Source organism: Anoplopoma fimbria, unplaced genomic scaffold, assembly GCF_027596085.1.
Source record: "Anoplopoma fimbria isolate UVic2021 breed Golden Eagle Sablefish unplaced genomic scaffold, Afim_UVic_2022 Un_contig_8676_pilon_pilon, whole genome shotgun sequence".
Taxonomy (NCBI): domain Eukaryota; kingdom Metazoa; phylum Chordata; class Actinopteri; order Perciformes; family Anoplopomatidae; genus Anoplopoma; species Anoplopoma fimbria.
In genome coordinates, this window is record NW_026553339.1 from 7,284 (window position 1) to 79,372 (window position 72,089).

The window sequence follows — 72,089 nt, forward strand, 5'->3', positions numbered from 1 at the left end:
ACACATACACACGTAACATGACTCATGCAAGAGGAGATTTCACCTCACCCACAAACAACATGTCGTAATACAGGAATCAGGGCAATTCATAGAAAGTGTTACTTTTGAGAATGGAATTTGTTGAGATGTTATTGTGTTAGTATTAGTATTAACACACCATTCCCATTGGTTTGCAATGAAAACAGAAACCACCTTTGGATAATGTGCGTAAACTGCTTAATATCTCAAGGAAGAATTAAAAATAACACCAACATCAATGTGGAACGGGAAACATACTTCGAATAACATAATCATCTACTCAACCACAATTAATGAGTGGCCGTCCAGAGTAAATAACTGGCACATATCCCCCCAGGTGATGAGAATTTCCGCAGGTGTGATGCAAGAGCTAACAAGTGATGTCAGAGCTAAAAATAGAATCACAACACGAGAGCTATTATTAGCTCTCAAATGTTTTCTTAACAGAACGTTTCCTTTGAGGAAGGAATGAAAAAAGGAAGTGGGGCAAATAAACCTTAAGGCCCATAGAGTACAACAAAAGGTAATTTTTGACAGAGCTTTTGTAAGATTAATGACTCTGCCTGAGGAGCCTTCTGGAGAAGCAGGTCCGCAGGCAAGCATAAGCCAGTCTGAAGGAGAATTCATAGGATTTAGGAAAAGACAAATGCTGTGCTCAGAGAATCCGATGTCGGATGTCACTGATGGAGGTCTGCCATGGCAAAAAAACCACAACGAAGTAGGACTACAAAAAGCGCAACTAAAACATGACACCATAAAATCTATTATATATAACATGCAGGCTATATAAAGAGCTCCTTCAGTGAGACTGCTACACTCGTGGTGTGTGAAGGAGAGGAACCAGAGCTCCTTCCTTCCTGCTGCTGTCACACTTAAAAATCAACACTGCTTCAGTAGAAACTGACAATTCAATGACTAAGAGTAGTAGTCCCAAGAAATTAGGTATTTGGACTGCAAGGATTTCCACATCGCCTCTGGCAGGTAATATTGCCTCAGTGCTTTACATCACTCATCATTTAACACAATAGCTCAAGGGTGTTGGTTGTTGACATGAAAAGTGACTAGAACGCCAACATCATCATGTGCTGCCTCCAAGGCTAATGTGAGAAACTTGTTAAGTTCCACAATTTCATAACCAGACTACGAATGTGGGTGAAACAATAGCAGGCTGGCTTATCCGTCATAGTTTGGTTGACTGTGATAGTTTGTCAATTCTGAATCACAAGGAGGGAAGGTTAAGATAAGATAAGCCTTTATTAGTCCCGCAGCGGGGAAATTTGCTCCATAGAAGTAGCTTTATAGACAACTTGAAATAATGCAGACAGAGTTGTAGTGTTTTGTGGCACATTGAGAGGAATACTTTTTAGCAGTAAGTGGGTTGTCTAATTACAAATTCCCATGCCTATTGTGTCAGGGAAAAGCAAATACTGAATATAAAGCCGAGTCTCTAAAAAGGGCTTGGTAAACAAGATAATGTCAGTGCATGATTTGCATTTTGTGGAACCTGGTTTTTCCGTGTTAAGTCTTAATTGTCTGTCATACAATATAAAAATAACTTTTCCATCAACTAGGTTTAGGTTATGTGAAGATATCCAACTTCAGAATGTCAACTGCCAAATATTTTTTGCTATACCATTTACACTATCCAATATCTCTGGAAGCTTTTTTGCCATTGTGGACAATGTTGCAAATAAATGAGCGCAACTGATTTATGTTTGTACTGGGATTTTTTTATGATTTAGGCATCATTGAGATGACAATTCCTTGACTCGCCAGATGATTTGTTTGTCACACTAGACTCCTGTAAAACAGAAGGTCTTTTACATTGCGTCATTGGTGTCAGCTGTTTCAGTATATAGTCAGCTCAGTGGAGATGCTTCTTTCCCCATTCTTGTATATTTAAAAAATATATAATATAATAATACAGAATACCCCCAAATGTTGGGGTTTCATCAAAGTACCATTACATTAAGGTATAATAGGCCTTGAAAGTTAGAGATGAATACATTTTACATTTTTGCCAAGTCATAATCACAAAGTCAAAACGTTGGGGCGGAAAAGCAGAATAGCTTACTACCAAGAAATATAACATGAAGACAACCATTCTTTATAAAGAACCTGCAGAAATACAAAACTAAAACTCAAACAGCAAACATTAAATACCCTTCTTCCAAAAGAACTCACCAAAATTACAACAGTTTCTCTGGAATCATATTCATGGATGGAAAAGCATCTACATTTTGTCCCAGCAATTTGACAGTGCTTCACTGAAACCCAGGATATGGGAACATTAATTAATACTTTTTTGGTACTCAACATCCCACAGACAACCTTTGTATTACCAATTGCTTAAACATCTAAAGGAAAAAAGGACTATCACTAAAGGTTTCAAACATTGTCTTCTGCCATTCTTCTACTTCTCATTGGCACTCAAACCGCCAATCATCATTGAATCTCTCTAGCAGGTTTTGGACAGCTACACACAATCTGCGTCAACAAATTTAACAACTTCTTCAAAATATCCAGAAGTAGTGTGGAAACTTCCTTTGTAACCTAAAATAGATATACCGCTTCCCGACTGTATGCCTCTGCCAACCAGTTAAATTCACATCATTTCATTATTGTATTCGATCACACATTTGTGTAAAATTCTAATAATTAGCCTATTCATTTTGAGTAATGGGAAAAAGTGTGTTTTTTTGAGTTCTCAATGACCTTGATCATTGACCACCAAATTCTAAATCAGTAAATTCTCCTGAAGGTGCTCCTGAGATATGTCATTCACAAGGACTGGATAACTTGACCACCAAAAAAGGAAAAAGTTCATCCTTGAGTCCGGTCGGACGTTTGTGCCAAATTTAAAGAAAATCGCTGCTGGCTTTCTACAGCTATCAAGTTCACGAACGAAATGAAAGAGGTGCATTAGACACCATAACACTTCCATTTCTGAGCTTAAGTCCCTATTATATATTAAAAAGTTTTGCTCTTTTTCCTTTTTAATGATATAGGCTGAAACATAGTCTGTCTTTTCGTAGTTGTTGCCTTTTTACATTTTTTGTTCTTCCTTTGAATGTGGGTTGTTTATTTGTAAATTCGTTTGTAGATGTTAGAAAGGGAAAAATACACAATATATACAATGAATAAACAAACTCATGGTCTCCATTTTCATTGTGAAGGACAAATAAAACAAAACCATATATGTTAGCTATCACTTAGAGCGATAAATGAGCCAGGCTGATACATCAGCATTAGTTTGTCTTAGATTGATAAAAAGATTTTTCAACTGTAATATGTTAGTGCTTAGAAGTTTATATATCTTGTTCACAATTCTTAAAATAAAAAATAGATTGAAGGGAAAATTGACTATCACTGACATTAACAGATTCTTTAAACTACCAAACACTGATACCAGTATTGACAGTGCTACAAAAGTGATGCATGCTTGTCTGCATCAACCACAACCAATAATCACAGACATAACTGTGCCACATAAAATAAAAACATGCTAAGGACCGGGTTTTACTGTCCTCGCTCGTTCCTGGAGTATCACAACATGACATCACACATTTCTGCATAAAACAACCATCAACCTAAAGCCAAAAAATTCACTTACTTTGGGGTCAGGCTGAGAGGAGAGTGTGGTTTCAGTTTGTCTTCGTCTTTTTTCTCCCTGGGGTCTCGAGGAGGACGCATCCTCGGCCTCTCCTTCTCATCACGCTTCATCCGGTCCCTCTCCCACTCCTCCTTGCGCCGCATCCTCTCCTTCTCGCGCTCCCGCTCTCTCTCCCTCTCTCTCTGCCGGCGTTCCCTCTCCCGGTGATCCCTCTCCCGCTCTCGGTCCCGGGGCCGCTCCCGAGGATCCCGGTCGCGTTCACGCTCCTATCGAGATGGATGCGTTCAGTTTGGTCTGTGGCAATTCAATTTTTATGATTCACAAATATATAGTTTCATTCCTAAAGAAAAGGCTCAGTAATTACAAACAAAACAAAAAAACTGGGGACTACTGTTTTTAGCAATTACTCCAACAGGACTAAAGGGTGAACTTATTTTGCGACTTTTTTGTCGGTATAACCGTTCTCATGTCTTTGTGCTATCCACTGTACTATTCACTTCTTGTAGCCTGTTTGGACTTTACGCTTTGGCATTTTTGCTTTACTTTGCACTGTTGAAGAACCCCCTTTGGCGATGTAAATTTGAATGTTAGTGCGCATATTTTGAGACTGTGCAGGATACTCACACTGTAGTGGTAAGGAAGCGGAGCTTCTGTGTACTGCACTCTGAAGTTTTCATACTGGCCACCTCGCCAGAGGGCCTCCATTTCATAGTCATAGTATGGATCAGCGTATGGGTCACTGTGGAGGAAAACACAATTGAATTGTACGATACCTCATAAAAGTGACATAGATGTTTATTCAGCACAGAGGGTAAAGCGTTTGTTCAGTTATAGGTCTGGGTCCAGATGTGCCCACTGTACGCTGATAAGTAAACTCTGGTCTACACTATGGCCTAGTTAGGAGTTGTATGAAGGCTGGCTAAGTTAGTATATACTTACCTATAAACAGGATCTCTAAAGTCCATTTCACTGAAAGAAGAAAACAGATAAGTATCAATGACTAAATATCAATCATATCATATTTAGTACATTTACTACATACTTATTCTGAGTATGCATTTTGCGGCAACATTAGAAAGTTAAATCTTTTCTAAAAAGGGGAGGAAAGCCAGTCATGGTCCTTACTACAAATACTTAAATGGAGATTTTATTATAGTTCACCAGCATGTACAGATAAACTGGTGTGATTAAACTTGTATGTGGGGGGGGGGGTAATCAAATGTAAAAACGTAACTAATGACAAAAGGCATTTCAAGTTGTTGAAAAAGTAAAATAATGATAATTAAAAAAAAATCTTTCCCTAAGCTGTAGTTTCATGGATCTGTTATGTGATTACAAAAGATGTCCTATGATGTCGCGTAATGGAGATTAAATACAACAGCATCTCTCAATAAACTATTACACAGGACAAAAGGTCTGGACTATATTAAAAAGGTCCTGTAGTTGTGTTTGACTTGAACCACATCCCTGTCATGTATGGTCTACTGGAAGAAAGATGCTATTTAAACAAACTGATAACTAGTGTTGTATGTGGAAAACTGTTGACCTTGGATCTGAGGGGCCTATACGCTCTTACATACTCTATGTGCCTACTGATGATCACCATGGACACTGACTTCTCTATGCACATTATTACTTTGCATTTTTGTTGTCACTCATTAATTGAATTTTATAGATTTATGTATAGTAAATGTGTTTCCCTTTTGTAAATGTTAAACTTGCTAAAATGAAAGATTTGTTGAAATACAAAAAGAAAGCATCTCTCCATCACATTAATACAGATATTCTCATGAAGCCTTCCTGCTGCCTGAAAGCTGTTAACTAGTAGTGGAGGTGTGACAGGTGTGCCACCCTGGCCTAATCTCAGATGGAGCGTTTCTTATGATTATCATTGTTTGATATGTTCAATGGAGGGAGTTATTACTCTCTGATGATGCGGTAGCTGCGTTCTCTGAAGAAGTCATTCTCTTTGTCAAACTCTCTCTCGTCCTCTCCGATGGTCACGTTGAAACGCTTCTCCTCAAAGTCTGGCTCCTGCTCCTTACGGATGGTGGCCTTTTTCAGCACCTACGGGAACCGGAACAACTTGATTAAAACACTGATATGAATGACTGTAAATGTGAAATTCAGTTCACTGAAATCTGCAAGTTTTTATATTAATGTGAAAATAGGTAAGTTAAGGGCATGTCTTTGGCTGCCTTCATCGTTTGTGTCTATGTTGCTGTATATGTAGTGTAATGCTGGTCCTATTCTTCAAAGGAAAACCTTCTGTGACAAGGTAGAGATCAAAACCCATTTGGATCTCAAAATAGGCTTTAAGAATATATCAGCTTTCAAAACAGGTAACAGTAAAGAGTAGTAGTGCAATAAAACAGAAAAACTTCCAATTTGCAAGCTCTCTCACTTGGTCTGGAGTGTAAATAAACAAAAAGGTCTACAGTCACAGTTAGTTTACACACTCTTAGCAGCATGACAGCTGGTCAATTTGCCACAAGCTTATTTTTTTCTGGGAGATCCAGTGAAAGGGTTTACCTCTTTGGCATGCCTTAGGCCTCGCTCCCAGGCACTTTCCACAGGAGGCTCCACTGGAGGAGGAGGTGGAGGAAGCTCCTCAACTGCAGGTCCAGCCTAAAATAGCGACAAAATTAATTCAATAGATTCTCTGTATTACACACATGCTCACAGAGAGATACAGAGGCCCAGCGATACCATCAGTAGAACTGCAGACTGAGTAGATCTATATCCTGAGCATTTGCCTATTTGTTTTTATGCATCTTGTTCATCTGGGTTCATGTGCTGTAACAATGTTACAGCAGTGTGTGCACAATTCAATATTACAGATGTTATACACCGCTTTTACTGTTTAACAAAAGAACAAGACGTACCCAAGGGTTATTGGGTATGAGTGGGTGAGGTCCTCCAGGAGGGGCTCCGTTGGGTGAGAAGAGGTCCGGCTTACTGATGAGGGAATAGTTACCTTTGTCATTTACTCCGGGGTGGATGAACCTACAGTTCATACCCCAAGTGCAATTTCCTGGAGAGAACAAAATGTTAAAATGATTACAGGTAGTTGATGACACAGTGACACAGAGAGAGTAACAAAACATATTTTTAGGGATTAAGACAATATGAAAGGGAGACATTTTCATAACCGTTTTTAAAATTGCAAAAGCCAAATGTATTCAAATAGACAAATGCCAATAAGATATATCCTAAATTATATCAATAAACCATATTGTAAAAATCTGTGTGTGTGTGTGTGTTTATTGAATACATGAGAACAACAGATAAACCAAATGAAATCTATATTTATTACAACAGCTCCCCCTGCTGTAGACATAAATATTCTGAGCCTCTGAATTTCAAATTCAGCACTTTTAAAAGAAGAAATTTACCAAGTAAGACATTTTAGTGTTGAAATATAAACTAATCAGAGCATTCTTGTGGACAACCCTTGTAAAGGCTGCACTAATTATGTGCAATTTCTTGTTACGCACCCAGTTACATAAACAAATATACCAATAAGTCTGACATAAGATAAAATTGGCAAATAATATCAACCTTGCTGATGTATTAGTTTGGCTCTGGGGTGAGATATTTTTCACCACCTACATACCTTTGATGAAGAACCTGCAGATGGGACGTGGTCTGATCTTCCTGTCCGAGGGATCTTTGACCTCCCCCTCCTCCAAGTCATCGTCCTGCACATTCAAAAGGGAAATCATGACATCTTAGAGCACCTTATTGTATCCTAGAAACATGTCATGCTTAAATAAGGTATTTGAAAGGTGTCTTATTTAAATTTCATGTAATAAAAAAAAGTTGATACAACATTCAGATGCAGGTTTGCATTGCATTGCAATGCATTTAGAATTATTCATTATACCCAACATAAAATGGATGAGTGACGACATTTTCAGAAATGAACCAATGTGACAGCCTTTATCTTTACATCAGGAACAGTCAACAGTATGAGACACTGCGCTGTCAGCTGACATAAATATGGAAGTATATTAACAGCAAAAGATTTGAAAGCGAACAGAACCAATTCTTAGTTCTACTCAGTCTACAAGTCATCATTGGAAAAGAGCAGAATCCGGTTTGAGAGTGCAATCCCAATCGTGCAGACGTTCGTTACTGAATGCTGCTTTGGCAGATTATGAGCATTTGTGATTGCAAGAAGTTACTTGGGGAAAAATGGGTTACTAGCAGGCTGCAACAAGACACACTTGCATCCAGATGTCCGAGTCATGTCTTTATGAAAGTTAAAATCGGTGCAAAGAAAAAGCTTTGCCTCTGAAAATATTGCCCCTCTGTAAAGAGCGACTGCCCATCATACCACTTTTTTGTAATTTACATTTTTCTTGACTATACATCTTATTGTTTAACCTTCAAATTTACATATTGTGGGCACTGTAGCTTAAAAGTTTAGTCAAATTGATCCCCTTATCGTCACATAATTCACATCAAAATGTCAGATTTGCACCAAGCCTATTTTGAAAATGCAGTCTTTCGGAATGTAGCCACACCACATAATACTGTTATTAGTTTGAAAAAAATGTATGTGAATAGTAAACAATAACAGCAAGTTTGAGTAAAGTTTGGAGAGCTTGTGTCATCGTCGTCGTCCTCTCCCCTCCAACTGTTTTAACACACAGGCTTACCGGCGGCCGAAACGGCATGCCACACGAGTTCACACACACAATGGCAGTTTTTTCCCTGCCAGGGGAGGAAAAAACTTTTTTCCCAGGAGCAGTATATCTGACTGAGATCTGTTTTCTCACTGACTGACTGTGGGAATGGGGACGGGATACTGATACTTATAAAGAGGAGGTTCTCGTTCTCTCTCTTAGTGTAAGAGTGCATTATGTCTGATAGAGGTTGATACAGTGAGCACCAGACTGTATATTTGGTGATGTTATTTTGGTGACTTATAGTCATTTACCAATTGTAATTCAAAATATTGAATGTACTGCGAATGAAGTATTGACCAAAGATAGTTATACAGGGGTGATTCAATATTTATCTTGCACATTTAAATAGGGGTGGCCTACTGACTTTGTCACTCCTGTATTTCACAAGTGAATCCAAATACCAAATTTGAAAACTTTTAAGTTCATAAGGTTAAGACAGTCAGCGCCAGTAAAAAATGAGTAGCTGCTACATAATGTTAATGTTGTAAACTTTGCTAGGGAGAAAGTGGTATCTAATGTTGAATGTTAATTTGCCAATCTGGTAGTCAGAATTCAGACACACATGCAACAGTGTTCGTATCACTTGAATTTAAGGGTGCATTGTAGGCCGCAGAGCAGGAGAGCAATGCTGCAACTTTGACTAGTTTTGATTATCTCTATTGTCCAGCGATAACTACATACATTCAAAATCTTTTTTTTGTTTTAATCACAACATAACATTAAAAACCAAACTATGATCACTTACATCAATCTCTCCTTCATCAATCTCTCCATCATCCTCATCCTTCTTCTTGTCTCTGAAGGAATCTCTGCGCATCCTCTCAGGCCCTTTGGAGTCACCCGACCTCTTGAAATCACTGTCTTTAGGAGACGGGGGAAGGATGGGTTTCTTTTCCTTCCTCTTATTGCTCTTGTCCTCAGTCTCCTCCTCTTCTTCTCCCTCCGCTTTTATGTCTTCATCATCTTCCTCTTCTTCGTGTGCAGGGATACTGGGTTCCTCTGGGACCTCCTCGTCATAATCCAGCTCATGCTCGTCCAGCTCCCGGGAAACAGACACCGGGTCATCCTTCATCTTCATCTCCCTCACCACGACAGCTCTCCTCCTCTCCTCTGCTCTCATCCCTTCTTCCTCCTCAGCCTTGATTTTGTCTTCTTCTCCCTCATCATCATCCACCTCAGCTGTCTCCCAATCTGCATAGCTGTTCTTTCTGTGGTCACTGTATTCTTCTTCCCCGTCTTCTCCATCCTCTTCAGGAATGAAGCTCTTGCCCTGTTCTGAGTCTGGAGACTGTGGGGTGTCAATGACTCCATCCTCTTGCTCCTCTCCTTCCTTCTCGTCCTCCCCATCCAACTGTTCCCCCTGCGGCCCATCTTCGTCCCCATCCATCAGCAAAATGGTCCCATCCTCCTGTCCCATCCCTTCTGTTTCTCCTACAGGCTCCTCATCCTCTGGGTCAGAGACAAAGTCGGGCACCACCTCATTGTCTTCTTCTCCATCCTCTTCTAATTTCGAATCTCTTCTTTGGCTCCACAACACCTCTTCCTCCTCCTCAACAAGCTCCCCATTCTCCTCCTCATGGAGTATCTCACTGTCAGAGATGACCCCGTCCTCCTCTTCATCAGGAGAATCCAGCAGCTCACTGTCAGAAAGGCCCTTCTCCTCCTCCTCAGGAGACTGAGGGGACTGGGTAGGGCTTTCAGGAGTATCCATTAGAGAATATTCTGGTGTAAAAAGAAAAACAGCAGTCTGTAAAAACAATCAACATGTTATATCCTAACTGAGCCCATCCTTTGATAGTAAACTTCTGCATTTCTATGCAATTAAAATACATCATGCCATACTCCATTCAAATACCTGTCAATGTAACATATGTCATAGGTTACATACAAGGTAGAATAGGATTTTGAACATTAACTTACCAATAAAATTATGAAAAAACAAATCATGTACCCAAAGAAAATCTAAGCAAATTACCACAACCCAAAGTTTTGGATGATGTAAAAATACTGATGGTATTATGGGAGTATTACAAGACACTTAATTTAATATTGTAAATATCTTACGTATATACCTACGAATTGAGTTTGGCATATGTAGGACTCTTCATAATAAAGTAGACCAAAGGCGTTGGACTAAATAACACACTACAATGTACAACAGCAAACTAACCGTTTGTAATTGTGTAGCCTCGAAATTGCCTGAGCAAATAAAACTAGCCAGCTTGCTAACACACTGGCTATGTAAATTGAGAGGACAAAAGCTATATTTTTAAAAAACCGTTTGTATTAGAGTAAGACATAATAATATGCGTATAATCGAGAACTGTATATGCTTAATGAAAGTTAGCTTCCCGTGCTGCTAATTCAACAGCAAAGCAAAATCCTAGCAACTAGCAAGCTAGCTAACAACTAGCGATAACGTTATCTGCCGATGGTAGGAGTTTATAAAACCTCATAAAACGTGACTGCAAATGTCTCGTAAGGGTTCCATGGGGAAGTTCACGTTACCGACTAACGTGAACATACTGAGACAACATGTCCATGTTTGTAAATGCTTAAGTTCAGCTGCGTTGAAAAATGACTGGTATTGCACTTCTAATAGCTGGGTCGCAAGAAGGCCCATAACTTCAACGTCAACGCGGAGAGCTTGCTAACCACCGAGCACAATGCCCAGCCCGAACAGCGAATCGTCCTGGAAGCATATAAACAAATAAACTGGTATTACTAGGTGCAAGGCTAACCGGACACAGCCGCTTTAACAAAGAGCGGACATTGCAGCACACTCGTCCGTAGTTCGAGAAGCAATACATCCATCCCTGTAGCTAGCTATATGCTAAAAGCGCAGCTACACTCTGTAGCTGCTAGCTGCTAACAACCACACATTTTTTCATTCACCTTGCCGACCCGGAGCTCTTCAAAGACAGCACTGCTGCGTTAAGAACTGCCCTCTCCTGCTGATGTTCTTTTTTTTTTTGTTAGTCTACAATAAATATTTTAGGGGTTTATTTAACAGCTATGGTAGAGAAAATATAACAGTCCTCACGCCACAGCGAGAGCGGCCATTACCTCGACGTCATCAACATACGACAATCCAGTAGGGGAAAAAAACCGCGCAGTAATTGAATAGGGACCGATCTGAGATCATTATGTGGGTCAGATTGTTGGCCCTTGTGATGTGATCATGAGAACTAAATCCGATTTACGTTCAGTGACAGCGGCCCAACTGCAGCTTTTATTTTTCGTTATTATGTGATCATGTTATGTTATGTTATGTTGTCGTTTCTGCGCAAATTTAAACTTTGATAGGATATTTAACATTTACATTTCATAACATTTTGACAGGGTTTGAATTTAAAATGAATGTGATAGCATTGTAATCTTGGCAGCAGTTGACATAAGTATCTCCACTAAAGGTCCACTTACTCACTTAATCATCTGCACATGAAGACTCTACTGATGGAAGCCATACAATCTTGAATATGATATTGAAAACATGTTCTAAACCAGAAACGTCCTTTTCTTCCACTTCTGCAAAAATACAGTTAGAAAAAACTTTGGTGTATTTGTTTTTGTGTGTGTGTTTATCTGACACAAACAGAACCTCAGTTTTGGACAGAGTTGTATATTATAGTAAGTAGTGTTTATTTTGCGAGCTATTGTTAGGTTTATTACTCTTTAGATCAATAATCCACTTAGTATAATTCAACTTCATCCTTTCTTAACTTTAATACATTTTAGCCCACTACACTCACATTACTAATACATTAGTCACATTACTAATACTATTCCCTATATCATTATTGACATTCTACTATAGTCATTGCTGCTTTTATAAGTAGTCTTAATTTTTTTCCTTCGTTACTCTGCTTATTACTGTGATTATATAAATAATTTGGCAGGTTCCCAGGAATCGGGGTTATATTTGGACTGTCATCGTGCCACCTGCTGAGGCCTTGCTGACACCCACTACTACTACCACTATCATTATTAGTCACATTACTATTATTATTGCCTGTACTATTACGCTTATTGACTTTGCTTCTACCCTGGAGTCTTTGTGCTTTCTCGCTTCCGTTCTTGACATTTGTACATTTCTGGACATTTGTTCATTTCTGGACACTTACGTGACTGGATAATGACCTTCCTGGATGATTTACTTTTTGGACAATTTCTGGTTTCTTATCTCTCTGGATATTTGTCTTCCTTGACACTTACTTCTCTGGAAATTGACATTGCTGGACACTTACTTTCTCAGTTACTTAACTCTCTTGAGACTGACCTTTCTGGATACTTAACTGTCTGGAACCTACATTTTCAGATGCCCTCATTCGGGACGCTTCCTCCCATAGACATGTCACACCCAACTCTAAGGCCAACAAACAGAAGCACTGGACAGATTTGTGGTTATGGTTAATGCTGCACTAGGCCATCTGCATACAATTCTGCAGCTTTTAATCGCATGCAGATGGACCAACACCATCGCAACCAACTCAGCTCGCCTCGGTTTAAAAGCATCCACAGGGGGAAAGCAAGTGTTTTAAAATGCACACTTACTTTTGCCCATCAATCTGGAAGGTGAAGCATTTAGAACAGTTCACCTCTGGACATTGTTGACAAACAGGGCGGAACTGATGCCGATGTACTGGATAGGACTGGCAAGGCCAGAGGATGCATTCATCCAACTTAAGAACATCTGGAGTTCAAGGGACCTGGCCATCACAACAAAGATCCTGGATCTTCAACACCAATGTGAGTCAGTTCTGCTGGAGTCGAAACATGGAGAACCTTTCTCAGTAAACAAAATCCAAACTCTTCATCAATAACTGACCTTTCTGGATACTTAACTGGCCCGACACCATCAGTAACAAAGATCTGTGGCAAAGAACCAACCTCACCATGCTGAGGAAGAGATCATCCGTTGGAGATGGAGACATCCGCAAACACCCAAATGTAAAGGCCAGTGGAACAAACAGAAGCACTGGACAGAGTTTGTGGCAGAGAGGTGGAGGCAGAATGCGGATCACTGGGGACATCTGCATACACCGGGATCTGGAGCTTTTAATCGCATGCAGATGGACTATAAGTCTGACCTGCTCCCAACAGCAGTACCTGGCTCTGCAGTGTTTTCCTATGGTCACTTACCACATGTCTTTCCAGATACTTCACTTTTTGGCCACTTACCTCTCTGGTTACTTTCTTTAATGGATACTTACATGTCTGGATGCCTATCTATCTGGTCATTTGTACCTTTCTCATCACTTACCTCTCTGGATCTTCCATGTCACCCTCCTTTTGATTCTTCTTTTTTCTCCCTCTTGTGTTTTATTCTTTTCGTCACTGCATTAATGGAATTTTATCGATCCATCAATCCTAAATGAATGATTCATTAGTGAAGTTTCAGTTTGATTTACTCATAAAATGGTGGACTTTTAAAGTGTTTTGGTTCTCTGGTTTCTTTCTTCTCATCATCATCATCATATCTGATTTGTAGAAGTCTGCGTCCTTTCAGCCTCTAGCCACTAGATGGAAGCAGTTACCTTCCATTCATGCATCAGAGGTTGGGTTAATAAGCATCCTGAAGACATGACCCAGGGCGGATTAAACGAGGGCCTAGTTTTTTTAGATTTAGATTTGAAAGTGTGATAAAACAATAACAAAAATTATCCTAAAGAGGTGCTGAAATGCAAATACAATATCATGTAAAAGGTTTCTCAAGCAGGGTTGATAATACTACAGTTTGCATAGCATTTCAAAAAAAAAAATTTAAAGTTGTATTTTCAGACTAATGATGTGGGTCTTTATTAATTGTTATTGCTATTATTATTTTGGTTATTATTATTATTATTATTATTATTATGGTTATTATTATTATTATTATTGTGGTTGTTGTTGTTATTGTTATGATTATGGTAATTTATTATTTTGGTTGAATAGCCCCTTACTTCGAGAAATCTAAGCTATGTTTTTGGATTCATAGCCATCCTTTATAGTATGGCTGTTCACATGTTTTTATATGAAATTGGGCCAAACCAAATGAAACTGCCTCATCTCGCTTGTTAACTTAAGGAGATATTTAGTATACACAGTGAAAACCTTATACATTACACAGAAAGGCTGTGTCTTTTCAGCTTCTAGCCATTCGATGCCAGCAGTGACCTGACACCTAATGGTGACTTCAAATTACAGTTTTTAATTTTTTATTTAACTCAAATTCTCATTTAGTGTTTTTTTCTTTTCTTTCATTATTTTCTACATTGCAGATTAATTACTGAAGAACTATGACTTGACACATCTGAAATTAAGTAGTAAACCAAACAGTGTTAAAGGAACCAAAATACTGTATGTTTTATCGTTCAGATTCTTGGATGTAACCACCATTCACCCAGCATTACAGTTGTGCACACTATTGGCTTTATCTTAACTATCTCCATGATTTAGTCACCTGGAATCATTTTCAATCAACAGGTGTGTCTTGTCGAATGTTGATTTGTGGAATTTCTTGTTGTGTGCCGAGGTAGTGTGTAAGTATACAGTAGCCCTATTGGACTACTGCAGTGATCCAGATTATGGCAAGAGCTGTTCACATAAAGACAGTCCATTATTACTTTAAGACATGAAGGATCGGGACAAAATTTAAGAACTTTGAATATGTTCAAGCGCAGTCGCTTAAAGCCATCAAAGAAACTTGCTCTCATGAGGACAGCCCCACAAGAGGAGTTGCCTCTGCTGCAAGGGTTACGTTCTTTACAGTTACCAGCCTCAGAAATCACCAAATAACCTGACAGAGCAGATCAGAGCCCAGATAAATACTTCACAGAGTTCAAGTAGCAGACACATCTCAAAATAAACTGTTCGGTGGAGACTACGTGAATCAGGTCTTAATGGTCGAATTGCTGCAAAGAGACCACAATTAATGGACACATTTTGGCCAGGAAACACAAGGAATTCACATTAGACCTGTGGAAAGCTTTGGTATAATGAGTCATTATTTGATCATTTTGAATCCAACCGTCGTCTTTGTAAGAAGCAGAGAAGGTGAACGGATAGATCTGCATGTGTGGTTCCCACTGCGAGGCATGGAGGGGGAGGTGTGATGGTGAAGGGATGCTTTGCTGGTGAAACTGGTGATTTATTCAAAGTTCAATGCACCCTTAATCAGCATGGCTACCAAAGCCCTCTGCAGCGACATGCTATCCCATCTGGTTTGGGCATGAGACCATCATTTGTTTTTCAACAGGACAAAGACCCCAAATGCATCACCAGGCTATGTGAGAGCTACATGACCAAGAGGGAGAGTGATGGAGTGCTGCATCAGATGACTTGGCCTCCACAAGCACCCGACCTCAAGCCAATTGAGATGGTTTGGGATGCAGAGTAAAAGAGAGCCAACAAATGCCCAGTGAATATATTGGAACTCTATCAAGACTGATGGAAAACATTCCAGGTGACAACCTCATGAAGCTGTTTTAGATAATGCCAAGAGTGTGCAAAGCTGTCATCGAGGCAAAGTGACGTCATTGATGAATCTATCATGGTATGATACATATACACACAAACCCCATGGAAGTAAATAAAATAACAACTTTGTTGCTGATTTGTTACGTCACTGTGTACACTGAATGCAGGGATCATGAAAATTACTTTTTATGAGGGAAATCTTCTCTGATTCACACCTCACGTTTATTCACTCATATTCATACTTATATTATAGATGTTATCTCTTGACAGCAAAAGGAAACACAACAATCGCAAAGAGAAAATGTAAACTTATGGTGACCCAGTGTAACTGTCATGTAAACGACAATAAGAGATTACTGAAGAGTTTTACTTTTTTCAGAAGACTGTAAACTGCAGTCATTCTGATACCAGTAGACACATCAATTGCAGTAATGTTGGTTTTAATTTGAAGTTCAGTGATGTTTAAAAGACTGTTGTCAATAAAGACTGTATTTTATCATTAATATCTTGCTGTGTAAATGAATATAGCAAGTGAAACAAATTCTCATTTTGCTTGGATCTCTTATACTCCTCTTGATGTCTCCAGATCTCATTGTGGAGTAAGCTAAATCATGATGACCAAAGAACTGGACCCACAAGAGGCAGCCACTACCAGAAGGTGAGGGCAATTCCTCAAGCTGGAGCATTGACAACACATGACTTCCTCTCACAAAATTTCAAAGTAAAACAATACCATGTTCCAGTTTTGACAATTTGGGTTCCCTCTCTGTCATTGCACTACATAGAGCATTGGAGAGGAGAGATGAGACAAAAGCTAAGCTAACCCATCTAGGATCTCAGGCTACTCAACTATCCTTCCTCCTGCTGGCAGTGGCAGAAAAATAATGTGGATGAAAGCAGCTGGAGGTCGGTGACTGTTGAGCCCACATCTTCACAGAGACCTGGATACATCGTTCATCCTGGATCAAGCTGTACTTGACGGGCGGACAGCAGGACAGAGAGCAGGACTCGGATGGGACCAGAGGAGCTGGACTCTGTGTTTACATCATGATGCTTGGTGATCAAACACAGTCAAAGTTGATGGACAATGTTTTTACTCATGTTGAATTTTTAAAAGTGAAGATGTCGGCCATATTATCTGACCAGAAAATTGTTTTTGTTGCTGCTGTTTACATTTCTTATGGTGCTAATTGAGAAAATGCACTACTGGAATGTACAACTGTTTCTGTTTTGTTTGTTTGTCATGTGCTTGTTGTGTTACAAATGGACTACAGTTGAATTTGGTTGTCCATCCCTGTGTTGCAAAATGACAATAAATGATTGTTGATCGTTGAATCCTTGAAAGCTCTGCCCTCTTCCGTCAGGGGTGCAAGCATCATTATGAAGTATGGTGTTGCACTTCATTCCTCTCCTTCAGGGTATACATCTCCTGGGTGTACATTCCTTTTCTGCATTATTCACTTTTTATTTTTGTATTCAATTCCATGTTGCTATATGAATATAAATGTATGTATATTTATAGTGAATATGTAATGACCTTAGTGAATAGACTTAAATGTGTTTTGCAATGTCAACTCAATTTCTCTACTCCATAATCAATGAAAAAGGGGGGGAAAGGTAAACCATAATAGTTTGCTCACCTTGTATTGAGACGTATTATCTTAGTATGACTTTATCATATGCTATATTAGTACAATATGTTCTTTTGCAGATACTCAACTGTGAGTTTCTGATGTTCTCATCATATATCATAGGGAATATCAGTCAGTGTGTCTTTTCGAAATTTTCTGTGTTGATAATAGTTGAATGTTTACTGATCTTTCTTCAGCTTTGTTCTCCTTGTTTCAGCCATCATGTCTAGTTCTGTGGAAGAACATTGACAGCAATAAAAAAACAAGTCAAATTCCTTGTTTGTGTTTGGCAAATAGGGGGGGGGGTGATTCTTTCTTTTTTTGCTAAATCACATTTTAATTCAGCAACAAAAAATGTCACCCTCAATGTCAACGATTTGATGACAATATGAATAAAATGAGCAAAATTTCCGTCTTATCCCACGAAGATTAGCAGAACCGTTTGCAACCACAAATCCACCACACTAAACTGTTACTGTCACGTTTCCGTATACAGACAAATGCGCATTAAAAAATAGGATGTTGTTTTAACTTATCTAGCTCTGTGTTTCTCAGTGATGCATGGTTAAACATCAGTGATGCATGGTTAAACTACAATCACAACAATCCCCGGCTGGATAAAGAACAATATGGCTGCCAAGAATTATCAATATCAGAGCCTTACCCCCAGTGAGCACCAACCGGGAATTCAACGTTGAAATCTGGTAGAAAACTGGGTGATATTGGGTCTAAACGTCTAAGACGTAGTTTCGCTGTCTTTTCAACTGGCTAAAATGCGTTTACAACATCAACTTTCACAAAACACTTATTTGTTTGAAAATGTTGATGATTTGTTCAGTTGTAGGTTGAAAGAGAGATGATATTACTTATTTTGAACGTATTTCTCCAAAGTCATATAGCACTGCTCGTTGAAATGTGGTCTACACGGCGACGTGATTTAAACGCTTTTAATGTTTCACGTAAAAAGGCATAAATATGGAACTATAGACGTTTTGCTGCCGTTTTGCTGCCAACAAAATGCTCACAGGACATCGTAACGGAGCAGTTTACATTCTGTATGTACATTCATGTAAAATACGAGTGAGTGCCTACTGCTGGAACACGCATGCGCAGGAACTTAGGCTCAGACTGCATCTACAACTTTGAAAGTAGCACAGGTCGAGAGACTCGGCATCGGACTTGCGGAGCGAAGTGAACGAACTGACGGAATAAACGTGAGTCTTCACGCTAATTTCAAAGCGAAATTAGCATCATAAATATAATTTTAAGGTGCTCACGATGCAGGCAAGGCTGCTAGCTTGTAGCGTTAGCATGTTAGCTTGTAGCGTACTGCTACATGGACCAACAGTAAACATTAATATGTGTGTAAGTTAATGTTGGGGACTTTATGAGCTCACTGATATAAAGTGAGTTTTAGGCCATTTTACATCCAAAAAACATTACAGAAAGTTAGTTGGGCTGTATACAGTTTAAATGGGGAGGAAGTTAGTCAATTTGATGTACAAACAAGAAGACGGTCAAAACATTGTTGTTTAGCATACAACAATTTATAAACAATATAAAGTATTATAATGTGTAATATGCCAGTGAGCATCTTTCCGTTGAAAAGACGTTTAAAAAACGACTATGGTCACTAGTGAAAAGACGTTCAGGACTGGTTCAAGTGTGAATATGTTTTTCTAATGCTTATTTAATTTACAGATATCCATCTGAATTATGGCAGATCATCTGAAACTGGCTCCTGGGAGGCTTTGACAACGACATTTACAGAAGAAAATGGGAGATTTTGTTGTTTGTATTTTCAATTTCATTGTAGTTGTATCAATAAAAACAAATTAATTACAAATGAATTTCTTCTCTGTCCTGTCAGTGTAAACTGTTAATGTTTTACCATGACTACGTATTTAATTGCTACATATTTTACTGTGAGCAGTTTAAGGTTCAACAGACGTTTAAAATACGGTGACGGTTAAAAGACGTTCAGAAGTGGTTCAAAAGTGAAAGTTTATTCACCAACTATGTGAAGACGTTGATTATACGTTCATGTTTAGACCATATTTCCCCCGGATTTGAAATTTTTGCTTTCAACTAAGAAATGTGGACGTCTTCTGAGTTGGGTTCTAAAATTATGATATACCATTATTAGCATAATGCAGAGAATTAAAAATATCATTATTGCAAATCCCGTTGAAATGTGGTCTAAATGTGAACGTTCAATCAACGTCTACAAATAGTCGGTGATTTTTTTTTTTTTTTTTTGAATGCTTTTCAACGGTGGACATAGTCGTCTTTTCAACAGAAAAATGCGCACTAGGCCGTCAGTTACATTTTTATTTTATTTTTTTACTTATATCGGAGAGCAGGGTCGTCCTCCAATCAGGATTGGCGGTTCAATCCCTGGCTCCGGCAGTCAATGTCGATGTGTCCTTGGGCAAGACACTTTACCCCGAGCTGCTCCCGAAAGCTGTGCCATCGGTGTATGAATGGGTGTGAATGATTAGATAGATCCTGATGGGCAGGTGGCACCTTGCATGGTAGCCCCCTGTCAACAGTGTATGAATGGGTGTGAATGGGTGAATGATTAGTAATGTAAAAGCGCTTTGAGTGGTCGGAAGACTAGAAAAGCGCTATACAAGTACAGTCCATTTATGTCAGTCAGTGGAGTTACAAAGCGCAGAGAGCCCAAGTAAATACTTAAACTGAAAACTTAATGTTTCATCCACACACTCCTGTCAAAGTAGGAAAGCACATTATCGCCAGATGATTGACAACTGCGGCTCAGTTTCTGCAACCAGTGTAGCATTGAAGCATGGTGGAATTAACAAGCTAGCTAGCCAACTATCAGATACCTTAGCTAGCTTGATAATTCCACCATGCTTTAATACTACACTGGTTTTGCAAAATGAGTGGACACAGTTGCTGGTGGTCCAAGGGTCCCCTCACCTCACTCCATTCTCTGGAGAACGAAGCTATCTAGCTAACTAGCCGGTCATCTGCATTTGCTCTCTTTGCCGGGAGCTGCAACAGCTTAAGTCCAATGACCATGGAAAACACTTAAATGTCCATTCTTCTCCAATTCAATATTTAGATAACAGAATCTGCTTTTAGTTCTAGAACTAAGGGTAATTCATACTAACTCAGTTTGGTCACTTAGCAGTGCACCCAAGTGAAATTAAATCATCAAGGAAAACTATGAACGAAAACATGTATTTGTAACCAATATATTTATTTTAGTCATACCTGTAGCAAGCTAAACATCAACCTATACTGTAAATTATCTAATAATTTATAACATGGAAAATTATTTTGTTTCCAAAATAATTGGAACCATCTGTGGCAACCCACCAAAAAACCTATGTTAAAAAGGGGGATGATGATAACCTCCATTCAGTGATGAGCATGAGGCAAACATCCACCTAAACAAAAACATAAACGTTGAATATAGCCCACCACAGATTTGGATGAACTTAATTCTGAAAAGGTGACGTTGCCAAATTCCTAAATAGGAGGTGCTCTTTTATTTTGAAGGCACAAGTGCCGCCTTAGTCGTTAATCCGTGTCAGTGTGACGGAGCTCAGCGGTGAGTGCGCTGTGTTGTACAGTATGTAGAAGACAGCATGGCCACGCTGACGACCGGCTCTCACCAACCACTTACACGATAAATAACGCATCTTAATTTGGGAAGAGAGATAGTGGCTTGAAGAGAATCCCGGAGGAAACTGACATGGCGCAAAGGTAATTCATTATTTTTCACCTGCAAATGAACAATAATAATTAGAAGTTTACAATCAGTTATATCTGTTTATCCCTATTGCTGCCTTCATTAGCCATACTGACACAAATGTCATCTATCCATTTAGCCCACTGTGTAACAAAGGTGTACATGAAGAAAGAGAAGATAAGAAAGGAGAAAGAAGTGTTAATTATGATTTATTTAAAAATGTTTTTCAGATCATTTTAGAACTGGAAACAACAGAATGTAGCACGAATACAACATAACATAAGTTGTGTCATGGGGAACTCACACATGTCCATTCTCATCTCATTTTTTCATATTTGAACAGTTAAGTTGCTTTTCTTCATTTTGGCAATAATCCATTTCTCCTAATGTCTGTCAAAAATATTTCCCTTGAACTATCAACCGAATACATTTCCTGAGCAATATCTAGCTTTTTGTGTTATTGACAATTGTCTTATAAGTGTGTAGGCTGTCAGATAATCTCCACACTCTTTCATTCTCTCTGTATAGTGCTTCACCTGTTACACCTCTGCCACACAGTAACGTTTACTAATGGCCACTGAGCAGTGGAACAGCTGTAGGTTTGGTGCCTTGCACAAACCAGGGGCGCGTCCAGTGGTCCATGGCCACAGCCCCCCCTGAAATCTGATTGGCCACCCCAGGTGCCTCCTCATTATCTTAAATTCTGATGGGCTATCTGACAAGGCATATTTTTAAAATTTTGTAGGTACTTTATATTTTTTTCATTTTCTTCTGTATGTATCCTTATTTTGAAGGTAATTTCCTTTTAAAGACTTAAAGAATACCGTAGGGAAGCTTTTTATTACATTTGTATGGTGCCACTGTGTTGTGTTGTGATAGTTAGGTCTCTTTTAAATTAAAATTAAAATTTAAAAGAGTAAGTTATGAACTGTAAGATTGCAATGTTAGTGGTTGAAGTAGATATGAGTAAAGGAGACACAAATGGTAAATAAATGCTATTCCGTCATGTTTGTGTGTTTGTGTACATGGGGCACATATAATATGCCACCCCTGCAGTCAGTGACCCACTTGAGCCAACCAAGTTGAAAAAGTCTGGATATGCAACTGGCTCAAACTGTCCAACTCTTAACTGCTAGGGGTATCCTGTTCCATTTCTCTGACAACATTTTCCAGCTTGTCTGGCAACTTTGAGGCTGCTACCTTTAACAAAGTTGCAGATATCTGTAATCATTATATCTTGAGAGGACCCAGGCAAGAAATGATGGGGCTTATTAATGACAGCCGTGTTAGTTTAGCGTTTACCTCGTCCTTTTAGATTTTACATTCCGCTAGTCCCGAGCCCGATGATACTATGCTTCCTGTGATACTGCAAAAAAAGGTACTGCAGTACTGTCATGTTTTCACCAATCTGCCTACCAGCAACTCTAAAACTCACAAATTAACACGTACTGTTTTATCTGTACAAAAACAGAAGTGTAAAAATGTGTTGTTTTGCATGTCTTTGCACAGATAAAATAAACAAGATATCGTGTTAATCACTGAGTGTGGATTTTGTGGATTTTGTTAAACCAAAAAAAACATATTCTCAAAATGTTCCTGACATTCTTTCTTGCAAAGAGTTAGATGAGAAGATTGATACCACTTTCATATCTATCTGAGAAATATCTAGCTGGAGCCAGCTTGATAAGCTGCAGTTTTTTTAATATGTACAAAATTGAAGTGTAAAAATGACGATGATATTTCTTGGCCAGGAACAGTCTCTTTGTGGAGTTCCGCTGCTTGTCTGTCAACCTGAAGGTGAAGATATTGATCGTACAGATATGTATTTTCCTTCCACGCTTGTGTCATTCTTGATATCTAAGTTGTCCGAATGTGAAAGAATGCTTTTTTTTCCGAACCGTAGTGCTGGCCCTTTCGCTGGCATGGTGGAAGACGTAGGCTTTACTTCCCAGAACGTTAAACTATTTCTGTAAGAAAACATTCATCAATATGTACAGCGGGTAAAGTAAGTATTGAACACGTCACCATTTTTCTCAGTAAATATATTTCTAAAGGTGCTATTGACATGGATTTTTCACCAGATGTTGGTAACAACCCAAGTAATCCATACATACAAAGAAAACAAAACAAACAAGTTCAGAAATTAAGTTATGTGTAATAAAATGGAATGACACAGGGAAAAAATATTGAACACATGAAGAAAGGGAGGTGCAAAAAGGCATGGAAAGCCAATAAAATCAGTAATTAGAAAGCAATCCTGCCCCTTGTCAGTGCAAATTAATATCAGCTGGTTCAGTCCCAACTGATGGCCTATAAAAAAGTGTCTCATTACCAAGGTGTCACACAAGAAACATCTCATGATGGGTAAAAGCAAAGAGCTCTCTCAAGACCTTTGCAGCCTTATTGTTGCAAAACATACTGATGGCATTGGTTACAGAAGGATTTCTAAACCTCTGAATGTTCCAGTGAGCACTGTTGGGGCCATAATCCAGAAGTGGAAAGAACATCATTTCACCATAAACCGGCCATGACCAGGTGCTCCTTGCAAGATTTCTGACAGAGGAGTGAAAATAATTATCAGAAGAGTTGTCCAAGAGCCAAGGACCACTTGTGAAGAGCTTCAGAAAGACCTGGAATTAGCAGGTACAATTGTTTCAAAGAAAACAATAAGTAATGCACTCAACCGCCGTGGCCTGTATGCACGCTCACCACGCAAGACTCCATTGCTGAAGAAAAAGCATGTTAAAGCTTGTTTAAAGTTTGCTGCACAACATTTAGACAAGCCTGTGAAATACTGGGAGAATATAGTCTGGTCAGATGAGACCAAAATTGAACTCTTTGGATGCCATAATACACACCATGTTTGGAGGTCAAATGGCACTGCACATCACCCCAAAAACACCATACCAACAGTGAAGTTTGGAGGTGGGAACATCAAGGTGTGGGGCTGTTTTTCAGCATATGGCACTGGCAAACTTCATATAATTGAAGGAAGGATGGATGGAAAAATGTACCGAGACATTCTTGATAAAAATCTGCTGCCAGTCTCAAATCTGATACATGAGACTAGTTTCCCCATACAGGAGGTGTCTTGAAGCTGTCCTTACCAACAAAGGCTTTATACGAAGTATTAAATAAATTTCAGTTAGCGTGTTCAATACTTTTTCCCTGTGACATTCCATTTTATTACACATAACTTAATTTCTGAACTTATTTGTTTTGTTTTCTTTGTATGTATGGATTACTTGGGTTGTTACTGACATCTGGTGAAAATGTCATGTCAATAGCACCTTTAGAAATATATTTACTGAGAAAAAAGGTGACGTGTTCAATACTTATTTTACCCGCTGTATATGTTTATGTCAGAGCGTTAAGTGATAAGTAGTGCATTTCTCCTTTATGCATATATGTATGTAAACAGCAATACAGCAAGAAGCCTCCAGCTAAATAGAGGTACTGAGGCAAGCCCGATGGATGGTCAGAAATGTGCAGAAGATCAGCTTTACTCAGTCGCTGTGCGTGTGTGACTGAATGGAGAGTGGATGCAGTCTGATTGATGGCCAAATTGTGCAACTAAATTACTTTTCATTTCGTGTGCACCTCAATTTATTAGAGGCAGCCCTCAGGAGAGGAGGTCCAATATGTGTGTGTGTGTGACCGGGCTGGGAGATGAGTGAAAGAGCAACAGATGCCCCGTAGAGTTTCACAGTGCTGCACGCTGGTTAATTAGCTTTCTGTGGAAATTCTTTAGATGAAAAAAGAATGTTTCCAACTTTGTCCCCTTATAACCCTCAAAATATATAGTATTTATAGTTAAAAAAATGACTTTAATCACAAATGATTTTGCCATACAGGACTTTAGGATTGTGGCTGTAACTTTACCAGAAATGCACTAGGAGGCATCATAAGTGCATTATAAGGAGTGTGTTTTGTCAGAATATTATGTTAAAATAATCTTTATGCACTCATTGAGTGTGTTTACGCCTCAAGTGCTGGGTTAGGGGTTATTTTATATGCTCAGCAGCACCAGAATGGCTCATTTGAACATTGCCTATTAATGCCTATCCACATGTAAACTTATTAAAGCTCTACCAGGAACAGTTTTTAGCTCCCATAAAACTTCCACTGGTGATTACTGACATTAAGACATTTATTTCTTTGTGTTATTTGTATCGTTTACAATTTGCATATGTTTCCAGAACAGAAATCTGATGGATGAAGCCAGGTTTAAATTTCTTGTATCCTTTGGTTGACATGTTAGGAAATAATGGATATCTGTTGTTATCACTCTGCAATCAGAAAATACTGTCAACAGCCTTTAAAAAAAAAAAAAAAAAAATACATTTCAATGATTTTAGGTGTAAAATGTTCTATAAATCACGCTATTAATGATTTATGATCAACTCTCTCTGTTACAGCCTAAAGCATGAGAGAGAGTATGAAAAAAAAATGATTTTGAGAAAATAGCCTTCAGAGAATGTATTGTAAAATTACATACATTTTGAAGACACAACAGGTGAATTGGGTAAAATGATATATTTAACTAATATATATCATCATGAAACTTCCCCAGTCCATTTCTTACATTAAGGCAATTATTTTATACTTGAAGTTTTTTGAGATGTTTAAAGATGCAAAAGAGACACAATCTTATGTGCATTTTTCGTGAATTTAGGAGAAGCAAATAGAGAAAGTAGTGAAATAACACACTGGCCATGAAGGGAGTCCTTTCTGATGCAATTTCAAGATTTCCTTCTGTGCAAAAATGTGCTGTGAAGGTCAACCTAAAGTAATAAGAGGCTGCAGCAGTATGAGTTAGACCAGTGAAGTGCCCCTATTTATATCTCAGAAAAGACCCATTCCCTACAAAAAACAAAGATAAGAAATCGTTCATCCAAACCACTCTGGATTACAAACATACATAAAAAACACAAATCCAGACTAATTGCCAGGAATAAAAAAAATAAAAAGTACTTCTAAAACATATGATTTAAGGAATAACTTTGTGGGCATGATGTTGTCGAGTAAGCAGTTGAAAGAGAAAAGAGAGAAAGATAGAGAGAGAGAGCGTGTGTGTTGGTGAGTATGAAGTTAGCAGTAACGTCATTGCTGTAAATGTAGCAGTGCAGTGTGAGTACAGCTTAGGCCAGGGGTCCGCAACCTTTCTGATATCAACTAAAGAGCATATGAAGTGGGGTTGTCAATCAAAAATTTTTAAAAACATTATTCTCTCATAATTAGGACATTCTTATTATATATGAGAGCATTATACAAGAAGACTGCCGTCCTTATGGAAACATCCACACATGAGTTGAAACGTTTAACCCTACCAACCCTCCACCTATGGGGTTGCCTACTTTGCAGACTTTGATAAGGTTATTGCTTATGAATGAGCAGAAGCCAACCAGAGGCACAGGAGGGCGGGTCTTTGCAGAATGCTGGTGCGAAAAAATATTAAATCAAACTATTGCAAATATGAGGTCATGCAGCTTCCAACAGCTGTGATAGAGGTAATTTGGAATGAGGAAGAGAGGACATTTTAAAAGAACTCCTCTTCAAACGTAATTGCTAGGGTGCGATTGGTTAGCACCTAAGGTTGCTACAATTCCTCAAGACCCAAGGTTCCCATATCCTGCTTGCCACATGCTGATTAAAGTGAAGGGGGTTAGCCCCTAAATTCAACAACTTCTGCCCAGGCTCATTGGAGGTGGACTGACTTTTGAGGTGGACCTCCCTCTGTGTTTGCAGCAGCAACACAATGAGGGAATTTGGTACTGAAAACACAGTAACTTTGGAAGATACTTGTTTGATTTGTCTAACTCAGACTCAGCCTTGCGCAGTTGTTTTGGCTGATGGAAATGGTGTAATTTCTAAGTCACATAAAAAAGTATACTTCCTGACGCACAGTGACTGACTTACCTGGTCATTACAAGTAGGGTTGGGTTGATGTCCTGTTTTGCCGTTTTGGTCCGGTGTATGAGCTTAAACCGGTTTGATCTCATGCAAAGCAGCTGACAAGCCGTTAGCAGATATGACCGACAACGGGAGCTCCAGAATTGACACCCCCACCAACATCTCTCTGAGTCCCAGTGACGCCATCTCCGAGTCGTTGGAGTACAAGACGGTGTCGGTGTTCCTGGTCCTGCTGGTGTGTGGCTTGGGCATCGTTGGGAACATCATTGCCTGACACATTCTGGCAAATTAAAAGTAGCCTTCATCAGCAACCCATGCCAACACAGTCACAGTGCTAAACTTGTTTCGCAGTAGTAATACGCAATATGGCAATGTGATTAAGATTGCATTATGATTGTTTATAAAAAAAGACTAGCAGAGCCACTGATGTCTTACAGGCCACATGAGGGAGACATGAATCGTTGTTGTGAGAAATAAGAACACTGTGTCTGTTGTCCTGCTAATTGTGGTGTCGCTTTACTCTCTGCTTTTTATTCTTATTCAGTGTTTTTCTTCTTTTGTATTTCATGTTAATTGGCGGTTGGTAAACCAGTTTAGAGTTGGATTACCTCCACCGAGTGGACTGGAGTCTCTACACCTTCGTCCATGGGCTCCCTCAGGGTCATTATGTCCAACCTAGTAAATGGGTGGTTAATGGACTGTACTTGTATAACACTTTTCTAGTCATACAAACTATGCCACCTGTCCATCAGGAATATCTAAGCATTCACACCCATTGATAGATTGCAGAAACAGCCTACGGGAGCAATTTGGGGTTAATTGTCTTGCCCAAGGACACATCGACATGGACTAGCGGAACCAGGGATCAAACTGCCGATCCTTTAATTGAAGGACGACCCGCTCTACAAAGAACAGTTTGGTACACTAGTCCGGTCTCGTGACTTAATATCAATCCGGTTTGACATATTATTTTCACACCCTGGTCTCCCCTAATATTATCCCAGATACATGTGCAAAGGAAAATTAAAGATTATCAGAAGAAAAATCTTAATGATGGAAATTGTTTATGTTCAGTAAAAAAAATCAAAACTACAGTTAACACAAATCCTGTAGATGGTGAATTGAAATAACAAATACCATCTAAAAATTGCAGTATTGTGTTGATGACGTTTTGAAGCTTTGCAATCAGATGTAGTTACCAACAGATTACAGAACAGATTATTATGTCCTCACCAGATCAAGGACAAAAGAACAATCAAGGGAGTTCAGATAAATGCAAGGTAGCAATCAATAATGTTTTCATTGATCGGAGAGAATAAATCCTACCAATTTCCCGTGACCCGCTTTTCTTTAGCACCCTGATCCAGCCAATCACATGAAATATGAAAATGTAATGCTCAGAGTGCCGTGAACGGCACATGCATGTGTACTCACCAGAGGATGAAACCTTTGCACACTTCATGAGCTTTACTCTAGAACCCCCCTCAGGACAAAACTTTGTTTCACAAGATATTTCATAAAAATGTTCCAGGGAAAAATGAACTTCCTGCTGATCTCTATCTTTTATTTAATATTGTGCAATCACTGCATCCCATTGCCATTTCTAACCACCATCTTATGGTTTTGGAACCAGTGACTCTGGCAGAAACCTCAGGGAGAGAGAGACAGATATCCTTGGTGTGTTTGACATTGGCATATAAAATAATCCAAAGCCTATTCAAAGGTTATTTTTGATTTAATTCCCTGTCTTTCTGTTTCCAGGTGACTAAAGGGGGCCCGAGGGGAAGTCCTGAGATCTTATTCAACGTGTTATTCATTTTCAATCTTAATTAGTTTAAAGGAAGATAGAGAGTGGGGCGGTTAAGGTGAAGGACAGTGCTTTTCTCCCTTTTGCAGTAATTAAAGACTTGGAAAAAGCAAAATTCACAACTGTTACTTCCTGTGCATTGATAACTCAACCAAACATGTGAGCTGCTAAAGCTTCACAATGGTCAATATCATGCTACCTTTAACTGGACTGGTTTTAAATAATAGTTAATGCTGTAAATGAAGGAGGAAAACCATGGCGACACTTCAGAGTCATGTAACTTATCACTTCAATCAAGTGAACACCACCTGTGATTAACAAACACTTGGGGTATAAAAGACAAGCCGTTAGCAGATATGACCGACAACGGGAGCTCCAGAATTGACACCCCCACCAACATCTCTCTGAGTCCCAGTGACGCCATCTCCGAGTCGTTGGAGTACAAGACGGTGTCGGTGTTCCTGGTCCTGCTGGTGTGTGGCTTGGGCATCGTTGGGAACATCATGGTGGTCCTCGTGGTCCTCACCACCCGTCACATGAGGACACCAACCAACTGTTATCTAGTCAGCCTTGCCATAGCCGACCTTACGGTGCTGGTGGCTGCAGGGCTGCCCAACGTGTCGGACAGTCTGACAGGCACATGGGTCTTTGGCCACGCCGGCTGTCTGGGGATCACTTACCTTCAGTACCTGGGCATCAACGTGTCCTCCTGCTCCATCACTGCCTTCACTGTGGAGAGGTGAGGATGGATGAACAACCAACTACAACTACAGCTTTTGCTAGATTGTGCTGTTTTGAGCTGGTATTGGCGTTCATTTGACTTTTACTTATTTGACATACAGGAGAATGCTTTGTCTTTTAATTTGCATATGCGAGCAAGGTAAACAATGTGGGGCTCGGTGATGTTGTCTGATGCAAGCCAATGTCTTGGCCAATTTTTATTTAAAACCTTTTTCTTTTTTAAAGAAAACCACTGCCAACAGATTGCTGTACTTCCTCCAGCAAAGGAGGAAGTATTGAGACGTTGTTGAGCACAAAGTCTGTGTAGTGAGGAGGTAATGGATGAATAAGACTACAAACATGGAACTGTAACGTAGGAGACTGGTGTTTGTTTACTCGTTTGCTACTGACAGTCAATGTTACTTTAACCATGACCCAGATTCCATTCCCTTAACTAAACCATACGTATGTTTATTTTTATAACCACAGCGACAAAGGGTCTGTGCCCCTCAAAAGGTTTTGAAGATACAGACAAATGACTTCCTGCTGATAGGGGCATCAAATGGTGGCCCTTAAAGCCTAACCGTTGTAACTTAATTATTGCAAATAATAACCTGCGTCATCATTAAAAACACAACCGACGTAGTACAATGAGCGAGTCCACACAGGTTGGAGGGGTCAGACAAACACAGGACTTTCTTCACAGGCAATACTGTCCGTATCGCATGCGAAAATAAAACAACCTTTTCTCACGTTACACGTTTGTAACGCAGTGTGTTTCTGTATTTGGTTGTATTTTTCCGTATTTGAAGCTCTTTTCTGTATTTGCTTGCGTTTTCTCTATTTGCAACACGTTTCTATATTTGAATCAGGAGAGACGAGTCAGATGAGGAAAAGATAATTGTTTATTATAAACACATGATGTGTGATAAAGTCTTCACAGAGTCTTTGGCTCTGGGACTTGTAATCGAGGGACATTTGCCCTGAGCAGCAGGAAGATAAATCCCTCCCGTGGAGTCCAGACACTGGTGGTGGTGGTGGCTGATGAGGCTGATAGAATGATGAGCTGATAGAATGAGTTGATGAGGCTGATGAATCTGATGAAGGCTGTGCTGTGATTGGGAGGTGGAGGGGAGCATGTAGCAGCAACAGTCACATACTAAAGGCAGAGAGACAATAATATTTAAACGACAGCATGCAAAAGTATAGTCTTCCTGACTGAGCTTACGCTAGAGCTTCATTTTGTTGAGTTTTCACATGCTTTTTTTTTTCTGTAATTGCAGTGCGGTTCTGTTACAAACTCAAGGACACCTAGACGCAGACACAGACAAAAGGGATGCAAGGGAAAAGGTTTAAATAGTTTCATTGTAAATTTATGTAGAGGGGAATTGGGGATCTGGGGAAATCCGAAGAAGCTGGTGGTGTTGTGGTGTTGAAGGAGTGAGGCAGGGAATATGGTGAGGTAAGATGATGTGGCAGTGTTGTCAGAGAGTGGCTGGCAAGTTGGCGTGGCAAGTTGGCGTGGCAAGTTGGCGTGGCCAGTTGAACGGCGATGAGTGGCTGGTCTGGCAGGAGGGAATGGTGGAGAGTACGGGCAAGGCTAAGTGTTGATTTGCAGGCTTGATGGTGTGTGATGAACCTGGCAGAGTGGGTGAAGAGCGTAAGGAAAACCATGCCCCGAAGAGAGCCGAGGCAGACAGACACAGGAGGGAGGGGGAGAACACCGGGAAACAGGTCGACAAAACTTTATTCCTAACTATTTCTTTATTTGGTTGTGTTTTCTGTATTTGCAGCCAGATTCTGTATTTAGTTGTGTTTTCTGTATTTAGTTGTGTTTTCTCAAAATGCTAAGCTAGCGTTTTCAAGACGTTCTCTTCATTTGCCAGTGTATTGTCTATTTGCATGTGTACTCTTTGTAGATCAATTTGTTCTCTGAGGGCCACCAAAGCGACAGATCAGAAAACTATGGTCCACTCTGGATGGACAAACAATTTATTGTTTAACTTTAGGAAAACTCAGCACTGCGTACAAATTTTCTTTTTACAGCCTCCAGCAATGGGTTGTAATTTCAAAAGAATATTTGTGACCCCACAGACATCTACAGTTTGCTGGAAAAAAAAGAATATATATATATATATAATGGATTTGCATCCAATATTTCCACAGACTGTGCCGGTCTCTGCAATGGCCCGTGCAGCAGAATTTAACATATAAATAATAACAGTTCAACAAAGTGTAAATAGTACTCTCGTAGATGTTACCCTCTGTATATAGAGGGCTGGTAAACAATTGCGTTTTGACTTTGGATCAAGTAGTTATGAACTGTTGGGACACAACCCAAATGACAAAAAAACAACATGTTTTCTTAATTATCTGCAGTAATAGTAGTATCTATCAATGCAGATAGTTTGGGGTTTACTTATCTACGTCTTGAGATACCTATATCTAAAATGTATTCCACCACACCAGTTCAATGGAGGTTAATGGAATTAACTTAGCTGCTTCAATCAATTCAATTATCTTGAAAAAAAAACATATCTCTCAAAAAAACGACGCCCCAGTTACTATGGATAAACCTTAGTTTTGATTGGAACTGTTCGCTATCAAAGAAGTATTTCCTTCTAAACCAAAATTCCATTCACCTTCACTGAATCCAGATGCCAGCAGAAAGTGAGAGGGATATCCCCAAATTTGCTTCCTGTGCAACAAACTATACTTCCAAACCATGCTGTAGTGTTTTATATTTCTCAATGCATTTCTACCACCTAAACCACCTGAGTCATGTGAATAAACTAGACTTTAAAGATGGTTAGGTAATACATCACATACAACGTGACTGCTCACTTTACTAGTGGCACAGTTACATTGCAGTAATGACATTTCACACATTTCACATTTCACCAAAAGCACGTCTCTCCCCTCTCAACCCCCCGACGTCCCTGGGCATCTGATTGAATTCGGCCCCGAACTGTATCACTTTTTATGGCTGTCATTGACAACGCACTCCAACACACACACCGTCCCCGCCCCACCTCTGCTAAAGGCTGTGGGCCCGAACGATTATGATAGTTTAAGTGGTCACAGCAGTGCTGTTTCATTTCATGAATACTTTACTCGCCATTATGTTGTCAAAAATCACACCTCACCTGATATAGTGCAGTACAGTCTCCTTCAACTCCCCAAATGGAGACAGGAGGAAAACACAGTGACAGGCCAGCTGCTGTGTTTACAGGCAAGCAGGTGAAGCATCACGGAGCATATCACTGGCTCGGCCATTTCCATGTTCCCCCTCACTGATATCCACACAGGAAATGGGAGAGAGTGAAAGCAGTGCCTTGATGTCTGTTGCTGCTTTAAAAAAACCAGGAGATTCCTGCGTTTCACCTTCTAGGGAATAGGTTACGACTACAGTCTGCCGTTCAGCTGTGCCCTGGCCCTTCAGCAGATGTGTGGACACGGCACTTCAGCTGCTGCGAGATCGAGCCATGAGGGTCTCAAAGGCCTCATCGCCATGGCTGATCTTACAACTAACTAAGTTGGGGTTCACAATAAACTGGAAGGGGTGCAGTCTCCTGCTCCCTGAAGAATCAGATAATTATGCTGATAGATGAGTCTTTCAACAGTGAGCGCTGAGTCAACGCCAATTTGCCTACGACCTCTGGATTTTGTTAGAAAAGCTCAAAACAGCGGCTCGTGGAAAAGTGTGTACTATACTAGCTATCTCAGAGGGCCTCTCTGTGTGCAGGAGCTGAGCCTTGCCCTCAGAGACCAGTGGAGAGAACAGCGTGCCCGTAAATTAAACCAAAACATGAAGGCATAGCTTTCGTCTGTTCATGCATCCTAGTTGCTGTGTAAAAAATATCACAATGGTAGGGAAAACCCTAATTTTCATAAATTGCATCCACATTTTGGCAAATTCCTTGATATTTATTATTCCACTCATGTCATCAAATTCTGCTTTTCCATTTGTTTGTTTTTTGCATCACAGAAAAGTGCAGTCTGCTGGCCACTCTGTCGGACCACAGATGGACGGCCTTTCTGCAAGCAGTCTGCAACTGTGTCGCAGTGTTATGTGACGCTGGGGTTTGTGGCAGTTGCACATCCGGTGGTACCACTGGGGCCCCTGCACATGCAGCGCCTACAGAGGTGGTTGCCAGCCTTTGCTTGGATGCCAGGAGACTCAAGCAGAGCTTGGTTACCATTCCCCCTGCCTGGTTAGAGTGGTAGGTGATGTTTGGCCCCGATGGCTCTCCACATTCTTAGGAAGGAGAAGTTGATCTGTTTGCCAACCAGGCAACACCCACTGCCTGCTATGGTTTTCGCTGGTACAGTTGCACGATCCACCCCTTGGGTAAAAGGATTTTGCACACATGCAATGACCAAGAAAGCTGCTTTATGCCTCTATGCTGTTTCATCTCATCCCTTTCCTGTTGGAGAGAGTGAGGCGGGAGCAGTTGTGTCTGCTAGGTGCCGTTGTATGCAGTAATGACCCTGGACTGTCCCCCAGATCTGGGGTGTCCTCTATAGGCTTTAGTTCTGAGAGGGACAGCTTTGTGTATAGCGCCTTTCTAGTCTTCCGACGGCTCCAAGTGCTTTTACTGTACATATCATTTACCCATTCACACCAATTCATACACTGATGACAGGAGCTACCATATAGGTGCCACCTGCCCATCAGGACTATCTAAGCATTCACACCCATTCACACGCCAATGGCCTTTGGATTTCCTTTTAGCCTCTGGAGCCCTCCTCTCTCAAGGCGTTGTACAAGAACTTGAGGAGTTCTTTCAGGTCACGGGTCATGCAACTGGAGGCTTTTTGTGTTCCACCCCGTGTGGGAGAAAGAGAGGCAAGGTTGCTTTGGCAAGTTATGGATTCAGGATTTAGAGTGAATCATAGCACAGAGACGGCACTGGTGAAAATTACCAATGACCTTCTAATAGCTTCAGACAAAGGACTTGTCTCTGTACTTGTATTGCTAGACCTTAGTGCTGCATTTGATACCATTGATCACCAAATCCTATTACAGAGATTGGAGCATCTTATAGGCATTAAAGGAATCGCACTTAGCTGGTTTAAGTCGTATTTATCAGACCGATCTCAGTTTGTATATGTAAACAATGAAAGCTCGATGAAAACCAGGGTTAGTCACGGAGTTCCACAGGGGTCTGTTCTTGGACCTATTTTATTTACCTTATATATGCTTCCCTTGGGGAATATTATCAGAAAACACTCAGTAAACTTTCATTGTTATGCAGATGATACCCAGTTATATCTATCAATTAAGCCAGATGAAACTAACCAGTTCTCTAAACTTCAAGCATGTCTTACGGACATAAAAACCTGGATGACCTGTAACTTTTTAATGTTAAACTCTGAAAAAACAGAAGTTATCCTACTAGGTCCAGATCACCTTCGAATTCAATTATCTAACGATATAGTTTCTCTAGATGGCATTGCTCTAGCATCCAGCACTACCGTTAAGAACCTTGGAGTTATCTTTGACCAGGATCTGTCTTTTAACTCTTATATAAAACAGATCTCAAGGACAGCCTTTTTTCATTCACGTAACATTGCGAAAATCAGGCAAATCCTGTCTCAAAGTGATGCAGAAAAACTAGTTCATGCATTTGTTACCTCTAGACTAGATTACTGTAACTCCTTATTATCAGGCTGCTCTAATAGGTCTCTTAGATCTTTACAGTTGATCCAGAATGCTGCAGCACGTGTTCTAACAAAAACTAAGAAAAGAGATCATATTACTCCAGTATTAGCTTCTCTGCACTGGCTCCCTGTTAAATCAAGAATAGAATTTAAAATTCTTTTACTTACCTCTCATCTCATCTCATTTTCGTTATCCGGGGTCGGGTCGCGGGGGAGCAGCTCAAGCAGGGGGCCCCAGACTTCCCTACAAAGCTCTAACTGGTCAGGCACTGTCTTATCTTAAGGAACTTATAGTTCCATATTACCCAACTAGAGAGCTGCGCTCAATCAATGCAGGGTTACTTGTGGTTCCTAGAGTATATAAAAGTAGGATGGGAGCCAGAGCCTTCAGTTATCAGGCTCCTCTTCTGTGGAACCAGGTTCCAGTTTCAGTCCGGGGGCAGACACACTCACCACTTTCAAGAGCAGGCTTAAGACCTTCCTTTTTGATAGCGCTTATAGTTAGGGCTGGTTCAGGTTCGCCTTGGTCCAGCCCCTAGATATGCTGCTATATGCCTAGACAGCCGGGGACTACCTAGGATACGCTGAGCTCCTCTCTCCTCTTCTCTCCCTCCTTCTTTATGTATTAATCTCCTATTTATGCACATTACTGATTTTGCTTCTTCCCCGGAGTTCTTGTGCTTTCTCGCCTCGCAGGTTCCCAGGAATCGGGGTTATATTTGGACTGTCATCGTGCCACCTACTGAGGCCCTGCTGACACCCACTACTACTACCACTATCATTATTAGTCACATTACTATTATTATTGCCTGTACTATTACGCTTATTGACTTGCTTCTACCCTGGAGTCTTTGTGCTTTCTCGCTTCGCAGGCTTCTATAAATCGTGGCTGTACCTGGACCGTGGATGTGCATCCTGCTACGGCCCTGCTGACACCGACTGCTACCACCATTATTATTATTACTAGTCACATTACTATTACTATTACCTGTACCATTAAGCATTTTAGCTTTACTTCCACCCTGAAGCCCTTTTGCTTTCTCCTTCTGCAGGTTTCCATGAATCGTTGTGGTACCTGGACCGTAGTCGTGCCTCCTGCTGTGAGCCGACTGCCACCCACTGCTACTTCGATTATTATTATTAGTCACATTACTATCCCTATTTTCATGGCTATAATTCTACTGTAATAATTGCTGCTGTTATTATAAGTAGTCTTATTATATGAATCATTTATGTCATATACATTGAATGTGTTGTATCTAAGAACTGTTATGCTGCTCATTCTGTACACATGACATCTATTGCATTCTGTCCATCCTGGGAGAAGGATCCCTCCTCTGTCGTTCTCCCATAGGTTTCTTCCTTTTTTTCTCCCTGTTAAAGGGGTTTTTAGGGGAGTTTTTCCTGTGCCGATGTGAGGGAAGGACAGAGGATGTCGCATGTGCACAGATTGTAAAGCCCTCTGAGGCAAATTTGTAATTTGTGATTCTGGGCTATACAAAATAAACTGAATTGAATTGAATTGAATTATGATGAACTCACGGCCCCCACCAGATAAATTGGACAGCCTGAAAATGTTCAGGGGAGATTATGACCTACCTCCAGTAGAGGGCTCCGTCTGTTCTTATAGAACCATGGTTACAATATCGTAACCTTCGATAGCAGACTGTACAACCTTTCATGATGTATGGAAATAAATGTCAACCAATAGCTGCATGAAAGGTAGTAAAACCAGACATCAGCAGTTAAGTTAAAACATGCAATGAGAGAGGAATGTGCAACCTGTTCCGTCTTCTAACATCACCTTATTTCTCTTATGATAGAGGAAATTATCTGTTTAATGAATTACAGTGAAAGAGTCGATATTAAGTCGAAAAAGGATATTCTTCGCATATCACATCAGTCTTTTTTTCTCCTCTTGGTGTGACCTGGACAGAAAAAAAATTCTTTACCGATGGTCGGTGCTCTACTGAAGATTTTTATCTAAAAAATGGAAAAACATTGCATAAATAACACATTGATATCTTCTTACCAACAGATTGTCAGTAGTTGAAACATTGACAGCTACGTTTGAGTTTGAACCCTCCATTTCCTCTTTGCATGCAGGTACATAGCTATCTGCCATCCAATAAAGGCTCAGACAGTGTGCACGGTGTCCCGGGCCAAGCGGATCATTGCCGTGGTTTGGATCTTCACCTGTGTCTACTGCATGCTGTGGTTTTTCCTGGTGGACATTCAGGTTAGATAAATACACTGCATTTTTCCATTACATTTTGTCTGTTACTGGTTTAACCTGGGACGGCATGGTGGTGCAGTGGTTAGTACTGCCTCACAGCAAAAGGGGTTCTTACTTTGACCCGCTGATTGGTCCTTCTGGGTAGAGTCTTCTTTCTCCTGGGTCAGGGTAATTGTTGACTCTAAATTGCCTGTGGGTGTGAATGTGAGCATGAATGGTTGTCTGTCTCCATGTGTATTCCCTGTGATAGGCAACTTGTCCATTGTAAACCAATCGTCTCACCCAATGTCGGCTGTGATTGACTCTAGCCCCTCGCAACCCTGTAAAAGATAACTGTTACAGATAATGGATGGTACAATCATTTTTTTAATGTAAAATTACACTGAATAAAGCGAACGGTACAAATGTCTGCTGGTGAGAGCTGTGCCTGGAGGCATTATGTTTTGGGTTGTCCATCCATCCCATTTCATTTTTGGTGAATGCAATATCTCAGGAACGCCTCCCTCAAATTTTGCATAAACATTCACCAGGACTCAAGGATTAATTTAACTGATTGGATCTTTGTGGTCAAAGGTCAGGATCACTTTGACCTTACTGGAGCACCTGGAGGGAATTATATTACATATCACACAAACATCCAGTTGGACTCAAGGTTGAACTTATCAGAATTACGTGGTCAAAAGTCACTTGACCTCACAAAACACCGTAACTACAGTATTTATAGTTAACTATGACAATTTTACACAAATGTCAAATAGGATAAAATGTGATGACATTTTGGACAGACATGCAACTTACATACAAGGTCAGTGTGTATGTATGTATGTATGTATGTATGTATGTATGTATGTATGTATGTATGTATGTATGTATGTATGTATGTATGTATGTATGTATATATATAAATTCTTACATTGCTTCATTTCTATTTGAACACACTTTTGGGCTATATAAATAAATAGCACCCTTCACAGGTACTGCATAGTGTGATGATATAAATGAGAGATGAGATAAACAGAGGAATAAAACATTTGTGATTACCTAGCCTCTTTTGTCCGTATGCTGGTTAAGATAAGATAAGATAAGATAATCCTTTATTAGTCCCGCAGCGGGGAAATTTGCAGGCTTACAGCAGCATAGAGTTAAAGTGCACACAAGAGACATAGTAAAGAAAGACAAGATTAAAAAAAAAAAAATGAAAAGAAAAATAAATAAATAAAAAAAGTATTATAAATAAGCAATAAAACAGTAGAAAAACACAATAACTGAAATATAATATTTACAGACAGAAAAAAAAAAAAAAAAAAAACTGCAGGGGGAATGGGAAAAGCTTTTTAAGAGCTCTGTGCCATTTCTGAGAGTAGCATCATTGTAAATGATTGTATAACTGTGTGACATTCAGGTCAGCCAGGATGGACATGTGCAGTGTGGCTACAAAGTGAAACGGGAGCTCTACCTGCCCATCTACCTCCTCGACTTTGCCATTTTCTACGTCATACCGCTGCTCCTCGCCATCGTGCTGTATGGCTTGATAGCACGGGTCCTCTACCTCAGGTACTGTAAAAAAGGTCTTTCAAACTATAATAATACATACAGTAAATTTGTTCATATATAAGGGTCACTCTACCAATTTTATGCATGTAATATATCAGTTTATCCATCATAAAAAATATGCACAATGACTTCTGGGCCTCTGTTAGAGCCTTGTCAAGCCTGATAGAACAACCTTGATGATGTCAGTGTTTTTTTTTTTTAATGTCAGCTTGGCCTTTAAGATTTATATCAAAAAGCGTTACAAAACTGGAGGCATGGAGCTTGTAAGAGACAGGTGAAATGGAAATCTCTTTAGGTTCCAGTGGTTTTGGGCTCCAGTGGTTTTGGATATTGACCCATAATAGGGACACATCAGGATGTCTCTTACTTTGTTTATAGAGTTGAAAACTTGCTTTAGATTAAAGATTAAAGATTGATGACATTTATAACCGACACTGATGGGCGGCTGTGGCACATGAGGTAGAGCGCTTGTCCCGTAACCACAAGGTTGGTGGTTCAAACCCCTCTACCAGCAACATGCCGAGGTGTCCTTGAGCAAGACACCTAACCCCAAGTTGCTCCCCGGGCGCTTCATTGCAGCCCACTGCTCCTCCGGGATGGGTTAAATGCAGAGAAATAATTTCCCCATTGTGGGACTAATAAAGGATTGATTATTATTATTATTATTATTAAATACACTGTGTTTATGACAACAAATATCAAGGTCCAAAAAAGGTTTGTTGTTTGCATTCAAAAAATCAGTTTAGCCTTTCTGCAGGATTTCGAGACCTGTTAAAAAACCCTATAGGGCATGTTAAATCAAACCACGTCCTAATATCTTTATCTAATCAAGAAACCAAACCAACCAACACATCTAACAACACACTTATGTCCCTCCAGCCCTCTGCCCAACCATTGTGACAACAGCGCCACCACACTGCGTCGGAGCTGCAGGGAAGCCTCTGAAGCGGGGAAGGGAGGTCGCCCGGCCCGGCCAAAGAGCGCACTCTCCTCCAGGAAACAGGTTTCTGACTCATCCAGCACTTACCCCGCGCCCCCTTTCGCATCAACCCCTTCTGGGCTCCTCTTTTCTCGCTGTTACATTCTGTCTTATCTATCAGTTCATTTCTGTGCGATAGCTTTAGTCACATTTGACCCCGGTCACGTCTTTGGCTGTGTGTGTGATATGCTGGGAACATAGAGGCCGTGATTCCCTCTTTACAGCATGTTGACGATGTCCCTGCTAGCCATTTCCTCAGAAAAGTGGCCTCTTGTCGGCTCGCCGTCCTGGCTGTTACAAGGCCCTGATGGCAATGGTGGTGGTAATGGCTTTTCTTCCACAGGCTAAGTAGTCAAAGAGCCTTCTTACTGAGAAAAGCCCCTCTCTCTCCTGGGTTGCATGCTTGCTGCACACTGCTATCAGATGAAGAATATATTCTCTCAGGCGTTGAAAGAATCTACCCTCAAACGCCACTCAGAAAGGTTAGTTATTTTTAGCCCAGAAAGGAGTCGTTTTGTCTACATTATTATTACTTAAAAGTTGTAATTGAAAAGCCAAAGTACTAAACATAGATTTTTTTGTATAAAAGTATTCACATATTCTAGGAAAAATTAAATAGAGATTGGTCTATAAATGTACTTTATTTCTTTCCACTCCACCCAGGTAGGTCATGTCCAAATGACTGTAGTTGTTTGTTACTCTTAAAAGTGCAATGTGTAAATCCAGACCAAATTTTTGTTTAAAACATTTAGAAAATAACTAAAATGTTCATAAGAGTGTAAAGAAGTATCAGTTTTGACCTTATGCCAAATACATAAATGTAAATTTAGATTGTATGGACCCAGTACAAAAGGTGAAATGCTGGCACTTATTTTCTTTGGAACAGGTGGCCAGTGACTACACATTGCACCTTTTTATTATTATTACATTTACAAGAAGACAAAAGTAGCTCTATCTCCTCCATAATTTTCTTCCAGCCATGGAGCTGGATTGGGCCAAATTTATATGCTCCTATTGAATCACGGCTATCCAATAAATCGAAGTCAGTCTGACAAAGGATTTTTAAACCACGGATCCAAGATTGAGTGTCAAATCAGGAGAGTGGAACAAGAGAGAGGCAGAGTTCAGATGTAGAAAACATCTGAACTCTATGCAAAACAATGGTGCGTAAATTAGCCTAAAGCTGAAGTGTCAAATGCAAAGGTTCATTACAGTTTCTGTGTGTGTGGGTCTATAATAATAAAGCACAGCAGTACAGACTGATTAGAAAAGAGACAGCATAAACAACACATTTTTTTGTCTATAAACATAGGCATCTACACAGAAAACAGCTTGAGCTTTGAGCGTTTGGCCAATTCGAGGTAGATAGGATGGTTCACAGAAAATCGTTATCCCACAGACTTTGAATAACATTTTTCAATTTAGACTACATCAGTGATAATTTCTCCAGAAAGCAATTCTCAACTCCAAACAAAAAAAAAACGTCCATGCATTATTCTTTGATTAGAAAATATGGTCTAGCCCTTGGGGTCACGGTGAACGGCTGATTTTGAGGCAAACAGTCAAGTAGTATTCATGTCATATCTGACCTGTTTTCAGCCTATTTCTCAAGTGAAACGCTGTGTACATAACCATTGGTGGTTTCGATTTTGAACCCTGTATGAACTGCTGTAACACCAGGCTTTTTATGACCAAAGTCACCTGGTCTAGCTGCAGCATGTTCTGGATGTGATGTGGCTGCTGGAGCTGTTGTGGCCACTCTAGACTATGCTTGTGATTCCACCAGATGCACCACAGCAAATTTCAGAAGTGCTAGTGGTTGAACCTCAATAGTTCTAGTCTATTTTTGATGGAGCTGCGGAGTGTCTCCTCTACTGGTTGAGGTGATGCATCCAAAACAGGCTCCTTTTCCTGTACCCCCTATCTGTGGTCTTTAAAGTAAGCATTCACCTTCTGCTAACAGGCATTATGTGTGAAATAAAGACAATAAATAATGAGGATGCATGTATTTGTAACAAGGAAAACACTGCCAGAAGTTTTCAATGCATGTTCATAACTGGACTCTATTAACTTGGTCTGTAGGCTAGAACACATCAAAAAAACTACTTGCAGATTTTGATCTGTAGATGCCAATAAATTATTTTGTGAAATATTTGGTTTTCATTTTTTATTTATTTCATTGATAATTATTTTAGCCTATGTTTTCAAAATTAAATCACCTTTGACCCTTAAGTTAAATGATACCCTGGACTTAAAATCCTTGTTTTATTTGATGGCCTTGCTGCCGAAGTAACAACATTAATGGCCTTAAACAGGACTTCTGAGTCCTGTTTATATCCACCTGATGAATGCATGTCCAACATTGACTCTCCTATTAGCTCTGTTTTGGTCTCCACCGACTCTAAGAAAAAAACATGGCTCTTTAACTACTAGATGCTCCACTATTGTTCAGCAGCTAGGTGCTAACATTTTTGCTTTAATGTTTGGTGCTGTACAGTGAGACATTTTAAATTACTAATTTTTACATTGTTGTTATAAAACCATTTGTTTTTGCAGCTTTTAGGTTTTAACGGATATAGGCTTGTAATTTTAACAAATAACAAGATATTTTCTAACACAGTTGCTCATGTTTTGTAGTTATGATACAGCTCGGAGGGTTTTATACCCATCTGAGCTGTGTTAGAAATGAAACGTGATGAAATTAAAGCACATTTCAAGTCCCTTAAACAATGTCTGGACTGCTGGATGCCTTAAAAGGACTTCTCCCTTGTTCCAACCAAGAATGATTGTGTCTGCAGGTTGTGCAAGGTCACAGATTATACGATAACCCTTTAATTAAATGGTTGTTGAGTGCTTTACCTCCCCATGCAACCTTCAGCATTGGTTGTTTCTGTGTCACTGAGTGCGTCCTGAGTGTCTCTGCATGAACACGGCCTCGGTGAAACTTAACTCTCATGCGAGAGCAGAGAGAAGATCCTAATCTCTTGTGTTCAAGGGGCTCCATCAAGGAGCAGAAGATTTGCATAATGTGATTTGGGATTTACATTGAAGTTTTCTTAATACCGCAGATGGTTTCGCTCTCTCAGTTCTTCAATGGGCACTTCATGCTCTTTCATTCTTTTGATAGGCCAACTCAATCTGATAGGAGTTTGATAAACTTGTGTATGCCAAAGAATGGCACTTTTATGATTAGATTTTAATACAGTGTGGTTTGAGATTGTATAGTTTTAATCTCTGAGAGTCTCTTCATGTCTGTGATCTCCTCAAGTGTATGTCGAGGAGGACAGATGGGGAAGCACTGTTGATAGCATCGGAGGCTAAATGTGAATTCTTTGGCTCAGTGTGCTGAACTGTGCATCCGTTGAAATCCTGGATTCGGTCTGGGAGGATGCTGTTTGCCAGCTAAAAAAAAAATCTGATTTGTTTGTAATGCCGGAGTCAAGTCTCCTTTAGCCACATAATTACAGTGTTAATATGCATATTCAAAATGTCATTGCAACACTTTCTGTCTCATCATGGCAGCGGAGAGATAATTAGAAAGCTCTCCTCCTTCGTATTCAATTAAACGCTTTGTTGTTTATGAGTTTATCTTTTTTAACTTCCTGCCGAGGTGACTGTCACTGGCTCAATGCTTAAGGCACGGATACTGACCCTTATCTCAAATAGCATTTTGCTGCGAGGAGGCGTGGGCATGATACCTGGTATCAAGTGAGAACGAGGCTGCAGGGTGAGACTAGGGGGGTAGGTGTTATTGGCCACTGATAAGACTAATCACTTGAGCCTTACAGAATGACTTGCTCTTTTCCCCTTCCCTGTCTCGAAGGGGTTCAGAAATTGTCTGAGCCGTTACCATGGTAACCAGCCAATGGAGTGGTGGGTTTGGGACACCTTTCTGAGACGCTACAGTGCTTTGCCATTTGAGGTTGAATGTCCTTGCTGTCCATTTGCATCTCTTGGTTGGCTGCCGTTTTGTGTGTTGTGTCATCATAGACTGTATAAAACATGGACATAGTCTGTCTGACTACCAAGCCGGCTAAGAGCAACACGCTAGTGTAAGAAGCTAGGCTAGCTCTTTCATTTTATGCTTTAACATTAATGTTATCCACCATAAAGAACATATAAAGCCTCTTTCTTTCGTGATCCCCTAGCTTTTCTTATAACGTCACTATGAATCAGATTTGTGGTTTTTAGGTGAATATCTTAACATACAGTGGGTACGGAAAGTATTCAGACCCCTTTAAATTTTTCACTCTTTGTTTCATTGCAGCCATTTGCTAAAATCGAAAAAGTTCATTTTTTCCGCATTAATGTACACTCAGCAACCCATCTTGACAGAAAAAAACAGAAATGTAGAAATTTTTGCAAATTTATTAAAAAAGAAAAACTGAAATATCACATGGTCATAAGTATTCAGACCCTTTGCTGTGACACTCATATTTAACTCACATGCTGTCCATTTCTTCTGATCCTCCTTGAGATGGTTCTACTCCTTCATTGGAGTCCAGCTGTGTTTAATTAAACTGATTGGACTTGATTAGGAAAGGCACACACCTGTCTATATAAGACCTTACAGCTCACAGTGCATGTCAGAACAAATGAGAATCATGAGGTCGAAGGAACTGCCCAAGGAGCTCAGAGACAGAATTGTGGCAAGGCACAGATCTGGCCAAGGTTACAAAAGAATTTCTGCAGCACTCAAGGTTCCTAAGAGCACAGTGGCCTCCATAATCCTTAAATGGAAGAAGTATGGGATGACCAGAACTCTTCCTAGACCTGGCCGTCCAGCCAAACTGAGCAATCGTGGGAGAAGAGCCTTGGTGAGAGAGGTAAAGAAGAACCCAAAGATCACTGTGGCTGAGCTCCAGAGATGCAGTAGGGAGATGGGAGAAAGTTCCACAAAGTCAACTATCACTGCAGCCCTCCACCAGTCGGGGCTTTATGGCAGAGTGGCCCGACGGAAGCCTCTCCTCAGTGCAAGACATATGAAAGCCCGCATAGAGTTTGCCAAAAAACACATGGAGGACTCCCAAACTATGAGAAATAAGATTCTCTGGTCTGATGAGACCAAGATTGAACTTTTGGCGTTAATTCTAAGCGGTATGTGTGGAGAAAACCAGGCACTGCTCATCACCTGCCCAATACAATCCCAACAATGAAACATGGTGGTGGCAGCATCATGCTATGGGGGTGTTTTTCAGCTGCAGGGACAGGACGACTGGTTGCAATTGAAGGAAAGATGAATGCGGCCAAGTACAGAGATATCCTGGAAGAAAACCTCCTCCAGAGTGCTCAGGACCTCAGACTGGGCCGAAGATTCACCTTCCAACAAGACAATGACCCGAAGCACACAGCTAAAATAACAAAGGAGTGGCTTCGGAACAAGTCTGTGACCATTCTTGACTGGCCCAGCCAGAGCCCTGACCTAAACCCAATTGAGCATCTCTGGAGAGACCTGAAAATGGCTGTCCACCAATGTTCACCATCCAACCTGACAGAACTGGAGAGGATCTGCAAGGAAGAATGGCAGAGGATCCCCAAATCCAGGTGTGAGAAACTTGTTGCATCATTCCCAAGAAGACTCATGGCTGTACTAGCTCAAAAGGGTGCTTCTACTCAAAACTGAGCAAAGGGTCTGAATACTTATGACCATGTGATATTTCAGTTTTTCTTTTTTAATAAATTTGCAAAAAAATTTCTGTTTTTTCTGTCAAGATGGGTTGCTGAGTGTACATTAATGCGAAAAAAAAAAATGAACTTTTTCGATTTTAGCAAATGGCTGCAATGAAACAAAGGGTGAAAAATTTAAAGGGGTCTGAATACTTTCCGTACCCACTGTATATTGGATGGATTGCAGTGAAATTTGGTGCAGACATTAATGCTCCCTTTAAGATTAATTGAACTTTCTCCTGACTTTTCATCTTGCGCTATCATCAGGTCAAGCCACTTTGGCTTGTGGCTAAATACTTGCATAACTAATGATACTCCCATCAACTAACTACTATTATTATTATTATTATTATTATTATTATTATATTATTATTATCTTAAGCCCCAAAACAGCAACATAAAACTCAAATGGGTTGAGTCAGACCCTTGAATTCCTTCAAGGAACTTGATTATTTTTCTTAAACCATCTAAAATGGCAGCCATTTTAAAAACTAAACCTCCCCAAGTGTAAGTTTATACCAGATCACATTAAAGCTAGGGTGGGCGATTTTGGAGAAAACAGCCGTTGAGATTCCGTCGCGTGCTCTCTGGCCTCTCCCTGCCACGCTACCTGCTGTAGCTCCTCCCACCGAACGTCAGTTATGCGCGTTCATGTGAATTCAGTTACATTGATAGGAAGACGAAACACCATGTCCGATTCCGAGGTAATTAAACATTAGTGCTGATAGCTACATAAGTACATATATAGCATCAACATCTTACTCACAGACATAACATGTATGTTATCTTAAAATCATTGCAATTGCGCTGGTAGGCCTAAGAAAGGTAGCTGTATCAGCCAAGCAAGATAGCAGACTAATTGCAACTGTAGTTCGTTAGCATAAGCTGCCAGAGCTAGTAACCTGGTCATCAATATATTATATACTGACGTTTTGAAGTCATGAATTGTACTACAATAACGCTAATTTTTTGCATTATAAGAGTGTCCAAGAAGAGAGCCAAGCTGGCTCTGGGGACGATTATGTCCCAGGTCCTAGCAGCACAGGACGTGGGATATGTAGGGTCAGCGGACGTCCTGCTGCTAGAGGCAGGCAGCCTAGGGGCAGAGGCAGGGGCAGAGGAAGGGGACGAGGTCGCGGTCGGAGAGGTCTTGACACGATAGGGCAAGAGGACATGGCCCGTGTGGAAACAATCAGGATTCAACGAATCACAAATGAGCAGGTATGTTTATTTCATGTCATACTTTTAACCAAAAAAATCAGGCGAGCCAATTTTCAGTATAAATGTGTAATAAGTAATTGTACATTTCCTGGCCAGGTTCGAATCAGAAACCTGAACCTAGAAGCTTCCCACCATCTACTGGAGCTGTGTTTGGAACGGGAACCATCCCTCATCTTTGACCTCCTGGCCATGTCCATCCCTCATCCCACATCTGACCCACAACATTAGGCCTTTTTTTTCTGGTCTTTGGCAAACCCTTGTCTGATGTCAGCCGGGCTTCTAGGATAGCACTCTGCAGGTCTGCCATGTATCCGTAGTCCTTCTCCACCTTCACTGTGTAAAGACTCCAAGTCTTTGACTTTTTATTGTAGAGCTTGCAGTACCTGACACAGGATGAAATAATGTCTCAATGTATCCACATCAGTCATGCAGCTTAGAATATTGTAAATCTGAAATATATATATATGAAAATTATTGAAAACGTACTCTATTGAGCCATCAGCCTTCCTCTTCACCGGTCTGTGAACATGATGGTTATAGTCCAACGCTGCTAAGAGGGTGCGAGCCTTGTAAACAGGTGGGCTAAAGCTGAATCGCTTGCTGGCATACATCAGGATATGATTATGGAAGGATTCCAGCTCAGCGGTTGACCTTACAGAATAAAAGAAACAGATGATTGAGCTATGACCCCATATCTATACACATATAATATAACTTTAGTGCTCATTTGAAAGTGGCCATGAATACAGCGTTATAGATATGCTTGTAAGAGCCATTACCATGAATAGTGTTTATAACACCATGTGCCCAGTATTGTGACAAGTGTAAGACAGTGTATAGCAAGCACCTCAGCCAAGTCATTAGCCTGAGCACTGTATCTCAAATGCCCATATAGCAGGACTTAGCCACTTACAATAACCTTCTTATGAAAACATGTTTACTTACCTGAAACTCAGGAACTTCTCCACATTCTTCAGCCAGTGCTCATCCAGCACTATTTCTGACAGAACCTGAAAGGCCTCAGAATCACTCTGGATCCACTCCTTCTCCCTGTCGGCCGACAAGGGGCCATGTTCACAGCAAGATAGGGCCCACTCATGCTCTCCTTGAACATGGTGGAGAAGACCTGTCCACATATCCTACAGTAGAACAGAACTGCATCATTTCTTATTGTGTTTTTTTTTTTACACAATAAATAATACCTATTTTGTCATTATATAAATGCTAGTACAAGTTTTTAAAATAAATATAAAATAAAATAACCAAAGTCAATTTATCAATAAAATCAAAATGTAAGAAATGGTCAGGAATCGCAAAGTGAAATCCAAAACAGAACAATACTTACACCGAACTGATTAGTGTTCTGTGCAGTCTTACAGCAATACCAGAAATGGTTGCATATCTCCTTACTCCAGGTAAGGAGAATTGAACATCCTTTCCGAAGGCCTGCCTTGACACGGAATGGAAAATAACATTTAAATAAAGCTCAGACTTTGTCATCAATGTTGATTTGGCAAATTCTCTGGAACCAGGAACCTGATGTAATCACCATCTGTGTGGTAGACACCTGGCTTATAACTGATAACTGCCCTCAAAGTGAAATATATGATCCTACAGTATGTCTTTATTGCTAACTAAGTACTCACCCATTCCACGACAACTGATGTGCCCCTGGAAGTTATTTTCACTTCAAATGGTCTAAGTGCTCCACATTCAGCATCAGTTACTGGGTCCTTTGTGTTGCACTTGGGGATTGGTACGACAAGATACTGAGCCAGCTGTTTAAGACAGCTATGGTAGACAATGGAAGCTGGTTGTCCAATTATATCTTCCTTGCAGAGGACTTGGGTCTTCTCTGGTAGCGGTGGTATCACTTCTGAGGAATTGTGTCCATCATCAATGTCATGAACAGTCTCCTCCAGACCAACAGCTGGTAATGTGTCCAGCCATTTGCTCTTTTGGAGAGCTCCACCAGTCCTGTGATAACAACATATACAAACGCTACAGAGTTTAGGAATAACATTTGCGTATTGAAAGGCCTGAACCACAATACAGATATATCAAACATGCAAGTTGCTGGAGCAATTATACTATTGTTTTTCGTGTTATTTGGGGAATATGCCGTTTTATGTGACTACTGCGTGGATTAATTGTTCATGGGAAGGCATTTAGGTTATCACCTGGCATGGTGTATGTAATTCGGGGCAGCTGACAGTTTTGTACCGTGTCCCAAGTCATGGGAATTGTTTGCTTTGTATTGAACTGAATTGAATACCTGATATGGCAAATAGACGTAATTGAGTTGCATGTTGTAATTTAGTTGCATCATGTGCTACGGTGAGCAAGAACCAGCAATGGATAAACGGGTCACAACACTCAAAGATATTTGATTTATTATACATACCGCACACAGAGATAAGGCACGTAATCGATGTCACTGTCATCACTGCATTCGCTGTCTTCCCCCATCATTTCTTCCTCCTCTGAAGATGACCCATCGTCCATCTCCATTTCTGGGTGCCAACTGTCATCTTCTCCACTGTCATCTTCCCAGGTGTTATCGGCCCAGCCAATTCTATGAAGGAGATTTTTTAGAGGGCTAAGTTTAAAAAGTGTATTGCATCAATAATACAGGGATTTGATGGAACATACAAGGGAACACTAGAGCCGAGGACACACTTACGTAGAGTTCCGGATGTCATTAAATTCTTCTTCAGTTATGACTTCAATGTCAGTTACCTGTGGAGAAATACTACAAATACAAAAACAATAAAATACAATATTAACATATTGGAGTACTTGAGAAGTCAATAAATGGAGAGGTATTAATGTTGATTAGTTGATACAGAAGTAACTTTTTCCACTGTTCTTTCTTTACCTTGTATCCATACTTTGAAATGTAGTGGCAGGATTGGTGTCCTCTACATCTTCAGCATCCAAGAAGTCATCGGCTCTGAGAATATAAATAGTGTTATGAAATAAAGATCTTTGAAATTAGTTATTAGGCTATATTGTCTTCTATAAAGGTGGAAGCTGAAAATAAATGTACACAATTGCATAATTTGGAAATGTTAATGGAAAACGGTGGTGGGGTAGTGATCACCTGTCTAAGAGGGTCTCTGAATGTATGCTTGAAGCTGGGGGAAGAGGCAGGTTTCTCCTGCGCTTGCATGGTGTGGATGAAGTAGGGGATGTGAGGTTCTCATAACTGCCAAAACAGGTGAAGCACAACAGTGATTGGTCAACAAAGAAAAACGTTATCGGAATTAAAAAAATATATATATTTGTTAAAATAACACAGAAAGCCAGATTACACACAAGGAAACCGTCACTTCAAAGCGATCGCGAAACTGAGCTAGGCTGCTGCTAGCTTGCAACAACGTTATAACAATACATGGAATATCTTATGCTAGACTTCCTCGCTGTGCTTATCTTGGCAGTTGTGTCAAAGTAGCTTTTACACAAACGTGACTCGGACATTATCCACAGTTGAGTTGAGGCCTAGGCCACGTGTTAGCACAATCTCTGTGTTATTCCGACAGGGTTGGTGTGACCATAACTAACCTATAAAACGGACCGGGAAAAGAACCATGGGCTGATGCAAGACATCCTACAGAACCGTATTGAAATGGTTACATTACAGAACCGTAATATAACGGTTATCATGGCTTTGCTTAGTAAAAACCATACCAGCCGACACTTTACATATTCATCACAATATACCATGGAGAGATAACACAATTCCTTACCTGTCTATAAGAAATGTAGCCATCTCAGCGTCCGATTTTAAGTTTCTCAGGTCACGTAACTCTCTCCATCGCTCATAAGCCACGCCGATGTTTACTCTGGTTTTATTTCGAGCTCTCTCCGCCTCCCTTTTAGTAGCTGTCCTTTCAACAAGTGTCTTTCCTCTTTTTTTCGCTGTCTTAGTGGTGTTAGTTGATGGTATCCGGGGAATGGGAAATTTATGGGCCGTTGATGAAGACATGGCTATTCATTTGTTGTCCGCCGTAGTAGTAGTACAAAACTGTCAGACCGCTAGGCTCGTGAACGCTCACGCAGGGACGCACCAACGTCGTTGCCAAGGTGACCGGACAGTCCCACAGCCAATAAGAACGGAGAATCGGAGCCTCGCTCTGATTGGTCAAAGTGTACATGAGCGGTGGCAATTTTTGGGTGCGGCCCACAGAGGCAGGGGAGAGCAAAGTTATGAGCAGATATTCTCAGAGCACTTCACCTACATATAGCTGACTGGCTATTAGGACAGTTTTGCCAAATATTACAGTAAAGAAATTACCCACCCTAGCTTTAAAACATTTACAGTATAAATTTCATCTTTTTTCATTTTAAGCTAGTTTTAAGGTTTGGTGCAACCCAATTTAAAGTTAAACCATAATTTAATTAGGTATAATTAAAATGTAATTATTATTAAATTAAAATGAATCATCGTTGTTGCAACTCAGCCTTAGAGGCTTTATTTACACAATAATTCCTATTCCATCTGCTTTAAATGTTTTTTTAATGGGCTGTATCTCTCTTTTTTCCCTACAGGTGACAAAGATGCTGGCAGTTGTGGTGATCCTATTTGCTCTACTGTGGATGCCCTACCGGACTTTAGTTTTGATCAACTCTTTTGTGTCCACGCCTTATCTGGATGCCTGGTTCCTCCTGTTCTGTCGGACATGCATCTATGCCAACAGTGCTATAAACCCTGTGATATACAACGCTATGTCTCAGAAGTTTCGCTCAGCATTTCGCGGGCTTTACCGCTGCCAGCGACCAGAGGGAAATCAGAGGACGCTGTCAATGATCCAGACAGGCTTCGGCACCATTAGAGACCCCCTAGCCGCCCAGGCCAATAGCAATGGAACCAATGAAAACGCAAGGAGAGACCTCTTTAATACTGCCACTGATATGAATTCAAAGCAAAATGGAAGTGGTCGTCAGGAGACAGCAACAGCCAATAGCAAGAAAGTAGACCGTCCCATCAACATCAGCCCAGCTACTAGCTTTGGTGTGTGTCCAGCTGAGACGACGTCATCTGGTGATGAGTAATCGGTACTGCCTTCATTAAAAGATACTACAGTTAATTTAGCAGACAGACTTACAACAAGCGAGCAGGAGAGCATGTAAACTTCCATATCACCACATCGTAGCATATCTATAGATTTGTAAGCCCCACTTAAATTCAATGCGAAAAAAAACCTAAAAAACAAAACTATTAAACTGTTTCCATTCAGTGGATTATACATGGGCAGGATCCACGTTTGGTCAAGACAAAAGAGAAAAGAATCCTGGGCATTCATTTCATGATTTAAAAGTGGTAGATTTCGTCTTGACCATTGAGATCACACGGAAATAGATGAAAGATCATAAGTAAATGGCATGAGTCATACTGTGGAATGGAAACATTATTTCTGTGGGCCACTAAATCTGTTCAAAATTGCATGTCAAAATGGTAGCTCATAAATGAATTAAAGTTTGTAGAAGAGAGGCTGCGTATGTTCCGTTTAAAGCAGATTTTACTGTCCAACACCATGAACCAACACCATAAGGAATTCAGATATTATAAATTCAAGTATATACAATGACAAATGATTAATATGCTTTTTGAAAAGACAGGATATACTGCAGATTCAATAATTTTTTCGGAGGAGTTTGACTCGACACACGTGGATAAAAAGGATGGCATAATAATCAATTTAACATTGCCATTTTAAAGCACTAATTCTATGACTGTGTTCATGTTTTCGAATCCGTCCCGCATCCACTAATCCACTAGGAGTCATTGCTGAGATACATTACGAAAGTTTAAACCATACATGTATTTGTATTTCACCATACATATTAAAGGCCAGGTAGGGGTTAATTAATTGTGTTCTCCGCTGTATAGACTGTATATTGTGACGTTTCTGTTTTATTTGAAACACATAGTGATCATATATGAATACAAAGAACTGCTCTAAGAAACCAAATCTGAGGCCAATTTCTCATTGAAGTACCATGAGCTTTGTCACACACAGTACGACTTTTTCAAGGCCCTCCCCCAAGAACCATCAGGATTTAACTGTTGCCACGTCCAACCTGCACAAACATCCGCCAAGCTTAATTTGCATAGAATACTGAATCAACAATCACTCATCACTAATTTCATGTCAAATTAAAAGTACTATAATCATTATAAACAAATTTTGAAGCAAACACATATATGCAGACATTGTGTCACCAAAAGCAGATCTTTAATTTTAAAGCTTTGATTGAGGTTTTCAAATGAAATGTCTGTTGTCATATTTTATGACCCAAAAAAATATTTTGGTTATTGTGATTATATATAAATGTAAATGATGATACTAGCTCCCCCGACATCTTTTATACTTCAGATAAATTTTTCATTTTGCTAAATGACAACTAGTATGGATTGAAGCAGAATATATCGTTATATAAAAACTTGACTTTTGGAATGAAACAAGGCTGAGCCCTGCATCGGTCACTGTGTGTGTGTGTGTGTGTGTGTGTGTGTGTGTGTGTGTGTGTGTGTGTGTGTGTGTGTGTGTGTGTGTGTGTGTGTGTGTGTGTGTGTGTGTGTGTGTGTGTGTGTGAGAGAGAACTTCCTTCTCTTTAGTATGACAAACGGAACTACTTATTTTTCTAATACCGTCAATAGGTTTATTGTCAAAGGAGCAAATTTGCCCTTTGATTATGAATACCTGCTCTTTTTTTGCCTGTTAGAATTACCTACCAAGTTAATTTTGTAGGTGAAATATGAATCCCTTAAGAGTACCAATATATGAATTTTTGGAGACTCCTTTTGCACGATTGTTTTTAACAAACATGGCAATGTTTACATATAAATGCGAGCAACACAAGCATTCATTTGCCAGATATGGAACATCAAAATCTAAAATACTGATCCGTTGGATAAAATGTGATGACAAAAGTATATCAAATAATCAACATAACCATTGTTTTTCATCATCATTATCATGATTATTGTTATCAGAATTATAATTTTTTTCATCATCAATATCATTAAAACCGAAGGAATCATAATTTAGTGTTCACCCTGAACATTTATTTACATTACTGTATATAGTCTCAGAAATAATCCAGAGTTTGTCTGCTGTTTTCACCTGGTGACCTCTTGTTGGCTCTGTTAGATATTAACACATAGTCCGCTTTAATGAGTGTGGAAAACATGAAGACACTGATTGGTGTCGTGCTGTTTATTTGCTCCTTTTTTTTTCTAAAATATTGAAAAGATGTTAGGTGTTTCCTCCTGAACGGTATTGCTAGCGCATTAAAACAGGGTCAAGTTCAAATTTGGGCCAGTTATGTAATTCTATTGATTAAGCCATAAACTCCCACGCATTCCAAAGTCATCCAATGTATACAACTAAGAACTGATACTTAATCTTAGTTTTTAAACATAAACCTGACTCACCCTTCTCATCAGACACAACATAAATATTAAGAAATATATATCGTACAGTTAAGGAGTCCATTTTTCTGACATTCTATATCAATTTGCACTCCTCTGCCACTGACCTTGGTGCTGCATGAGCAGTCATTATCAGTCCTTTGGTAACATGAAAGCCTCATCTCAAGACATAGAGATTTACATGGAACTACCTGTTCATTTCCACTTCATTGAGAGTTTAATCTGTGCTGCTGATTAGGTTCTCAAATCAAGGGTCAGAAGAAATTTTGCTTTCAATTTGCATTCAAACTGATCCATTACCGTCATGAAATATACATTTAGAAAAACAAACAATGATTTTGCACTCCTGCAGTCTCATAGCATTTAATTTAAGGGGAACAAACCTTGAAAAAAACACTTATTTTTTAAATCAAGCCCACGCTAAAGGAATACTTCACACAGCAAAAATGTTGATGAATTGGAGTAAATGGGTGCCATGTTTAACAACAGCAGAACTATACCTAACACAACTCGTGCAGTATAATCCAAGTCTCATAAATCCAGACATATGTTCACTACTTCCAACACACATGCACCTTTGCCAAAACCTTACAATTTAACACTTTCCAATAAAGTCTGACATGTTTAAAATAGTAAGGCATTAGCAAGCATTTGCTTCTTTAAACTTCTCCCATGAGTCAGCTCCCCCTTTAACTGATGACGACACTGACACACACTGTGTCCCAACAGGCACTCATTCCAATACCTTAGCACCTTAGCATACACATTGAATACGATGTTATGAGTCATATTAGCTTCCTGACCTTATCTTTAATGTGAGAAAGTGAGTTTAAATAACTTAATTTATCATTAAAAAATGTTTTATCGAGTTGACAGCGTGTCAGTTAAACGTGAACTCTGAAGCTATAATTTCCAAGGGGAATTGGAAGAAGTTTAAAAAGTCTAACTTTACAAATGAAACTCTGCATGTAAACATGTTCTTGTTCCTTTCTCTTTCATTATAGTTACTGTAAATGATGATGTACAGTGAGTCATATGTAAGTTATGATTGGATTGTTTTAATTTTTTTAGTTTTTATTGGATTTTCTAAAATGCACTGCATGCCTACACTGATCCTGCAGTACCTAGTTGGCTTTTGATGTAATTAGTACACACAATTTATTTGTCAAGGCTTTATTACCATTGAGTAAGCAAAAATATTTTTTGTTAATTTACAGGAAACGTGAGCTTTTTCAAAATGTTATGTGAATGTAGCAGTGCTGACGTTTAATGAAAATAAATAGCGTAAAACATTTGCAAACAAATTATTTTTTGAGCATAACAAGCTGTAATCACAGCAATGAAATATTATCATCCTATAGAGCCCTTTTACCCTTTGTAAACAATGATGACTTAGGTAAGTTTGCGCATGCAGTTTGGCAACCGAAGTATGGTAGGGTGCATAGATTGTCAAGCTTTGCAAGATCATTACCACCAAAGATCTGTGGATATAATACATTAGCAAGTGGCCTAATATTTAGTGTCCAGATACAAACATGTATTAAGTGGAGAAACCTAGAATGTAACGTTACCCCAGAGAGACATTCGAGCTAAAAGTCACTAGATGATCAACTCTGTTATCTGTGTTCATGTTCAGAACGTCAAACACCATGAAGACACTCAGAGGTCTGACTTTATTCACTTTTAAAATGGCCGCTACAAACAGTCCAGTGGGAGACTACATGTTTAATAGCTTGTGACCATAGACGCTGCAGGTGTTTCGGTTTAACCAGTGACCGTGTTAACTGGTGACTCTCAACAGAATATGTCTGGGTTGCTCGTGGTAACATCAGCTGTTGAAAACTTTGAAGGAACATGAAGAGGTCCCCTGAAATTATCTGAAAGAATCATTATCCTGTCGGAATTCTGTAGAACTTGAGTCTGCTGCTATAATATTGAGTCTGGCAACTGAACATGAAACAACCATACAGTTTAAATTCAGTGTTTAAAACTTGCTAACTCGTCTTGGTGGCTCGGGCAAAAACGCCACTTCCGTTGCCAACATGCACACACATATTTTTATGAAGCTCTTTAAATGTTCCAATATTTTTAGCATCTAGTTGCAAACTTTGTTTTCCGTCTGTCCTGTGGTGTTGGATATTTAGCGTACAGTGGGTTCATCAGAGCTGTCCTGCTGAAAACAGCAGCTGTCCCTGACTGGAAATGAGGTTGATGAAAGCTGAGTTTGTGGTTGGTAAACCAAAAACAAGTATATTAGCAGAACTATTTCGAAAACGCTCCATGGAATTGAAGGGAAGTACAGAGTTGGTGATGATTCTCTTTGAGTTTGTTACAACTAGCAACCTCGTTTCCCATTGCACATATTGATTTGATCCATTACAAAAAAAGAAGAAAAAAAGATGCAGCTTTAAAGTTTACACAAATGTTTTTTTTTATTTTCTTACACAACTGCATGATACTAAAGTTATGATATAATCTTAAACTGCAATTGCTTTACCTGTGTCTTTGATTATAAGCTCTTCTACTACAAACGTCTTTTGCTTACCTCAGCCCCCAACATTGAACTACCACGTTCCATTTATGCCCGACAATTGTCATTTGGAGCATGCTTTAGACTGGGACTGCAAGAGGATGGAAAGTGAGCTGAATGGTATTACGTTAATGCAAAAGGTAAAACCTTGTTTTGTGTACAGAGCTGCAGCATGAGTACAAATGTACATATACAGACACACATACATATGTTATATGGTGGAGCAATTCATTCGGTGATGAAGTAATTAAAATGTTCTATGTAGAAAAAAGGTGGTCTTTGTAAACTCAATGTGTGTATTGGCAGTTTTGATGATGATTTTTTCTTTCTTTATTTCAGTATGTTTCTATGTTTCGATGTGTGTGTGTGTGTGTGTGTATGTGCAGGCATGTGTGCATTGCTGACAGAGAGTTATCTATATGAAGGAAGAGTACACACAAAAAAGGAAACGTGATTTAAGTACCTCCAACTAAAATATCCTCTGTGGTTAAGAAGTCACTGACAGCGACTGGAGGAATAACATTTGAATAACAATATTGGATTATTTCCAAAAAGGTTAACACAAAGCACAGTAACTCAGCCACTTATTTCTGTGCTGCATACTTGAAAATACACTTTGAAAAGACTTGGATTCTTATTATACAGGATAATAGCATTGGATTATTACAGTGTGTGTAAATTGGTTGATAATAGCATTTAACAATTCCCTTGGACAAGTGTAAGTGTGTGTGTCTAATTCAGTCATTATTTAACCCCGGAGAGCTGCTGGTTTGTTGTGTTTGAAATTATCTGTAATCATAGACTTTCACATATATTGATATTTTTTAAAGTGGCTTTATCTGCAGAAAGATTATGTGTTTCTTGATGTTTTCAGAAATATGCAATGCGCCGTGATGATTGGCTGTGAATTTATAGTATGTGCAGTGCAGTGACTTTACTTTCAGTATTTTGAAAAAAGTCAATAAAACTAATTTGTTGAAGTGTCTGTCAGTCTCAACTCCTTTGGTACTTCTAGTGGAACAGTGTTAGGATAAGTGGTTTTCTGAATCACTGACAATAACACAACATAGTTCACAAGATGTTCTATTACATTATACATTATAACGTCAGCTTTGACTAGGGGCCGTAGCTATCGATTATTTTAGTTATCGAATATTCTACTGATTATTCCATCAAATAATCGAGGATGAGAAGTAATTACTTTAAAAAAAGTTTGACATACACATTGCCTTAAAGTTGTGTAATTTAACGTTTAAGAACTGCGAGTTTCAACCGCTCAGGTACAATGGTAGCATAACAAGACCCCATATTGATTTACGGTCATAACTATCCATTACATATAGCCATAATTAACATATATTTTTTACAAGCCTTCATCTCAACCATCACTCATATTGGTAAATGCAAACATTAGATTTTCCTTTGTTTGAATCGGGATAACGCTGACATTTGCATATGACGAGTTATTTTTATGAAAGTTACCAACTGTAGCTTTAAAGGCCAAACACTGTCTTCTCTTGTTATACTGTCATAGCCATGTCACATTAATAGGATACTGAGCTACAGGCTGAGCTACAAAGAGAAGAAAAGAAAGAAGTGTGTGATCGATGTCAAATTATTCTCCATGGTAACCATTAAATCCACACCGGCTCATTTGAGTGTGTTTTGAGAATGAATGTAAATTCCTAAAATTTATATGATGGATGTTTGAATTTGCAATGAGGACAAATTAGCATAAGAAAATGTAGCCAGGTTGAGAGGGCCCTTCAGCGCCTGTGCCATGGCTTCAGTATAAGCTTTGAACTTGGTACTGACAGATGCTCCGTTCTATGCTACAGAGCTGCTGCTGACATTCACACATGCTCTGTGGTTGAAGAGGTCTCGTGGAGCAGCAGTAATCTCATTTGGGACATGAAAAGATTTAACCCACTTCTGCTCTAATTAGTCAGCTAATTCCTCTATTTGTGAAAACGAGACTGAATGTTTTATTCACAGACCACTGAGGGTCAAGGGCAGAGAGGGGGTGTAGGCCAAACACAGATCACTTAATCCCAAACAAGCTCTTTTCCAAGTGGCCCTTAACTTTTGAGGGTGACCGTTTGTAGTGTCACATGGCCGTGGAGTGCGTAAACAGGTTAAACGTTTTTAACTGAAACATGAACGTGAACATCTTTCACTTTGGGTACTAATTGGCCCCTTGCTCATCCAGCTGTTTAGCTGTTTAATTGACGCAAAGCTATAAGACAAAGTGAATACATGAATGATAACCGTGGTCCTGCTTGGTAGCAGAGCTGACTTCAGCCAAGCTTGTGGAAGAAAAATTGGCTGCTGCATCATTATCACATGCTTGCAGAGGTGTTTTACAATAAAAAAAAAAGTAACTTCGTTTCCTCAAGCAAGTGGTGACCAGTTCCGTCCACAGAGAACTTATTCTAACCTTCCTGTTTATGAGGGTAAAAAAAAAAGAAACATTCCACAGGACTCACAGCGGTGGACCAACGGTCGTTAGTGCCAACTGGAGAGAAATCTGACCCCCAAGGCTGATTCTACTACAGAGAGGGGTGAGAGAGTTTGTGTTTTTAACAATAATTTATTACACATGCATAAGAATGAATAATACAAAGTCTTTGGCAATTGGACTCCATGGCCAAGCCGTATATCAGAGGGGCCCAACACTGAGATCAGCAAAGCACAATCCCCCCTGGAGTCCAGACACTGGCGATGGTGATGATGATTCAATTAAATTCAATTCAGATTATTTTGTATAGCCCAAAATCACAAATTACAAATTTGCCTCAGAAGGCTTTACAATCTGTACACATGCAAGATCCTCTGTCCCGGAACCCTCACATCGACACAGGAAAAACTCCCCTAAAAAAACAGGGAGAAAAAAGGAAGAAACCTATGGGAGAGCCCCGGCATTGGCCATCAGACCTCTGGAGCTTGTCCAGAAAGCTGCAGCACGTCTGGTGTTCAATCGCCCTAAGTTCTCCCACACAACTTCCCTTCTCCGTTCTCTACACTGGCTCCCTGTAAGAGATCACATCCAGTTTAAGACTCTGGTGCTAGCCTACAGGGCAGTGAAAGGAACAGCTCCTTCCTATCTCCAGGCCATGGTCAAGCCCTACACCCCCGCCCGACCACTTCGCTCTGCTGCCTCGGGGCGATTGGTTGCCCCGTCGCTCAGAGGTCCCTGCGGCCGATCGACCCGGTCACAGCTTTTTTCTGTCCTGGCCCTCAGTGGTGGAATGAACTCCCCACTGACGTCAGGACAGCAGAGTCGCTGCCCATCTTTCGGCGCAGGCTGAAAACTCACCTCTTCAAGAAGTACTACCCTGAGCCTTCCTCGTAGCACTTATTGCATTCGTATTAGTTTGCTGCACTTATTGTATTCGTATCAGCTCCGCTGCACTTATTGTATTCGTATTCGTTTATTGCACTTATCCTATTCGTATTAGTTTGTAGCACCTATTGTATTCGTATTAGTTTGTTGCAATTATTGTTTTCCTAGTAATTTGCTTCTGCACTATACTTTTGCTCTGGTTTATGCTTTTAGATGCTTGTTTAAGAAAGGAGATGCACTTATGACTTCTGGTGACTAGTAGTTCTCTTGAATACCTATGTTGAATACACTTCCTGTAAGTCGCTTTGGATAAAAGCGTCTGCTAAATGACTGTAATGTAATGTAATGTAATGAGAGCGACAGAGGAGGGATCCTTCTCCCAGGATGGACAGAATGCAATAGATGTCATGTGTACAGAATGGCCAACATAACAGAGTTACAACATATTCAATGTATATGACATAAATTATTCATATAATCAGAGTAGTAAGCAGAGTAACGAAGGAAAAAATGAAGACTACTTATAATAACAGCAGCAATGACTATTGTCACAGTTTTACTTCCATACTCTCCTGTCATTAGCTGTTCACCTGCCTGTCACTCTGTCTCTCAGTTCACTCCGGCCACTCCCAGTTCCACTTCCAGCTCTCACCACAGCATTCCTCACCTAATCAGTATTACTCAGTGCACCTGTCTGCCACACCCACCTCATCAGCACAATCCCTCTCACCTGCTCACTCTGCTGCACTACTCACTTCAGTATAAATACCCCACTTATTCACACACTCGCTGCCAGATCGTTCGCCGCATTGATGCCAGACCTTCCAGCAATTTCCCTTGGACTGACTTCCCGTTGCCGACTCCGCCTGTCTGGACTTCCCTGCCTTGCCTGTGCCCCGGTCAACGACTCAGCCTTCTGTCCCCGACCACCAGATTCCTACCTTGCCTTTGCCCCGGTTAGCCGCCTTAGCCTTCTGTCCCCGACAACGAGTATAGCCTCCGCTTCCTCTGGTTTCCGTCTGCCTGATCCCCTGCCTGTTTCCCTGACGGCTTGGCATTTCCTTATAGGAATTCAAGACGTGGGTCTGACCCTGCCTGTTTGTCTGATCCTGCCTGTTTGTCTGCTGTATGTTCCGCTTTCAATAAAGCTGCTGCATTCAACTCTGTGTCCTGCCGCACTGCTTCTGGGTCCACACCAACTATAGTAGAATTTAAATAATGATATAGGGAATAGTATTAGTAATGTGACTAATAATAATAATCGAAGTAGCAGTGGGTGTCAGCCGGATCACAGCAGGAGACACAACCACGTACCAGGTACCACAAGGATTTGTGGAAACCTGCGAAGCGAGAAAGCAAAAAAGGGCTTCAGGGTGGAAGCAAAGCCAATATGCGTAATGGTACAGGGAATAGTAATAGTAATGTGACTAATATTAATAATGGTAGTAGCAGTGGGTGTCAGCAGGGCCACAGCAGGAGGCACGCCCACAGTCTAGGTACAGACACAATTGATGATGATGAAGGGACTTCCTGCAATCCTAATGCTGCCTGTGCTGACGACTGGCGGTGACTGGAGTGGAGGGGGGTCACGTCTGAAATATGCTGAAATGACAACTGACCACAGCAGAGAGCATATTTTTAAAGTTTGACAGCAACGATGTGATTGGATAAAGGAAACCATGGCCGAAACTGGTTGGTTTAATTATTACGTGAATGCCCCCCAATCACCCAATAGAGTATTCACGGGGACAGAGTGAATGAGTATATGAATGAACAGGATTGTAAAGCTAGTCTTCCTGCCTGAACTTTCGCTAAGCTTCATTTCAATCAGGAGAGACTTCAATAAAATTTAACAATAATTTATTACACATGCAATAGTACAAAGTCTTTGGCTATTGGACTCCATGGCCAAGCCGTATACCAGAGGGGCCCAACGCTGGGATCAGCGAAGCACAATCCCCAAAGAGAATTATTTTATATGGATATATAAAATAAATACTTTACCTACTGCCGCAGAACTCCTAAGCAGAAACAGAAGATTAGTCATGAGAGCAAGGTTACGGGTAAAACTGGTTAGGATCAGATTGCACAAATTGAAGTTACGCCAGAGTTAAGAGTGGTCAAGTAAACCATAGCAAAGGATAGGGCAGGGTCTAGATAGACCGCAGACAAGGATAGGGGGATCTCAAAAGACCGCAGAACAGGACACGCGGGTCTAGATAGACCACAGTAAAGTCTGATGGGATCTCAACAGATCACCAAAATGATAGTGGGGGTCTCGACAGACTGCAGCAAAGGATAGGTAGGGTCTCGTTAGACCGTAGAACAGAATAGGTTTGGTTCAATTAAGAACGCATCTTAGGACGCTTGTGGGTCATGTCAGACCGCAGCACAGGACAGGTGAGGGTCATGTCAGACCGCAGAACAGGACAGTTGTGGTCAAGTGAGAGGACAGGATAGGGGTAGAGTTAGACCAGAGAGATATCGTAAGAGTCCCCAGAGAACGGGGAAAGGAGATGTTTGACCAGAATTTTAGAAAAGCGGTCCTTCTTGACCAGGTCATATTAGACCAGGAAATGAGAAATTGGGTCCTTGGGACCAGGTCACAATCTGACAGGGAAATTAGAAAATTGGGTCCTCAGGACCAGGTCACTTCCGACCAGGAAATGAGAAACGGTCACGTTAGACCAGGGAAATGAGAAAAGGTCGCTCGGACCAGTCTATGGGACCAGCAAATTGCAACCATAGTCACTTATATCAGCTAACCGTCTCAGTCTTAATACATTACACATTGAAGAGATAATATCAACCAGGACTATAGTATGCAGAAGTAGATTTAGTTAATATATAAAGAACACTAGCATGGATAAAATATTGCTATCACATGCTCTGAAACAAATTAAAGAAGGCAATACACCCAAGAAATACACAAAATGACACCACCACCAGTTATATGCATAACTTACCAGATATTTTAAGGCTTTAACGACCTCTGAATTACAAGTATTGTTTTGAAGTCGGGGCAGATGTAAGAACACGGTCATGTTAGACCGGGACATTGAGAAACGTTTTGTTACACCAGAAAATTGAGTACCCGGTCATGCCAGACCGGAGATTGAGCAACGGCCTGTTAGACCAGCAACTTGAGAACCTGGACACGATAGACCAGAGAATAGTCTGACTCAATGAACAGACAGGAAGCAATGGCATTATACAGTGAATGAGAGAATATCTGCTTAAATAATAGAATGCGAGAAGTAGCTTTAGTGATAATATAAGGAACATTAGGCCTTACTAAGATAATGGTATCCCATGCTATTGGACAAATTAAATGACATGCCAATATTGCAAGCACAACCTGAAGGTGACACCAACACCAGTTATATGCATGACTTACCAGACCTTATTTTAAGGCTTTGCTGATGTTTAATGGAGGTGAAGGCTGAGGATAACCAACGTCCCATTTGTCCCAAGGACGTAGATGAGATGCCTTGGTTTGTGGCCGAAGAAGCAGCCCCTATTCATAAAGAATGCCCTGACTAATGCTGATAGTTAAACCAGGATTTAGCAAAGGAGGATTACCTGGGGTAAGAAATAAGCAGAAGTGGAGCAAGTAGGGGACTTAGACCTAGGTATTTAATCCTGAATTAAAAGAAGCGAAAGCGAGTCTGCACGAACCACAAACAAATCATGCACCTCTGCCTTCCCAAGTGTTTAAGACGTAGCTTATAATGCCGAAAATGAAAGACCAGATCGAAAATGTGATATCACTATTTTTGGTTTAAGGATTTAGAAGATGATGTAAATTCATCACATCTGAGCGTGCATAGAAGGCTAATAGAACATAGAATCAAACAGTGCATCAATGTAAGGGGGAAAACACCTGCTCTGGTTCTGTCAGCATCATATGCCATTAAAGAGTAAAAGGCTGTCTGCTTCCGATAACTGGGTAGAGCTTTAGCAAACTTTTCAGCAGTCATTTTAATGCAAATTAGCAAACGGACTTGATGAAGAGGATATTACCATCAAATAATACATTGAATGCCGGCAATAAAGCTTGAAATAGGCAGGTTTAAATGCAACTATCAATGCAGTAGCTAATGAAGGCACTTGATTTATGAGAAGTAGTTATCCAACAGAACCAAAACAAAGCAAAGGTTCTCCCAAGCATATCATAACTTTTTACCATGGAAACTAAACCCTTACTCTTATACACCTTAGCTGAGTCCCTACATTTAACCATGAGGCTTTGATTTAGGAAAGCATCAGGTCTGACAAGGGAAACTGATACTGCTGGCCCTCTGGAAAGATGCTCTGGAAAGTCACGTGATGTTTCTCATAATAGCTATGATGTCTTTGGAAGAGGAGTGCCCTCTGTTGACGCGATGCGATGACGACTTAATTGTGCACAGACAGAGATCAAACTGTGCCAAGAGAGGCCAGTGACTAGCAACTACTGCTATGATAGAATCCCCAAAACCCGGATGGCGCAGCATCCGTGTAGGAGTTAAGTGACTCAGAGGAACTCATCAGCTCGTTGTAGAAATTTACACTATTTCAGTGATCGAGCAGAAAAGACCAGAGACGCAGAGTCACAGTGGCACCCATCCATGCTATAGCATATTTAGACACAGAAGATGCCATGTCCAGCGAATGTCAGAAGAAAGAGTGCCCCTGAGAGATGACTTGCCAGCTGAATTTGAGATGCCAAGGAGGGAGTAAAGCAAGCTCCAAGCATTAACGGAGTCATTTAAACTCTATGCCTCTATGCTATTGTGAGACGGGGGTAACCCATAGACTGTAGGTGTAACCGGCAAAAGCCATAAACCAACCTCCACAATGCTGAGGAGTGATTGTAATTATCTGTAAGCTCATATCTCATATTCATGGACAAAATATTACTATACAATTATTATATTTATTTTTTCTCAAAATTACCTTTGTACAACCCCTGAAAAACATCTCAAGTAATAAATGCATTTTAAAGAAACAAAGGTGTACTATCCTGTAAACTATTTGATTTGACGTCAAAATATTACTTAACTGCAGACTTTTAAGACCTCCCGTTTCTTAAGCATTTTAAAGTGCATTGCTTTCTTTCTATAATACCCAGACAGTTTATTGTGTTTTATCAGTGAACTATTTGTGACAGTCACGTGATGTAGCGCGCGACCACTGCGGGCCTAAAGCACCACGCGCCCGGCCGTGATACGTCATCATCTGGTGCTCCGCACGGCGAGTGTAAACTAAGCTAAACTGCTACTTAGTTATGCATTTACTCACAATTTACGCACAATGAGATTCATAATTCCTGCGGATGTGCCCCAACTTTGCGACTGGAAGGGACTCTTTCATATCAACTGAATGGAAGTGATGCCCAGGAACTGCAGGCGTGCGTCATGACCATGGATGTCTCCTCTGTTTGGTAAAAGCAGAGGCAGCAGAAAGAAAGTTCTAGTTTTTAGCGGTTTGGAGCCGGAAACTGTCATGTGGCTGCTTTAGCATCACGGCTTGTTGCCGCATGGAGTCCTGGTTGCCGGCGTGGATAACTCATGATGTAGTAGCAGCTGCAGTGTTTCTTGGTATTGAAGGCGAGCATCGATGGTGGATGGAGCGAACCCATGATTGCCGCGTAGAGATGACGCGTTGTCTGCCAGGAGTTGCCGGCTGAACAATGATATTAAGTCCTGACTTGGATCCGACATCGTCTCAGTTATCAACAACGAGATGTAGAAAAGGGTAAGGAAACGCATCCATTAACGTCTAAAATATGCTGAAATGACAACTGACCACAGCAGAGAGCATATTTTCAAAGTTTGAGAACAACGATGTGATTGGCTAAAGGAAACCGTGGCCAGAAACTGGTTGGTTTAATTTTTACGTGAACGCCCCCAGTCACCTGATAGAGTATTCAAGAGGACAGAGTGAATGAGTATATGAATGAACAGGATTGTAAAGCTAGTCTTCCTGACTGAACTTTCGCTAAGCTTCATGTATATATACACAGTTCAACATTCCTCCAGATATATGATTTGGGAGGATATATATATCAGTGGCGAAATGTCAGGGCCTTCAAGGTATTCAGAGAAGGCCCTAGAATTATCAGATAAAAAAAACAAAAAACATATCTGAATAATTCTAAAAATAAAATAAAATATAAAAATTACGCCGACTTGTTTCTGTTGTTTTCCGTCCATGCTTTACGCATTCGAGTGGTTTAATGTTGGAAAAACCAATTCAACCAATCAGATATTTTTCTCTATGTGTCTCTGGGTATAATATCCTCCATCCAGGGTATTCTATTTCCTTGATAGAATCCTGACAATTGAACGTAATGTGAGAGCGTACATTTGTATTGACAATTCGATCAACCAATCATATTTGGATTTGTAGCCAATGGGCGTATTTTCTCAGAATTTTCCCGGCTCCAGGGTGTTCTAGAACAGTGGTTCTCAACCTTTTTTCAGTGATGTACCCCCTGTGAAATATTTTTTCAGCCAAGTACCCCCTAACCAGCGCAAAGCATTTTTGGTTGAAAAAAAAGATGTAATACACAGCGCTGTGCCATCAGTGTCTGATTTATTAAACTGTCAACACTGAAGATTGAAGATTGAACATTGAACATTGTTGCATTGAACTGAGTGCTTTTGCAATTACATTTTAGTGAGAAACTTGTGCTTGTGCTTTACTGAGAATCTTTGTCAGTCTTGGTGGCAGGAGGCAACTGCTGTGATCAAGCTCTTCTCCAGGCTCAGTCTGTTTCTCTGCTTTGTTTTGATCACAGTCATTGCAGAGAAGCAGAAATGTAGAACTTTTTGCAAATTTATTAAAAAAGAAAAACTGAAATATCACATGGTCATAAGTATTCAGACCCTTTGCTGTGACACTCATATTTAACTCACATGCTGTCCATTTCTTCTGATCCTCCTTGAGATGGTTCTACTCCTTCATTGGAGTCCAGCTGTGTTTAATTAAACTGATTGGACTTGATTAGGAAAGGCACACACCTGTCTATATAAGACCTTACAGCTCACAGTGCATGTCAGAACAAATGAGAATCATGAGGTCGAAGGAACTGCCCAAGGAGCTCAGAGACAGAATTGTGGCAAGGCACAGATCTGGCCAAGGTTACAAAAGAATTTCTGCAGCACTCAAGGTTCCTAAGAGCACAGTGGCCTCCATAATCCTTAAATGGAAGAAGTATGGGATGACCAGAACTCTTCCTAGACCTGGCCGTCCAGCCAAACTGAGCAATCGTGGGAGAAGAGCCTTGGTGAGAGAGGTAAAGAAGAACCCAAAGATCACTGTGGCTGAGCTCCAGAGATGCAGTAGGGAGATGGGAGAAAGTTCCACAAAGTCAACTATCACTGCAGCCCTCCACCAGTCGGGGCTTTATGGCAGAGTGGCCCGCGGAAGCCTCTCCTCAGTGCAAGACATATGAAAGCCCGCATAGAGTTTGCCAAAAAACACATGGAGAACTCCCAAAGTATGAGAAATAAGATTGAACTTGTTGGCGTTAATTCTAAGCGGTATGTGTGGAGAAAACCAGGCACTGCTCATCACCTGCCCAATACAATCCCAACAATGAAACATGGTGGTGGCAGCATCATGCTATGGGGGTGTTTTTCAGCTGCAGGGACAGGACGACTGGTTGCAATTGAAGGAAAGATGAATGCGGCCAAGTACAGAGATATCCTGGAAGAAAACCTCCTCCAGAGTGCTCAGGACCTCAGACTGGGCCGAAGGTTCACCTTCCAACAAGACAATGACCCGAAGCACACAGCTAAAATAACAAAGGAGTGGCTTCGGAACAAGTCTGTGACCATTCTTGACTGGCCCAGCCAGAGCCCTGACCTAAACCCAATTGAGCATCTCTGGAGAGACCTGAAAATGGCTGTCCACCAACGTTCACCATCCAACCTGACAGAACTGGAGAGGATCTGCAAGGAAGAATGGCAGAGGATCCCCAAATCCAGGTGTGAGAAACTTGTTGCATCATTCCCAAGAAGACTCATGGCTGTACTAGCTCAAAGGGTGCTTCTACTCAATACTGAGCAAAGGGTCTGAATACTTATGACCATGTGATATTTCAGTTTTTCTTTTTTAATAAATTTGCAAAAATTTCTACATTTCTGTTTTTTTCTGTCAAGATGGGTTGCTGAGTGTACATTAATGCGAAAAAAATGAACTTTTTCGATTTTAGCAAATGGCTGCAATGAAACAAAGGGTGAAAAATGTAAAGGGGTCTGAATACTTTCCGTACCCACTGTAAATATGTGGAGGCAAAGGGTTCTTTCAAATATCATTATACACTGAAGATGTTTCTGTGCTCATGGTTTTGTGTTCACCAACAACATTCTTGTATATCATTAAGTGAACATTACTGAACTCTTGATATTAGATTACTTCTTTTATTCTGATTATATCAGTTTGATTCTAAGATCAAGCTCTTCAATCATGATCATTGTTTTCATCAATTCACAATCATGTATGTCTTGTGATTCTTAAGTAATCTAACATCCTAGAAAACTAAACATATTAGCAGGTAAGGGCAGTATCTCATTATCTTCGCAGCAGTAGAGAGTGGGGAACTCTCTCCCTTACTATCTTGTCTCACTGTCTGTTCAGATGACTTGTTCTGCTTTTGTGTCTTCTTCTTCATATACCAAATGAAAATAAGTGGACATTGAGCCTGCTAGCTACAATGTTAATAAAGCCCTAAACATGTGCTCTCACTGATGGTGCTGAGTAAAGCGATGCTGAGCAGAGGAAGAAATTTGGAGATCTATATCTTCTGGTGCTGGTGGCCTTCCATCATCACTTTGGAAAAGTAAGAGTGAAGAGCTGGAAAAATGGGAAAATGGCGAGATCAAGAAGGAATTGAAGAACAGTTAAAGTAAGATTACTGATATCTCAAAGTCAGTGACGAGACAGAAAATAGCAGAAAAAGATGGAATAAAATAATTGGGGAAAAGCACAAAGCCAAAGTGATGTCTATCTGGATACCCTTTTAAAAGAGATCAGATGGCAGTGGCCTTCATTAGTGGCAAGCAACCACACTTCTACTTTTGGTGTCTGTTTGGTGTGAACATTGTGCTTACATCAAGGTAAGGCTGATGTTAGCAAGCTATCAAAGTAAATATCGTTCAAAGAACCAAATGGCACAGTCAGCAATAGCATTGTATATTATAGCCAGTACTCATCAGTAGCACATATCAAGTCAAAGTGCTCAGTTTTCTGCTGCTAGTAGCTGAATTACCTGTCCAGTTTATCCTAGCATAAATACGTGTTGATGAAACAGTCTTCTATTGTCTGATTCACATCTGGATGTTCTTGTTGTTTATTTTGTATGTAATAGTGTTTTCCTATGGACCTTGAGTCTCTCACTGCTAGATATTTTAATTCATTTCATTAATGTTTTACATGATTTGCTCACTAATGCATCTTCTGTTGCAGACAAGAAAGCACAGTAAGGTCATGGTGTGATGGTGGAACTAATGTGTAAATTTACAGTGTTGATCTTCTTATTATTGCTGAAAAGATAGCACAAAATTCTCTGCTGAGCTTGGAAGCTGTAACAAAATGCTCCATCGATAAAGCAGTGTCATCTCATTCGAAAGACGGGTCTGAAGATGAGACAATCCTTTCCACAATTGATTATTAGGATAATCTGGTAGATGCAGTCATTAATTTCTACACTTTTCATTTGTTTCAGATGTATTAATGTATCTTAATCAGACAAACACTGATAATTTAGTCTAATTATTTGTGTATTTAATCAGCATATATCATATATGTACCTATCGTTAGGTGATGAGAAGATGAACCATCCACTGTGCGGGTATGTAGCCAGTGATCTCATTAAGTTGTCACGAGTTCTGATTTTATTAGCAAAGTGAACTCTTGTATTGTTGAAGTCATCTGAAGATGGATGAGCCATGCGAAAAACGACCATGGGCTGTCCGATCATCGGTTGATATGCTGTCAATACTTGGACGAGAACTCATCATCAGGGCTCATCAAAGAACATATGATATCATCGTGAGTTTCCTCTGCATATTACAACACCACTAACAGTTGAGCTGTTGGTAAGATTCAATTGTAAGACCCTCCGTATGTATGCTCTTTAATGTCCCGTCAAACAGGTTGTTATGTATGGTCTGCATTGAATGTATATGGATGATATTTTGCTCTCAGCCGTCATGTCTTTTTGCCGGAGTGGATTGTCAGAGGATATAACCGGGATGTTTGGATATTGGTTAAGAAGCACCAATATTGTGAAAATTTACTATGGTATGGCGATCCAATGTGAAATTGCAATTGATCTATAATACTTTGATCTGGATGTATTAAAGATATTTATTCTTATCTAAAATTCTTAAAGCTCGAGTGATATGAAATGCTCTTCTTCTTGATTTTCTGTTCGATGGTTGCAAACTCGAAATGTTTGGCTAATATCATAACGATTATGAAGCCACTGGCCAACTCACCAATGTTAATGGCGTGTCAGTACCGTCATGGTCTTACAGTAGACTGAAGAAGTAAACAAAGTATGTGTGCTTTGTGCATTTTTTTCTCTATTTTCCCACAGATGAAAATAATAAAGTTCAAAGGAAGCTTGAGGCATTCTCTGACTCAATTACGGGGTGTACCTACTATTACCATGTGCTTTCCGGTCTATACTAAATTATCATCTCAGAAAGTGATCATCTTCTCCTATAGTGAGCAGTTGGAATAGCATTTGGTCTGGACCTTTCAATATGATCTCTCTCTTTGCCTTTTTTGTCTTGTAAATAATCTAGTTGTAAATCTTTTTCAACAGTGACACTTGCCTGGTCGAGAAGTTTATCCTTATTTCCTCAAAGTTCAAACCATAGCAATTAAAAATGCGGACACAGACTATAATTGTCACTTTGGGGGCGATCAGCCAGCACCGGTGGGTCGTGATGTGGTTTTATCCTCTCTGATCTCCTCAACAACTTTTAGATTGAGGCTGCAGTCATCGTCATGTTCAGTTGATATGTGATGAAAATCTCTTAAAAGGTGCTCTGATTTAAAATATTGGGTTTCAGTAGTATTTAAAACGGCTCAACTGATCTTATTCGTCTCATACTGACGTGTTACTGCATACAGCAATCGTAGCCTCTGGTTGTTCGTTTATGCATTTCATCTCCAGTGACAGTGTTGGCTTTCTGCTCAGATTACCCTCAACAAAACCATAGAAGCAGGAGGCTTATTCCCACCCATAACAAGTGCAGGAGTTTAAAGCCAGCAGTGGTTTCTGGAAAGGCTGTCGATGTCACTGTAAACTCTCTGAGCCTCTGGTTAAACAATACCATGCTCGGAGTCATCTGGCGAAGGCAGAGTGTGGAGTGGAAGATATACACTTTGTCGACAGATGATTGTTTCATCGATGAAACGCATTTTAAATCTTATAATTGCCAAATCCTGCTGATTATCAATATGTTTTTTCCAGTGAGGCAGGCCAGACAAGGCGCATTTTCTTGGCTTGATCATCTTTATTACCTGCGATTACTTCCTTTGATCTTTCTTGTATTTTTTCTTTGATTTCCTGAACTCCTTAATGACTTTCGAAGCAGTGCAGTTTCAGGGTTTCAGACTCTCTGGTTAATGGACATTTTCAGCATTCTTGACCTTCTATCTTTTGGGCTCAAGGAAAATTTTGGAGAACATGGCATCAGCTGAAGAACAAAGTAAATTATTCTGTATCATGGAATATGTGACATAATCAACTGACCACATTTTAAACACTTTGATAAGTTGACTTCCTATGTGCATTTTCCAAAAATTGACCAGTGTGAGCCAGATTGGCATTTCATGTATACCTAGTTGATCTTAATTATTTCTCATCAATATATACA

At 40.1% G+C, this 72,089-nt stretch overlaps 2 protein-coding genes across 2 annotated transcripts in view; one reads left to right on the forward strand and one right to left on the reverse strand.

Annotated features, from left to right (window-relative positions):
- The window catches only part of LOC129116475 (zinc finger CCCH domain-containing protein 18-like), a gene marked incomplete at its 3' end in the record, with an annotated part of 17,802 nt that extends 6,340 nt beyond the window's left edge, over positions 1-11,462 (reverse strand). Inside the window, 9 exon segments of the mRNA XM_054627352.1 lie at positions 3,632-3,897; positions 4,256-4,370; positions 4,571-4,600; positions 5,556-5,698; positions 6,164-6,259; positions 6,517-6,665; positions 7,248-7,332; positions 9,071-10,047; positions 11,221-11,462. Coding sequence (XP_054483327.1) covers positions 3,632-3,897; positions 4,256-4,370; positions 4,571-4,600; positions 5,556-5,698; positions 6,164-6,259; positions 6,517-6,665; positions 7,248-7,332; positions 9,071-10,036 — 1,850 coding nt within the window.
- Positions 11,463-29,211: 17,749 nt separating this feature from the next.
- LOC129116476 (thyrotropin-releasing hormone receptor-like) lies at positions 29,212-51,951 on the forward strand. The gene is made up of 5 exons (XM_054627353.1): positions 29,212-29,594; positions 37,346-37,478; positions 38,878-39,029; positions 39,909-40,032; positions 51,448-51,951. Exons 1-5 carry the CDS (start codon positions 29,212-29,214, stop codon positions 51,949-51,951), a joined length of 1,296 nt encoding a protein of 431 aa, XP_054483328.1.
- The last annotated feature ends 20,138 nt before the right edge of the window (positions 51,952-72,089 follow it).

Coding starts and splice junctions, on each gene's coding strand:
- LOC129116476 (XM_054627353.1), top strand. CDS start 29,212: ATGACCGACAACGGGAGCTCCAGAATTGACACCCCCACCAACATCTCT. Junction 37,479..38,877: donor TTTTCCTGGTGGACATTCAG/GTTAGATAAATA, acceptor TGTGACATTCAG/GTCAGCCAGGATGGACATGT. Junction 39,030..39,908: donor GCACGGGTCCTCTACCTCAG/GTACTGTAAAAA, acceptor ATGTCCCTCCAG/CCCTCTGCCCAACCATTGTG.